We start from the raw sequence: 61,345 nt of genomic DNA, 5'->3' as shown, positions 1-61,345 counted from the left end.
TACAATATTTAAATGCAATTCCTTAGGATTCGCTTAAAAACATGCGTACATGCATACACTAAATATGATATCGAGCCTAGATGCAATTATATACAATAATGCACCTATCATGTTTCTATATGCTTTAATACCAACACTTTTACCTCCCTCATCCATATCCAATTTTAGAGAAGTACTTATGGGAGTGGGTTGCTTGTTGGTATCTCGCATGTTGAACCTTTTGAGAAGGTCTTTGGCATAATTGGCTTAGTTGAGCAAGATCCATTCCTTTGTTTGTTTGATTTGAAGTCCTAGGAAGTAATTTAGCTCTCCTATTATGCTCATTTCAATTCACCCTACATTATCTTAGAAAGATCTCTATAAAGACACTTATTAGTAGCACCAAAGATGATGTCATCAACATAAATTTGAACCATCAAAATGTCATACATATGTCTTTTTATAAATAAGGTGATATTCACTTTTCCTTTTGAAAAACCATTTTTAATTAAGAAATACTTAATCTTTCATACCAAGCTCTAAGAGCTTGCTTTAGACCATGTAAAGTTTTTCTTAATCTAAACACATGATTTAGAAATTCATGATTTTCAAAACCGAGAGATTGTTTAACATAGACCTCTTTCTAAATAAATCCATTTAAAATGAACTTTTGACATCTATTTGAAATCAAAATGACATGTATATGCAAGCAATATCTTAATCACTTCTAGTTTAACTACGGGTGCATAAGTTTCATTGAAATCAATACTTTTCTCTTGAGAGTACCCTTGAGCAACTAGTCTTACCTTGTTTCAAATAAACATGTCGGACTCATCCACCTTATTTTGGTATACTTATTTTGTCTCAATAGAGAGATAACTCTAATATTTTTATTGGCCTTGGAACTAGTTCCTAAACATTGTTTCTCTCAAATTGGTCTAACTCTTCTTATATTGCAAGTACCCAACTTTAATCTTCAAAAGCTTATTCTACCTTCTTAGGCTTTATTTGTGACAAGAATACCACAAATTGGCATGTATTCCTCAACAAAGCTCTAGTTGTTACTCCTTGGGTAAGGTCTCCAATAATTCTTCCCTCTTTCACTTCACCCTTCACTCTTCACCTTTGGATATGAGATTTCTTTTTATGGTTCTTAAGGTTGCATGAGTTCATCCTTTTGGTCTTCAACCTCAACTTGATGATCTTCTTTCTCTTCTTTTGATTAAGATGAGTCTTTGATTTGTAAATCTTCCATGAGTTTAATGACTTCATCTTCATTTCTATTGTCTATACACTTAGAAGATTCTACAAATACTACATGGATAAATTCCTCAACTAAAAAAGTTCTATTTTTGAAGACTCTATATGCTTTATATGAGAAATAACTATTCATGATCGTACATTATCATGAACAATCGTTCATGATCATTATATCAAGATATGCAATTTCATAAATAACAAAAGATATGCAATTATGCTATCCACCAACTAAAAGATATGCAATTCTGCTATCTACCAATAAATCCAAATAACGATAAATTATACATATAAGATAGAGTGCATGATCGTACATTATTATGAATAACCGTTCATGATCTTTATATAAAGATATACAATTTCACAATTTCATAAATTGACCCTATATACATAGATCACACCTATACAACTCAAAACATCACCAATTCATAAACATTCTAGCAGACTTATAGGGATTTTGCAGTCTTCAGTAGCGGAATAACAATTTAAAATTTTAATTAAACTGTACAAAAACTTCGCAAAAACCTCTTTTGGATCATCCTTGTAGTATAATTAATTTATAAATAAGATACCTGTATAGGTGACTCTTTTATCTTTCATTGATAGAAAAGAGGTCACGAAGTCACTTTCAGAACCAAATGTAGACTTGCTCCTTGGTATCCACACAAAGTAGTAACAATAAGACTTAACTATGCTCAAGGCTTGCTAAAACCTAAAAAACTTTATGCAGATAGGGTTATTAAAATAATATCTTGTGTATATTTAAAACAAGAGGCATACATACATATATAAACATAAACACATGTGTCGCCTAAGACTTGAACATGTCCCAGGTGACTTAGCCATGCATGCCTGAAATTAATAGATGTTCCAAGCGAATATCGATTGGCTAGGAATCGTTCTACCCATGCTCATGCATATAAAACTCATGAGTGTTGTATATTTAGTCAATGTATTAATTGTGTATATTCCTTCATTAATATCATATTAAATCTCCCATCATTTTTTGCATCTAACCCAAAATTATAAGATTATGATATTAATGAATATATGATAAAATCATATCATCATCCTAATTTGAAATTCAAATTAGTTGATGTAAATTTAAGTCAGTCTAACTCAATCCTGCCAATTCTTGCATGCACTCCAATAACTCATGATTATGACACTAAGGTCCCAAAGTACAATAAAATATACTTAAGGTCAATAAGTCTTTTTAAGACTCTAAATTCTCTATCTGAAATTCAAACTAAATTTAATTTAGACAATCCTTATGACCCCAGCTTCATCAACTTATTTTATGTACGACCAATAGACTTTTTACTAAGTCGATAGTGATTGGATTCATATTGAGCTCTCGACCTAGCAACTATTTGGACGAAAACTAAGATTGACCTTTAGCAAGACATCATAACCACTCTATTAGTAGAGGTCAACATGAGACTTATTTTAACTTGTCAATGATATAATTACTCATACAATTTGATCATTTTGCCATAAGATATTTCTTTGAGACTGAGATACAAATTAAATGTCTACCTCAAGGCTCCTCGAATTACATAGATTTAATTTGTTAATGACAGGATAATATTGAATAGAGCAACAACTCAATCCCACTATGACCATAAATTTGATTAGTCATTAACATCCGTTGGTAAACTTTAATTAAGACATAAACCCTCGTACTCAAGCGTGACAAATCCTTTATTAATCTACCATAACTTTCGTATAAATCTCGATATAACCAATCACTACCTTTTTAGCAATCCTCTAATCAGACTATGTTGGGTTGGTATTAAACCATATCAATCCTTATATAATATAGTTTGGTGTTCTCAAGTCTAAGGATTACATGTACTTCCGTTCATTAAGAAAATATTTTCCATAGACACTGAAGTAAACATCTATATGGAATTCTCTTGGCAGGTTAGTCCAATGGAAATGTCTATAACATGTACCCATGTGTTGCATTAAGTTGTTAACAAATAACTTTGACACATAAGAATTATCATCATTTTATGATGGGATCTTTTAATACTAAGATAACTCTATTACTATTACATGTGTCCTTTATCATGGTAATATCAAAGTTATAGATGTTTTAAGAAAAACCACTTAATGTGCATATAAGGTTCTCACAATTTGATATCGAGTACTGATACTCTTGTCACAATTCAATGTCATTTTATTAATTAAATGTCAAAGATTACGTCAAATATCAATTCTGACAATTGGCTCTAGGGCACTATCTTAACAATCTCTCACTTACACTATAACCAATAAGACATATCCCTCTCCAGATACATATCTTTACTCAGAATACTCACCTAAAAGATGTGTTAGCGCAAACTTCCAATAAAAATGCAATAATTATAAAATATGCATATTATTCAAATTAAATCTCACAATACCAAAAATGTATTTAATGGAACGTCATAATTTATTAAAAACCATCAACGTGTCTAATGATCCATAAATACAAGCTCAAGTGCACAATTATTTAAAACATAAATAAAATAGCTATCCAAAATACATAATGACCAAATAACCCTTTGCCTTATGTAACATTTTGAACTGACTTGCTGGCTCTCTTGTTACCGCTCTACTATTTCATAACCCTACCTACAAAATCACAAAAGAAACATGGTAAGTGAAACACACTCAGTAAGTAAATGGTCTCTCGACACCACACACACAACATAAATCATAACCATAATAATTTGTGTCTTGTATCAAGTCTCAATGTGATATTTCAAATGTTTTTCCAATATTCCTGGATGCTCATCTACATAGTTTTGGTACCCAATGCCTAATTTTCAATGATTTTGTCATCTCAAATAACTATTGTCTCATGATATATATCGATGTCTCAGACGTCTAGTGAAAGTATAAAACATCTTATATGTCAATCAAAAAGTACACTCAGTGTACTTGTTAGTCAGGCTTCAGGCTATGGATACCATATCATAAGAAGAGTAAGACCCTAGGTTTTTCCTAATATCACACAAGTATCTAAGATGCTAAGACACCCAATGTTGATGCGTGCATGAGCATCTTAGATGTTAAGGCACCTAATACTGGTGCATAAAAATCACATAGGTATCAAGATTACTCAGACTAGCCCAAGTGTTTTCACAAAATAACACAATACATTGTTCTCAGCTATTGACTCAAAATCAATCTAATTGGGGTTTATGTTGTTATACACAGTCGAACACCCCTAAAATCATTTCGTGTTGTCAAACACATAGTCAGACATGTATAACCAAACACCATCCCATGTTGCCTTCATTAGGGTCATATTAATTATTTCTCATGATTATCCCACTTAGAAGGGAAATAGTCATTTTCATGGTAATATAAAAGTTTATAAACTTTGCTCTATAATTACTACTTTCATAGACCTTGATTATAATTTTCCAAATATACACAGGTATGTATCCCTAATACATGGGGGTGTATATGCTTCACCTACATGACTATGCAACTAATTAACACAGACATGCAATCAAGGGTAACATACACGATTATATGTCCTATACCACATGGGTATGTATCCATTCCTAAATTAACCAGTTCATAAATTCACATACTCGTGGTTCACTTATATGGAAACTATTTAACCGTAAATATACGTAACTATGTATCTACTCATACACGGGCATGTATCGTGAATTTTTCAAAAATTTGTTTCTATTTGAAATCACAACTTCCAACTAACCAAAAGTAACTTCATACCTCTACAATGTTTGTACCCTTTGAGCATTTACTTTAGCATAACTCTAAACTACCATATTCATCAATCACTCTATCATTTATTTGAATCATAACAATAACCATAAAGACAAATCAGCAAATTGTGCCTATCAATGTGAATATTCAATTCCCACCTATAACAACATTCGTAATCCTAGCATATAGAATTAGTTTAATATAATAGATATGTGAAATATAATCTTACATAAAATACTTTAGTAATACAAAATCTCTTGCTCATTATTCAACCAACCATAATCACAATCTTGTCAATTTTCCCATAATCACATATAAAATATTTTAATCCACAAGCTCATTCAATCAATTGAAAAACATACAAAGAGCATGGCTGGCATAATGCAAGGGCACAACTGGATAGGGGATGTCCAACTGTATTCAGTAACATGATGTCAGGTTTGTGCCACCCAGTCACCCACCATGCATGACTTGTTACTAGTCATGCATGGTGGCTTTCAGACACAAAATTTTAGGCTTCTTTCCCTGACAGAAAAAAACCCAAAAGATTTCCTAATTTCGATAAGCCACGACACCAAGGTGAGGGAATACAACATGTAAACAACTCTTGGATCATGCAATTGACATGATTCAAAGGCAATTTTATGCAACAACACAAAACCTATGACATTTACCAATACGAACCTAAAATTATCAACAAAACTCAAACAAAATTTAGAAAACATTACTCAATAACTTAACACAATTTATGTTACACATGAACTCAACAAATCGTGCAATAACACAATTGTAAATCATTTTTACTATATTTTAATCCAGCTTTGATTAATCTCAAATACATGCAATAACATATACAATTAATCAAAATTAATTGTAGGCATATTTTTTATGAAAAATATGTTATACGGTCACTCTGATACCACTGTTGGGTTTTCAAGGCATTGATAACCAACAACATAGTAAAATAAAAATTAAAAAAACAAACCTAAAAAACGCTAACCAAGATACCTATTTTATGCATAAAATTCATGAATATACAAAACACATATAAGATGTTTTAGGATTATACTTGCATTGATGACTCCCTCAATCTTCACATGGCTTGAGTTAGAACGATATCTAGCCTTTAAGAGGCAGTGTCTTGGTATCCATATGGAGCACGGACATGAGAAGAGGCTAATCTAGGCGAAGAGGCTAATAGGGCTCTTGATTGGACACTTGTGTTCATAGGAAGGAAGACAATGAAGAGTTGACGACTAAGATTTATGTGATATAAACTCTGTCTGTCTAATAACATAAATGCACACCTTATATATATGTTTATCAGTCCATGCACAATTAGAATACTTCATGTGCATGGCTCTTCTCCAAACATCATACACAATAGACACCACTAATATGTGCCAGTTGACATCTCTCTTTTTGGATGGTGTCGATCGATTCCATACATATGGAACATTTGGCATCTTAACTTCCAAGTTGCATGGTCGACATGCATCATGCATAGTTATGTACTTGGTCAAGACATGGTCAAACCAGGCCTTTCAACCCTATTGGGTAAGTCTAGTCCATTCGTGATCTCTCACTCATCCCTAAAAACCAAGATTATTAGTAATAATCCTAACCTTTGAGTTTGAATCAACTCCTTTATGTGTGTGACTCATAAGCTCCCCATCAAACTTGTAGTGTTTGGACTCAAGTTGAATCTAAACATAGACTAAGATTGAGCTCTAGTAAAGCATTATGGTCATACAGATGACAGAGTGTCAGTTGACATCTCTTAATCTTTCAAAACATCATAATTACATGCAATTCAATTTTTTCGTCAACTAATATCTCTCAAAGCTAAGAAAAGAAGCGTGTCTATTTTAGTGTTTCCTCAGTATGAACTAATACACTTCAATGACCAACACGGATTAAACTATGACCTAATCCCATTACGGTCATAGATTCAAGTAGTCATGAATGTCATTCAATATTCTCATGTGAGATATCTTCTTTTAACAGCTTCAAGTCAAAGGATCACATGCACCCATGATGTTTAGAGGATTTACTCTATAGACATTATAGTAACCACCCATATAGATATTCTCTTATTAGGTTTATCTAATGAACACGTCTATAATATGCACCCATGTGTTACACCAAACTATCTATAAACAACTTTGACATGTGAGAACTGTTATTACTTTTCTAAGGGTATGTTATTCGTACACTACAGTGAATATTATTAAAACTGAATTACATGATAGATATTATATCTTAATTAATGTATTAAATCAGAGTAACCTTTCTGGAAAAATGAATTAAGTCCTTTAGTTTTTATATGATAGCCAATAAATTATTTACACCATTTTATAGCCAAAAATATAATTGTACCCAATTGGGAAATTTATTTGATAAACTATATTTTTTAGTTAGTTATACTTACAGAAAAGAAAAGTATTATCGATGGGCTATAGTAAAGCCAAGACACTCGTCTGCTTCCTTGCGACTACACCCCATACACTTACAATAATACCAAATATTAACCAAATCATTAAGTTGATTAGTTTTCTATATTATTACATATATATATATCTCTTTTAATTAACAAAAAAAATATTTTTTATAATTAAAACAATTCTCTATAAACTCTATTTGATATTAAAAGTACTTTTTCAACCTTTCATATTTCCTAATTTCAAACTTATTTAAGTTATTTTGAAACCATTTTTCTCCAATTTCAATTTTAATTAAGATTTTTGTTAGCAGGCCCTTTTACTTTGATTTAATTATTTATTTATTTTTGCTCTTCTCTCTAGTTTCTTAATTTCAAATTTGAAAATTACTTTTTCTTTGTCATATTCATTATTGTATAATTTTAGTAATTTATTTTTTCAGTAAAAAATTCATTTTAAATAAAGCACGAGGTTATAATGATTGAGAAAATTATAATTAGGGTATAACTGGATGAAGTGAACATATTTACAAATTATAGTGTTAATTCTAGTAGCTTATGTAAATTTAAATATACAAACAAAACATACATTAGTGAATGAGACTGATAAATTAGATGTTGATTAAAAAACAATTTCCTAAAATCTAATGTAATATTGTTGCCAAAGAGACCAATAACTATGATGAAAAAAATTCTGTGTTACAAAAGCATGATAGTAAAAATGTTAATATGAATAGCCTTGTATAAAACAATGGCCAAAAGACTTATTCTCACCTAAGTTTTAGTGCATTTCCAAACCTCCACTTGCGAGGTTTTAAAAATTTAAATACACGACCATTATCTAACTTTCGTTAAAATTTCCAGTTAGTTATAAGGATAAAACTATTATTTTACTATTAATATTAAAATTAATAAAATTGTATCTCATTTTCCCCCTTACTTTAAAAAACTAACAATTTTTTCCACCCAAAAGTTTGAAAACTTACAATTTTCCCTCCAGGGTTTAATTTTTCCAAATTCGACAATCACTCTAGAAAGGTTATTGGTCTTCCTTTCCACCACCTTCCTCCCTAGTGGTTTCCTGACATGGAAACCACCAAAAAGCCATCTAAAATGGCCTGTGCAATGTCCTATAACACCTCTCTCTAAATACATACCCTTGATGGGAATGTACCAAAAGAGATATGCATAATTTGATTATTTGCAAACTTTAAAGCATAATCATAACTATAAAATGTGTAAAAAGGTGATGTAATGAAAAAACTCCTTTATTAATCAAATTGATAAAATAAAAGTATCTGAAATCTTTGTCACAAAATAACTATATAAATCGAGAGTAAACCAATGTGTCTAAAAGTAACAATGATAACAATAAAAATGTTAAACATATGTCTGGTAAAAACTGGAATGATATAAACACCCTTCTTCTCGTGCAACTACTCGTTGGACTGTTGGATCCTCGTTTGTCCCGCTATTCACCTCTACTTGTAAAACATATAAAAGAAAATGCTTGAGTAAAACTCAATAAATTGAGACCTTTCAAAATCCCTGAATATTAAATTATTTGGTAATAAAACTCACATTTCTTTTGTAAGCTAACTGTTGTCACATTACGACACCTCGGTGCCTTGACATGGATCATCCATGAAAACTATAGAGACCCAAGTTGGAATCAACATATTCAATACCCTAGTGAAAGCTACTAAGGTGCCTTGTGTGTATGTCAAATGACCTATTAGGCTATCTAATTGGGATACCCTGATCACGCAAGAAAATCTCTAATAGCAACTTCTTCTCTTACCACATAAGCTGATGGAAACTATTAACTAACCATTTAAAGATGACCTCTACCTCAGGTACATATGCAATGCATTTTGCTAACCATATGAGGAATATCTGAAAACCACATCTTTACCAAGCATACCTGAACTAAACTAGGTGGCTATAGGCCTTGGTGCTGAATGCATGATACATCTTATGGGAATCTAGACTTATTACTCTCACAAGTATTGTCACTTATGCACATAGTTGGTGACTATTTAATTGTGTGACATTAGCCTTAAGATTGCTGACTTTTTGACTCTGATTTGACTTGATTTGAGTTTGTGTCTTCATCCATATAGTTTGACACGTCATCTATGTCTTTCTTAAATTCTTTATCCTCTATTAACTTATTATTCTTTTGATATAACTCTCCTCTCTTATACACACAACCTATGGGTATAATTATCTTTTAATTTTGTTTATAGGTACACAATCGTGTGTTCTTAACCCATGCCTGTGTTCCTCTTAAACCATACACATGAACGTGTGACACTCAACACATGATCATGTAAAGGGTAGATGCACACAGGGAGTTAACTTGGACACACTCTTGTGTACTCAAATCCACATGTATAAGCCACGTGTCTCCTGGTGCACGTCATCCACTTTTGAAAAGTCACACACGGGCGTATGTCCCATGCCATATATGAGAGTGTGTCCCATACCACACAACTATGTATTTCTCCCTTTAAGACGAGCATGAGATCTTTAGATTTTCAAAACTCTAGAATGACACACAGACATGTAAGAGACCATACACAACTGTGTGTTATGATCTAGCGATCGCACCTTAAGGTTTTACGTTGTTCCAATCACACACAAAGCCATTCAAGAACATTTAAACAATTTATTCAAGGGAAATCATACTTTATAACAAATACATACATCACATCAAAGATATAAATGAATTATCATCTTAAAACACATAATATTCAAACTTAATAGACTAGGCATGCATATGGTTCATTATAGTCACATACAAAAACTAGTACATCATACATATCATCTAATCCATGCTTAATCTTCTTTGGATCATATATATAACAAACAAACTTTGAGAATTTCATAATCAAATAAAGGATTTCACTCCACTTATTTGGGCTCTGACGATCAAGTCTTTCTTCAACAGTAAAGGTGATTTCAGTGATCGCTGGTGGCTCCAAAGGTTATGAAAACACCTCTCCTCTCTCTCACATTTGCTTTTTGCAACTATAAGAAATAATCAAAAGAGTTAGGGTTGTTGTGTTTTTATTTTAATTTCTGAAAGCGATACATGGAAATGTATGGACTACACACGGTCGTGTGTCTAGTTACATAACTAAGGTAACCTCATGCTTTGTTGCAATCATGATCTAATCTACTTATTGACTTTCTATTGACCATACATAGTTGTGTATATCTCTATACATGGGCGTGTACTACTAAAATCTAAAAAAATTACCAAATTTAAAACTAGGGAAAAGACCAAAATGTTTTTGGGCTTAGGTGTTACAATCTTTCCCCCTAATATGAGTTTTGTCCTCAAAATTTACTCAAATAGGGATGAGAATCTCTGTCGGATATCTTGCTTAGCCTTCTATATAACCTTCTTAACTTAGTGATCCCTCTAAAAAACCTTTACTAAAAGAATCTGTTTACTAAAGGGTCCCATAAATCTCGCCTCTAACTTAGCTTTCTTATCGAATCTTATAACATGCTTGTAGGGGGCCACTCTGATAAACACCTTATCACCCACTTGAAACTTAAGATCACGCTTTCGTTGATCTACATAACTCTTCTAACGGTTTTGGGCTTGTTTTATCCTCTCTTTAATCATCCTTACATCCTTAATCATCCTTTGGGTTAGCTTGAGTCCCAATGATTGATCTAAGACATCTCTCACTCCTATCTCATCCCAGTGTAATGGTGATATATATCTCTTGCCATACAGAACCACATAAGGAGCCATTTTGATAGTTGTCTAGTAACTATTATTGTAAGCAAACTCATTAATGGTAACATATCCATCAAACTCGCTCCTCTGTCTAGGCAATAAGCTCTTAATATGTCCTCAATCACCTGGTTGGCTCTCTTAGTCTATCCATCGATTTGGGGATGACATACTATGTTGAATACCAATCTCGTATCCAATGACTTACATAATCTACTAAAATGTTACGACAAATCTGGTTTCTCAATCTAATGTTATTGTTCTAGATACTTCATAAAGTTTAACAATCTCCCTCATATAGATCTAACATAATTGATTTATACTCGTGGTACCTTTAACTACTATGAAATATGCCAACTTGGTGAACTGATCAACTATACCCTATAATGCATTATAGCCAACTCTAACCCTCGACAATCTAACCACAAAATCCATTAATATGTGTTCCCACTTCCATTCAGGAATACTAAGAGGTTGTAAAAGTCTATATGGCCTCTAATATTTATCCGTAACCTGCTAACATACAAGACACTTAGCCACAAAGTCTGTAATGTCTTTTTTTATACCTGGGTATCAGAACATCTTTCTGAGATCCTGATACATCTTTATACTCTCAGAGTGGGCTATATACAAGGAATTGTACACCTCTATAAGGATCTTATCTCTCAAACTCTACTTTTAGGGAACACATATGCCTTCTTGAAACCTCAGGATATCTTCTATCATACTAAACTCAATTTCAACATTTTTAGTCATCTTCCACCTGATTTGCAAACATCCCTCATCTAAAACCTATGTTACACTGATCTTATCCAAAAAGGTTAATTGGATTTGGAGACCTACCAATTATCCAATAATAACCTCAATTTGTTCTCTCCTAACTCATATTGTAACTCACTGTGAGTAGTAATATGTGATAGAAACACTTTCCTGCTAAAGGCATCTATAACTACATTAGCTTTACCCAAGTGGTACTTAAGCTCGTAATCATAGTTTTTTGCTAACTCTAACCACTGTCTTTGTCTCATTTTTTGTTTATTTTGAGTGAAGAAATATCTGAGACTCTTGTGATCCATGTAGATGTTATTCTTCATCCCATATAAGTAGTGTCACCATATCTTAAGAGCAAACACCACTGTTGCCAACTTAAGATCATGAGTGGGATATCTAGTCTCATACTTCTTTAACTAACAAGAAATATAAGCTATCATTTTCCTTTTTTGCATTAGTATTGTTCTCAAACCTTAATGTGCGGCATCTAAGTATAAATTATAGTCCTTATTATCCTCTAGCAAGGCAAGGATATGAGCTAAGGTTAATGTCTTCTTCAATTCTTGAAAACTCTACTTATAGGCCTCTAACCATCTAAAATAAACCTCTCTACATGTCAACTTTATAAGAGGTCAAGCTAACTTAGCAACTTCCTCAACAAAGCGTTTGTAATAGCCTACCAATCCTAGAAAGCTCTTTACCTCCTTAGTTGTCTTAGGCCTTTGTCGCTCTAACACTACCTCAATTTTGCTAGGGTTTATTGATATGTCATCTGCTAAAACCATATAACCTAGAAATGTCACTTTATCTAGCTAGAACTCACATTTAGGGAACTATGTAAATAACTGCCTCTCTTTCAGTCTCTAGGGCACAAATCTCAAGTGTTGCTCATACTCCTCTCAAGTTCTGGAGTATATCAAGATGTCATCGATAAACACCACCATGAACTTGTCCAAATAATTCTGAAACATCCTATTCATGAGGTTTATAAATACTATCAGGGCATTGGTTAATTTGAAAGGCATGACCACAAACTCATAATACCTATATCTAGTTCTAAAGGCAATCTTGGGTATATCCTTCTCGTTACTTTGACTTGGTGATACCCTGACCTCATATCTATCATAGAAAACACTAAAACACCTTTGAACTGGTCAAATAAATCATCAATTCTCGAGAGTGGGTACTTATTCTTCACTGTAACCTTATTCAACTCCCTATAGTCAATGTACATCTTTATCGATCCATCTTTCATTTTTAAGAAGAGAATTAGTGCACCCCATAGTGAGTGGCTCAGTCTGATAAACACATTATTTAGCAATTCCTATAATTGTTTCTTCCATATCTATAATTTGACTGGGACCATTCTATAGAGGGCTTTAGAAATTAATGCTATTCCCAAGGCCAACTTACTACTAAACTCTACTATCTCTTTGGTGCTAATCCTAAAAGGCTATCAGGGAATACATTTGAAAGCTTTTACATCATTGGAGTATCTTTTATGCTTGAAATAATCTTAGTTATTTTCTAAACCACGTGCACCAAATATACCATACATCCCTTACTCAATATCTTCTTAGCCTTGATACTATTAACCACCATGTTGAGGATTTAACCCTTTCCAAATGTGACCTACTCACCATTACCCATACTGAATCTAACTTTTATTTTTCTATAGTCTATTTTAGCTTTGTATCTGCTTAGAAAATCCATGATTATCACATAAAAGTTTGACATGTCTATGATTATCAGACCTATGGTCATTGTATGACCTCTCAAAAAGACTGTCTACCATATCAATAATAAACTGTTGTGAGCCTGATCCCTATTTGGCATCTCTAGTTTGATATAGGGAACAATTGAAGGCTTTAGTCCTGATCTCTCAACTATGCCTCTAGCAACAAAATAATATATAACACCAGAGTCAATTAAAGCATATAAAGGACAAGTAGGAAACTATAACTAACCTATCACAACTATAGGGCTAGTATCTGTCTGTGTCTGAGTAGCTACAAATACACAGGTCTACCCTCCCCCAATTGTCTACTCTGTTAAAGCTATGCATTGCTTGGAAAAATGCTCTGACTGTTTAAATCTGTAACATACCCTCTGTCTAGCTAAACACTCATTAGTGTACCTCTTGCCACATCTAAACATGTAGGGGAATCATTATGTCTGGGTTGTTCCTCTTTTCTTTGTTTCTTACCCCTTTAGTTTTTCTTATTCTTTAGTTTGAAGGACCTTTTGCCTTTATTGTCTCTGCTAGGACATCTCTGTTGTTTCCTCTCAATTACCACCAATAGTCAACTAACTCTTCCTTTGCACCTGGGCTGGTGGTGTAGGCTTTTTTAACAACTCTCTGTCTTTAGCCATGCGTTACCTGTGGCTCAAATCTTAAGGCTTAATTGAAAGCCTTTGAAAACATCTTAGGAGGATTATCTCCCATCATCACATCCTTGGCTATATCTGGTCTCAGTTCTCTTATGAACACATCCAACTTGTCTTTCTTTTAATTAGCCATGTTAGGAACATACTTAGCTAACGAGTTCAACTTAGTCAAAAATTCCCTAATTGACATATTCCTCTACTTTATATGGAGGAACTCTTGGGCCTTTACATACATGACATCAATTAACATATTCTTTGACTTAATAACCTGTTTAAAATCTGCCCATGACATTTCTGAAACTTAATGAGTCCATATAACATCTATCACCAGACCTTAGCATTATTTTTCAGTAGGAGACTAACATACTAGATATTATCAACATTTGTCATCAAGTAGATCCTTATGACATCCTTCACTGCCTTTAACCACTCCTTAATTGGTAGTCCCCCTGACACTACACTACCTCAAAAATCTAGAGGTTGATGGCAATAGATAGGTTGTAAATAGGATGTGTCTGTCCTCTACTACTACATTCAATCTTAACTCGAGGTACTTCTACATTCCCCTTACTTTGCTGGAAAGGTGTTTCTATATCTAATTATTACTCTAGCATTGGTGAGGCCTAGGTTAGATGCCCTACACTGGCCGACACTTCTTTGTTATGCCTCAGAACCTCTTCCACAATCTAGCAGATGGTAGCACTATTAATGAGGGCCCAACTGGTATGTCGGATGCCTATCCCCGAGCCTCGAGTTGGCTCCTTTCTTGACTAGGGACATCTAAGGCATCTTTAATCAATCTCCTGGATCTTCTCATCCTAAAATCATAACAACTTTTAGGCATATATTACTTTTAATCTAAAAGCAGGTGTATAATATTTATAGTGGTAAGCATGTGAGGACAGTCAACATTGCATGAAAGGCTACTTTCTGATCTACTCTATATGCATTTTTCAAATACATTAAACTTTTTTACCTTTTTAGTGCCAAGATCATATTCTGATATCACAAATGTAACATTCATCTCTAGATATATACTTTTGATAATAATATACCAAAAAAGACATGCACAACTAAACTATTGAAAACTTTAATATATGATCATAACTATAAAGTGTGCAAAAAGGTGATGTAATAAAAAAAAACTTTTTTATTAATCAAACTCATAAAATAATAAGTATCTAGAATCTCTGTTAAAAAGAATGACTATATAAAAAGTTGTACATAGTGGTTTGTGTAATGTCCTATAACACCTTTCTTTATATACATACCCCTGATAGGAATATACCAAAAGAGAGGTGCATAGTTGGACTATTTGCAAACTTCAATGCATGATCATAACTATAAAGCATACATAAAAGTGATGTAATAAAAATAGCTCCTTTATTAATCAAATCCATAAAATAAAAGTATTTGAAATCCCTATCATAAAATGACTATATAAATCGAAAGTAAACCAATGTGTCCAAAAGTAATAATGATAACAATAAAAATGTTAAACATATGTCTGATAAAAACTAGCATGATAGAAATGCCTCTCTCTTCGTGCAGCTACTTGTTAGACCGTTGGATCCCCACCTGTCTTGTTACTCATCTCTACCTACAAATATACGAAAGGAAACGTGTGGGTAAAACTCAGTAAGTGGAGACTTTTTGGCATCCCAAGATATTAAATTATCTAGCAAGAAAACTTGTATTCTATATGTAAGCTAACTATTGTCACACTATGACACCTCGATGCCCTGACATGGATCATCCACGAAAACTATAGAGACCCAAGCCACAATTGGCATATTTGATGCCTTAGTGAAAGCTGCTAATGTGCCTCGCATACAAGCCAAACAACCTATTAGACTATCTAATCGGGACACGCTGATTACACAAGAAAATCTCTGATAGCAATTCCTTCTCTTATCACATGAGTTGATCATAACTACGGACTAGCCATCTAAAGATAGTCCTTACCTCAGGTACATATGTGGTGTATCCCATTGATCACGTGAGGAATATCTAAAAGCCACATCCTTACCATGCATACCTGAATTGAACTAGGTGGCTATACACCTTGGTGCCCAATGCATAATGCATCTCATGGAAATCCAACCTTATTGCTCTCACAAATATCATCACTTACATACATAGTTGGTGATTATCTAATTGTGTGATATTAGTCGTAAGGTTGTTGACTTTTTGACTCGATCTGAGTTTGTGCTATCATCCACAGAGTCAGACAACTCATTTATGTCTTTCTTGAATTTTTTATCCCCTTTATGCATATAACATAGGGATATAATCATCTTTTGACTTTTTCTAAAGGTACATGATCATGTACTTCTCAACCCACACCTATGTTCCTCTTGAACCATGTACACATGCATGTGACACTCAGTACACAGTCGTGTACAAGGCAAATACAACGGCGAGTTAACCTAGACACACTCTTGTGTATTTGGATCCACGTGTACGAGCCACATGTCTCCTGGCACACATCCTTCACTTTTGGAAAGCTATACACGAGTGTGTGTCCTATACCACACGACTGTGCAATTCTCCCCTCAAGACAAGCATATGAACTTTGGGTTTTTAAAACTCTGGAACGATACATGGGCATGTAGGAGATCATACACGCCCATGTGTCGTAATCTGGAGATTGCACCCTAGGGTTTATACGTTATTCCAATCACACACAAAGTCATTCAAGCACACATTCATGCTAAAACAAGGTGTCTCTAAGTCCCCTAAATAGTTTATTCAATTGAAATCATACTTTATAACACATACATACTTCACATCAAAGACATTAATGAATAATCATCTCAAAACACATAATATTCAAACTCAAGAGACTAGGCATGCATATGGTTCATTATAGTCGCATACGAAAACCAATACATCATACATATCATCTTATCCATGCTTAATCAACTCTAGATCATATATATAATAAACAAACTTCAAGAATTCCATAAACAAATAAGAAATTTCGCTCCAGTTACTTGGACTCCAGCGATAAAGCCTCCCTTACATAGTAACAGTGATTTCGGTGACTATCATTTTCTATAGTAATTCCATAAGTTAATGGCTCCATAGGCAATAAAAATACCCTTCCTCTCTCTCACACTTTCTATTTTCTGTAGCTATGAAAGATAATCTATAGAGTTAGGGTTATCGTGTTTTTATTTTAATTTTTGGAAGTGATACATGGGTGTGTATGGACCATACACGATCACGTGTCTAGTTGCATAACTAAGGCAACCTCCTGCTTCGCTACGATCATAATCTGATCCATATTATTGACTTTTTGTTGACCATATATAGTAGTGTATATCTTTATACATGGGCATGTACTATTGAAATCAAAGGAAATTATTGAATTTAAAACTACCAAAAAGACTAAAATGTCCTTAGACTTACCTATGGGTGTTACACGTTCGACTGTCTATGTGTTGTCTGACTGATGCATAAGCGATTGGACGTCACATAGATCCATGTTATGTCACACAAATTTGTGCGATGTTTTTGCGACTTTGTTGGCCGTTTTAGTAGTTTCCATGTCGGGAAACCACAGGGGAGTAAGGTGGTGGGAAGGCGGGAAGGCTAGCCGATGACCGTCCCGAAGCGATCACTGGATTTGGAAAAATCAAAACCTAGGGGGAAAATTGCAAGTTTTCAAACTTTTAGGTAGGTAAAATTGTTAGTTTTTTTAAACTAAGGAAAAAATGAGATGTAATTTTATTAATTTTAATATTAATGATAAAATGATAATTTTACCCTTATAACTAATTGAAAAATATTTAATAAAAATTGGATGATAGATAGATATTTGAGGTTTTAAAACTTCGTAGACAAATGTTTGAAAATGCACTAAAACTTGGGTGGTAATAAGTCCTTTGGCCTATAACAATCTATCATCTCATGGAAGTAGAAATAAGACTAAAAGACTTACTCCTACCCAAGGTTTAGTGTAAACTTAAACTCAGATCTGCTAACTTTCAAAAATTTAAATATTCATTCGTTTGTTAAATTTTGTTTATACTGTTAGAAACAAAATTATCATTTAATAAAAATATTTAAAAATAAAAATGTATCATATTCTTTCCTCCTCCCTTCAAAGTTTAAAAAATAAACATTTTCCCCTTAAGATTTTTCCAGCCATGTTGTCAATGACTGGAGATAGCGATGACAACGTTCTCTCTCCCTCTCGGGTTCTCTCTCTATCTCGTTCCATTCTCGGCCATCCCCAGCCGACTTAAAGGTGTCTTCAACTCTACATGAAGACAACGATTTGTCTTCATTGGGATGGAGAGAAGAGTCTTCATCAATCGAGGATAACCACGAATGCAACGGGATGGAGAGAGAACGTTGTTGTCACCGTCTCTAATCGCTGGCTACATAGTTGGAAAAATCCTAAGCGAGAAATGTTTATTTTTCAAACTGAGTAAGAAAAACTTGTTAAATTTTTAAACTTAAAAGGAAAAATGTAATAATTTTTTAGTTTTTTTAAATATTTTTATTAAATAATAATTTTACCCCTGATAATATAAACAAAATTTAACAGACGGGTGAATATATAGGTTATCAAAAGTTAACGGATATGAATTAGATTTACACTAAATCTTGGGTGGGAATAAGTCTTTTTCACCTAGAAATAATCATAAACCTAACATTCCAAATAGTTCACCAGACTAGACTGGTAGAGCATTTACCAACCAGTCAGCTAGTATACCTTCCCAATTGATATAAGCTCTCCAATCCATCATTTTTCCCATTAAATTACCACCAAAGTTTCGCCAAGAGTAGTTCTTGTTCATCCTTCTCCAAGCAAGCTCCCAAGAAGATTCTGTTTTGACATCCCCAACTGCCTGCTGTTCATATTTCATAAGGTATGCTCAGATTTATCAAAATTTTCTACTGGAAATTGTTTGCAAGTATGCATATTTAGATTTACAAATGACCAAAAATAGAATATTTTTATTTACGTATTCAGAATTTTTCTAAATATATGTTCTTGGGACGAAAACAAATTATACTGTTAAAAAAGAAAAAGAGCAATAAATTTAAGCAATTGTCTGATAGAATAGCAAATTTTGAAAAGCGGAAAGCATACAAACCCACAACAGAACATAATTAACAATCCTTTAGTAGGTCTATCATTTCTTTCTAACACCTAGAAGCAAGCCCCAACAGACCAATTAACATCAAATACAGGATGGGTCCTCTTTCTTCTCATTCAAGCGTAAATAAAACAACTGAAACAAGCATTAATCCCTTCAGCGTATAGGATGATACTGTGTGATACCACGTTTTGGGGGCAACTTCCTCAGGATGAAAAGCACCAATGAAGAAGGTAGTATCTCAACTAACTGCAATTATGAATTGGGATCATCAAAAACCCATACATATTCCTAAAATGCAATTAATCAATTGACCCCTCTAATACTATAGCTGAAAAAATCTTTTTCTGGACTCCCTAACAACATATTTAACCAACTGATATTTTAATAACTCATACCACAACTTACCAGGTAGTATATCAAGTTTAGGACAGGATGATCCACAACATCAAGGTTTGCGGCTTTGTCAAATGCATTAAAGCACATCTATAGCAAGAGAAAAAATAATAAGCAAAGTCGAAATTAAATGAACTTGTATAAAACACATCACAAACCAACAAACTCTGCCAATCTATCACCCACAAATGTGCTTCAGATACAATTGGATACACAATCTATAATAAAAAATACTCTAATTAAAAAGCCTGAACCAATCAGCACATATATTTCATATGAAGAAGCTGCCAATTGCTAATATTTTCCTTACCATCCCCAAGGCTTTGCTAATTTAAGTCATGAGAAGAAATCAAACTCCCCAAGTGTAACCTTAACTAAGTAAAGATCACATTAAAGAACTCACCATTACACATCTAACCAGGAAACATGTGAAACATATGGTGGTCACATAGCCAACCTGTTCAAGGGTAATATTAACAAGAAAAAAAAAAATTAAAGAATAAAGTACAATGGAACTGGGTAGATAACAAATAACACCTGTTGAAAACACATAATTACCTCTTGCAGCTTCTTACGACGACCTTTTGATTCTACGGGGAAACGCTGTAACATTAAGAACAGCCTGCATCATGATAACAAAAGATCATTGCCCATCTCTTCAACCAAAAAAAAAAAAAGTTGCTTGCTAGTTATATGTGAAATCGTTTGATAAATACTGTTTCATCAGAACCCAATCACGATGTCACTAAAGGGAATTGCAATTAAGAGCAATGCAAAACAAATGAATGATACATAAAAAATACAACACTGAACTTTGGTTAAATTGTTAAATCAACTAGAAGTAATTTCTTATAGCAGTTAATACACAGAAAAAAACACCATGCTTGACATCATATTCAGATTTTCAGGCAAAACCTAAATTTAAATGAGCTAGCACATTATTATTGTTATTTAATGATGATAATTTGCTTTGGACATTGTAGGGTTGCCATAGGATACTGGTACTTTATGAATATGAAACCAAGTGTCTGAATGTAGATTCTGAGAGACAATAAAGATGTCTCTTTACCTTTATTCCCTCATGCCAAGTTTCTTCCCTTGGCAGAAAGACAGAAGCATGAGAAACATGCATAGGAAGCATGTGCTACACAGTGTGGCAAGCAAAGTTACTGATTGAAAAGGCTTTTAAATTTCAGTAATGGGGTGGAAGGTAACCGTGCAATCGATCTAGGATACACAACTACTACATGGAAGTGAAGCAACTAGCTGTAAAAAGTTTTTTGAGTTTTGACATGATGCTCAAGCACCTGATAACTGTCAATAATTGTTGAATATGAATGACAGAAATTTGAGTATGAATCCACTCTTAGGAGGACAATAAATTCTTTTACCTCCAAACTCATCAACACCAAAATAGGAATTCATTAGATCACCACTTTAGGTAATGCAAACTGAAAATAGCACTATCAGTATTGAAGATTTCACATGCCAAAATGGCTGTTATGGTCTCTGCATATTGCTGTGATCCCACATCATATACAACAGGTTAGATCTTAGGCTTATAAAGGTTGGTAGGCAATGTTACCAAGCATTTTAGTGTTTAAAATAGACCTGAACCATGTAAATAAGCAAGCTCTAACTAGGGAGTAAGACTAAAAAAAAGTAAGATAAATAGATGTTATGTCAGTAAGCTAATCAATTTGAGAAGTTACAGGTTGATATCATGAAGAGATAAAGAAGCCATTGCAATTGCCAGATACACTAGGACCACTAATGACACCAAAACAGACAGTAAGTTGTTAAGAATTGTCATGGCATAAGTACCTTGATTGAGTATTTGTAACTGTTATTAATAGAAAGATATGTTGTAATATTAGAATTCGTATAGAAGTATACTAAGTACATCTAGTTAGTATATAGAATCAGTGCAAGGAATGTAGAACTAGATAAGCAAACTTATTCATCTTTCTCCATAGAATCCATGTATGTATGATAATCAACTTTATTATTAGATTCTTCTTTTATTTTTCTATTTTTATTATTTAAAATTTCTTTTGTGAAAAGTATTATTTTATCATATAAGCAAAAGTTTCATTAGAATCTGATCTGAATTTGTGTAATCACTAATTCAAAGGGAACATTTATTAAATATAGGGCAGAGATGCAAAATTTAGTAAACTGATAAGCCTATAAATTTTTCTTTTTCTACAATTATCTGACACAAAGAGGGTCAGTTGATTTTAAAATTATATTTTTAGATTATAAAAGATTTTTTGTAAGAAGTTGACCAACCAATAATCAATTATAAAAGGAACATCAGCTAATACCTTTTTCCTTTTCTTTTCCCTTTTTTTTTTTTTTTAACCATAAATAGAGTCATATGGTTATGTAAACGCAAATATATTCTTGCCACAACCTATAAAAGTAAGTTTATAAGTGTCTATTCAGTTGGACTTACCTACCAATGATAAAGCTTTTCCTGTAGGAAACAGTTTTCAAATTTTAAGAGCTCCTAGGTTTATATCTACAAGGAGAATCTCAAAGCTTTAATTTAAAGTTTTAAACTGTCAGTAATAACCCTGCATTATTTAACCATTTTGCTTTGAATCATTCCTGTTCTTAAAACCCTCTTTGGTAATTTAAACTATAAAACTCTTTTACATTAATCTAACCAAACAACCAATCATAAAAGATCTATTGGTATAAAGATTTACTTCAATAAGCTCCACTTTCAAAAGTGCTACATAAATAAGCTTAACCAAATCAAAATATCACATAACATGGTATCAGAATTAAGTTAATCAAGAGGTCTTATGTTTCAATCCTAAACTATTGACTATAATTGAATAGATTGTCACAATCATGGTTGACTAGAGGTTATGTTTATATGCTCAATGCATGTGAGAGAATGTGTTTTTAATATTACTCATTGATCCCTTATGAACTTAAGCATTTAGGTCAAGTTATTACTTAACAATTAGCATCCAACTTATTTTAGCTGCTCAAAGCATGTATCTTTTCCTATTTGAACACATGAAGGACAATTTTATTTATTGCAATTGTTACATTCATTTTTTCTGGTTTAGTGAATCCATGAAATGAGTGACTGGATGGTAATTTGTGCACTAGGAGCAACAGACATGACATGGTTTTATACACACAAAAATAGTTACTACTATTTACCTCATTGAGAGTAATTGTGTAAATGACGTTAACAAATTAAGTCCTCTAGACAAGAAAATAAATCGAGCCCATTGATAATACAATGAATATTAAGAATTTTATTTAAATAACAAAATTAATTCACCATATATTAAAGCCACAAGAGCACTTCTGTCATTCAAAAATATAGTAAAGCATGCACAAAAATGTAGGCATTATTACCTTCCACCATAAAGCAAGAACCCAAGGGCTGAAAACAAGGAGACTCCTGCAGATATATATAGATTGATGGAAAGTTAATAATGTAAAAATAAAAATAAGTTCATTATTTATAATAATCTGCAAAGCTTTCTGGTGAAGAATTTACCAGCAAAGAACATCTTAGATAGGATTATAGCAACCGGGATAGGCTTCCAGCATAATACTAGCCACAAAGTGATCTGAAAACAATTTAACCAAAGGAGAAGAATGTAAGCAACAAAACAAAAAGAATCCAGCTACATAAAGAATGGAAAACTTCACAAATTAGTACATAATGACTTGGCATGATTGGCTGGCATCTAGGAGATTTTAGATAATTTAATCTCATGAAATAATTCGCTAGCAAAGGAAACTAGAACAAAGATTTGATATTTGATATCTATATATGATATCGTTTCCACCAACTAAACTTGGAGAAAAGTTCGTAAAAAAACAGCTAATAAACCAGTAAAGGCATGACAAGCAACACTTGGGCATAATACAAAAATGTAACTAAACAACATAACAAACTAAAACCAAAGAGTTAAACACTTCATAGACATAGAATATTAATAATAGAAAAATGGCAAATTTCCTTTGAAGAAAGAGAAGAAAATAGGTTTACAAGAAAAATATAATGTTCCCCAACAAGCACACTAATTTAGTCCATAACCCATAAAAATTGCATCCCAAAGATAACAATGCATTCGTCTCTTTAGAAGAATACACCATTGAGGGGACAAGGAGGGAATAAACCTTATTGCTCAATTTCCTTAAATTCAAATTCCGAACCAAGAATTTAACTTCGAAGTCATCAAAGAATGCCAAGTAAAAGCTTTAGCATGAAAATATACTAATCAATGCATCAAAGGAAACTTCACTAGAAAGAGCTAGTAGAATTAAGGCACCTTGATCATTTGTCTCTCCAAGAAGGAATTGAGATAAAACACAACAATTATTAAAGTAATAATGAAAGTTATTTGTGCTCATCATGCTAACCATGAAGAATGGAGATTGATAAAGATATGGGGACAATGAACATGGAAATCCATCAAAACTTCTTAAGTGTTTGTCGATATCCAAACTAAAAAGAATATAATACTCAATAACCTAACCGGTCATATATAATATGCCAACTATGTGCCTCAAAGGAAGTTGAGCCCCTAATCCCTTGGTTTCAACCAAAACTCTTTTATCACTCATAAAGTTGTGATACAATAACCTAAATTTATAATTTAATTTATTGATACTAATTATGTGCCATTGATTTATTTAAATTCCATAGCATTTAAGAATTATTAAATTGGCATTAAAACTAGTTTTTATTGCCTCTCGCAACATCGTTAGATTGAAATTAATCAATGCCTCACAGATAGGGTCAACAAATAGTGAAAAAATTAACTTACAATATCTAAACACTATAGTAAAATACATATTCAATTAATAAGTGTAATGCACACTATAGTACTGGTATCCCAATAATTAACTTGTATCATGTAGTGCTCATATCATATACTAGTATTCCATATTCAAGCGTCATTTGTACATTGATAAATGATGTATAAAAAATAGTAGAATTTTCCAAAAGCAATAACTGATGGGAGATCACTAAGATACTAAATGGAAAACTACATGCATTATCATTCTATGCAAAAGGTAATGTAATTAGTTGCAACATAATAACATAGGAAATTGCAACACCTTTCTAGTAGCAGTACATGCCCACACACACAAATACAGGAAACACATTTTAGCATTTTTCATTTTTTTAGAAATCCAAAAGTCCCTCAACTTTTCCTGCTTGGTTACCAAATTCTAAACTTCAGACTACTTCCAAACCATTCAGACTTGTGAGACGTAAACATGCCAAGTAGATGTCATCAATGAGATCTATATAATCAACCTTGTGGTTAAAACAAAGGTCTTTCACCACTACCATTGGGGTTCAATTTAACATTTACAAAAAATATGTAACTAAAACCTACAAGGACATTATCTGAATTGGAAAAAAGGGTAAAGGGATGAAAAGAAAAAGGTTGGTGTCAACAGTCTTGTGAGAGACACTATGCTAGAGTAGAAAGGCTAGTTGAGAGGCGCCCGCCCAAATCCTTTATAAGTTTTTTATATCTTTGGTTAGAACATGATTATCTTATTAATTTATTCATGCCAAAAGTATAGTAGAAAAGAAAATTAATAATATATTAAATTCCAAAAAGAGAACTCAGTTTTTCCAAAATTATGTCCATATAGCCAATCTAAAAACCGTTAAAACAATTAAAGATGTCCTCAAAGACAATCAACCCAATATAGCAGCACATGAATATTCCAAGTAAATTTGTTCACTAAAGTTAAGTCCGAATAGTGGGGAATTAACATACACTAATAAGCAAACAACAACCTCATTAAAAGGCCTCATATCAAAAAAAGATGCATTAAACCACATGTTAAGGAAAACTTGATAATAAGTTTCGTGGTCTATTATAAGAATCAGGAAATTCCACAAATCTGGCTCCAAAGCAACTTTAAGCCCCACTCTTTAGGATGAACCAAAAACTGATGATCAACTTATAACCTTCATGGGATTCATGTTATACAAACAAAGACAACTTGATTACTTTAACTAATATCCTCCAAAAGGAATGGTCGGAAAGGAAAAGAAAGAGATAGAGAGAAATAGATTCAGAATATGATAGAAGACAAAACAAGGAAATGAAAAAAGATAAGAGTGAAAAAAAGGGATAAAAACAGGCGGGAAATGAAGATCCTTAAGATAGTCCAAATTCATTTTATCTCATTTGCATTACTGGTCTCATTCCATTATCACACATAAAGACCCCTAAATTACACCAGTAGCCAGCTAAAAAGTGGGATTAATGTATAATTTAGGATGGATTTAGCAAAGAATTTACGGTACTAAAAGTTTGCAAACTCATAACACTACTCTAGGAAATTTCACCATCCATCAAATATTAAAATATTTATACCGTAGATTGTTGATTATAGAACTTTCGAGGATAGGATGAAAAATAAACCATGCCAACAACACATTGCACAAAATTTTTTAAGCCCATCAAATCAATAGATATTCAATCCTCCACCTCTCCACAACAAACTTTTCTTCATTTATTTTTTTATTTTCTTATTTTGGGTCACTAGAAGCCTACTTTTCATGTTCAGTAGTTCACCTACCGAAGATAGGTCCCATTTCTATTGAGAAGTTATAATCAATCAAATGCCCAACCAAGGTCTAGAGCCCAATGCATAACCCAAACTTATGTGTTTCAACCGAAAAATTCCTCAATCTTAGTCCTTGTATGCCTCCCAACATCCTTGGCTCCATCTAGTGATACCAAGAGATGACGGTAATATATGGAAAGCTTAACTTTTCCATTTAAAAGGTTCCCACATAAATCAGAAATAAGCAGGCAAATGAATCAGCAAGTTGCATATTTTACACTCTTCCAGCTTGGAATGAAGATATGTTTAAAATACAAAGTGTTCACTAAATTATCTTAATATATTGCAAACAAATTCACTGAATAAGCTGATGTCATTGTAATTACTATTTAAAGATAAGGATCACTTATCAAAACTTGCCATCCACTCACCTAAATAACTTCTACAGATCTTCAATGTATAAATAAATAAACAAAATAAGAAAAATAAGCAGAAAAGCACTATAATGTATTTTTCTCTTGAAACATGACTAGCTTCCATGAAGATGGAATGCCAACTCAAATCTTTCCTTTTGCTGGGAAGTGAAATAATGAACAAAAAGTTTCACCTGAACAGCATAAACTACTGCATTAATAGTAAAGAAACTCGGCCGCAGTCCATCAGTAGATACTGCACGTGCCTGTTTAACATATGAAACAAAGTTATAATTTAACCAACTTATTCCAGGGAAAGCAAAAACATAGGAATTACAATAACTCTAATATCCAATCTAACCTGATAGTAAATCTCAGCCCAAAACAGAACCAAAAGGGCGTACGTAGTGAAGAACGCAAGACTTGGCACATCAAGCAGAATATGTTGAAGAATCTAATAAAACAATCAAAATAGCTAGAAATTAAGAAAGAAGATGATCAATAGAAAAAGAGTACAAGAAATAACCAATGTAAATACGAACATCAGGCTGTAAATTCTGCACATTCCGACGAAAAATAAATACTACACATCGAACTGCAAAAACAAAAAGAAAACACCGAAGTTAATAAGAATCACATTAATACTGAATTTGAAATTCTTGAATTTCTATATTGTAGAACTCAGCTCAAATAATAAAATGCAATCAGGATAATTTACCCAAAGAAGAACAAAAAAGCCTTTAATACATGTTTTTCTTTGAAAACTATATATATTTAAATAAAATTAATATTAGGATACGAACCGCCGTTCACCAGAAAATTAAGAAGATGAAAGACCTTCTGCGTGGTCCACCCGTACTCAGGAACTCTTAACTGTATTCGAATCAGTTGAACCTAAACACGATAATTCAATTATATTGAAATAGAATTAATAAAAAGAAATTCCTAACAATCATAATAAAACCCTAAAAAACTTAAAATGAAGTTCTAATTTGATAGAATGTAAATTCACCAGCGCTACGGCAGCGACCAAGCCGTATAGGATGGCAAGAGCATGGAAGATACGATCCTGCCAGAGTGGAGACTCATTAACATCTTCCCACCAATTAGAGGCGTCTTTAAGGGTATGAACTATCACGGCCAGTTTCACATCCATCTACAATTTAAAACTCAATCTCTATGCCTATCTCTATCTATCTCAAATTAACTTGACAAATTTCCTCTCTTTTTATTCAAATTTTAATGCAGAGATTAGATTGGAGAGGAATCAATTTTACTTCATCGTTTTCGTTATGTGCCTTCCCTCGAACTTACGGCTCAATCTCAAACCGGTTTTTTCTTGGAAGGGGCGGCCGTAGTACTCGTCGTGACGTCATCGACATTCCACGCCCCCTCACACCAGCACGTGGTTTGTAGTTTTTGTCGGCTGTCACATTAATGCTCCCCACAAGCATTATTATTAAATATTTTTTTCTCAATATTAACTATTTTCATCATGGGGTTATAAACATGTCTTTGCGCTGTGCCAGCTCTAGCTTGACCTATTGGATCCATAAATCGGGCTGAATTTTAGGGTTGTATAGTAATAAATCTTCGGATTGGATCACCTTATGAAATTTTGATGACTCAAGGTCTGACTGTATATATATACACAATCGAACCTTAATCGGTCGACTTATTTAAATAAATTGTTTTTAAAATTTAAAAATAAATTATTTTTCAATTATTAAAATTGAGATAATACCCTGAACATTTTATTTATAATTTATCACATGTGGTAGAAGAATACTATTGTTACATAATAAAAAATATTATAAGTTTATAATATAATATTAATTAATTAATTTAAACATTGTATAATTATAAATATAAATAAAATATATATACTATACTATTTATCTACTCATTTTCAATATCCAAATTTCAGAATTTTTAAAGATATCTTCTATCATCTGATTTTGTAATTTGAAATCAGTTTTGACTCAATCATTCATACACATTATCGTTTTGACTATGTTTAAGTGTAAATTGAATCTTCTATCATTCAGCATCCATCCATCTGCACTAAAAGTTTCTGCCTTCTCTTTTCATCATGCAAAAACATTTAGTTTTTCAATATTATATATTTAAATAATTTTTAGATAATGATCAATATTAATATAATTATAAAATTGACTATAATTTATATTTTGATTGGTAGGTTGTTTACCTCTGTGCAAAAGAAACTATATAAACGACTTTTTTGTTTGCTTGAATTATCGAAATTACCTCTAGTACATAACTTTGTTTAGTTCTTTCATATTTTTGTTTGTAAATACTATATATTTTAAATAAAAAATTTTGAACATATTCAATATAATTAATATTGCTATTAATTGACAATTTTTTTATTAATAACATCAAATAAATTTTGTAGTCTATTAGTTTTTGTCTGAGGATCTAAAACAGTAACTGTAGAATAAAGTAAAGTAATTTCAAAATATATTCTGGAAAACATGATGAGAACATGAGACCCATGTTTTTTAAAAATATCACTTATTTTTATTATACTATATATTATTAAACAAGTAGTTAGATAATACATACCTAAGCAATGTTTGTGGCTCTCTTCAATGACTCTATCATGTTCATTAGAGCCATAACTGTCTCCCAATCTTGATTTATAAAAAAAAAAATTGTCTACTCTTTTGGTTGGGTATTGAAGTACTATGTTATAAAAACTTCAGAACCTTCACACGCTTTCAATATGAGATATGTTGAATTCACCTCGTTATAATATCTACTTTTAATTAATGATATACTTGTATCTATGATGAGAATGATGAAATGTATACAATGACATGTCTAATCACTTGTATATGTTTTTTAGTCAAACTTAAGTTTTTTTGAACAATTAAATTAATAACATAACATGCACATCTAATATGAAATAATTTTTTATTAAATGGAAGAGATAAATGATTATACATATATTCAATAATTATTATTATTTTTTGCATTATAAAAAGTAATTGAAAAAATAGAATTATTAATTTTATATCCCTAAAAAATTATTGCTAATGCATGATAAATTGTAAGATCATCATGTAAATATTCTAAATTTTTAAAAGCAACAGTTTTTTTGTTTAACTGTCAATCATAATTAATATAATGGGTAGTTGCACATAAGTATCTTATATTTTGATTTGTAGTCGTCCATAAATCATAAATTATTAAAATAACATCATTAAAATCACTTAATTTTCTAATAACTTTTAATTTTATTAATTCATAATTTCTCAAGATGTATAACCTAAAAGTTGCCTAGAAATTCTTTTATATATCAGTTAAACACTATTTTACATAATCCATTCTAAAATTTCATCTTCTATGAAACTAAAAGGTTAATCAGAAGCAACTACATACTTGACTATGTAGTGTCGCATCTTCATTTGATCATATGTGAAAGTTGAAATTTCTTTTATATGTTTGAAATTGCTTGAACCTCTTGTTGAACTAGTGTCGAAACCAACGAATCACGATCAGATGAATGCAATCTGTTTTTATCCTCTAAGCTCATGTGAAATTTTTTTACAGTAATTAGTAATGTGTCAGCAAAGATGTCGTGTGCCACTCATACTTGCATATGTCAAATAAGAACCACAATGTTTACATACTGCTTGACGAATTAATTTTTCTTCGATCATTTCCTCTATTTGATCGAAATACTCCTTTACCATGGACATTTGTTTTCTTTTTCTCTCTATCAAATGCAAACTTGTGCATATACCACTTTCACCTGTTAGTGCTCCACCTATTCCACCTTATGTATCATTAATAATATCATCAGTGCTAGTATGATAATATTCAAATATATTGAATTCATTTGACATTGGATATATTTGTAATAATAAAATTGAAATGAAAACAAAATTATAAACACAGAGAATTATTATCTACGAATTCAGACAATTTTGAAAAAAGAGCTGATAAGAGAAAATGAGATGAAAAATATAATGAAAGAATTGAGATTGAGAAATTTGTAAATAAAATTGGAAAATAGAGAAGATTTGGATTGTTTATATAGAAGAAAAAATAAAAAAATTTTAAAAAATAAAACAATGGCTATTGGCCAGAGGCCAGTAGTCATTCTGGCTTTTGCCACAAGTACAAGCCGATGGTTTCTACTTGTGGTAGAAGTAACTGCAAGGCAGTTTGGCTTCTACTTGCTGTAAAAGCCAATTACCATTTATTTATTTATTTATTAATTTTTTAGTTGTGATGGGTCAGGCAGGCCAATTTATTGGCCTAATATCTAAGTCTACAACCTAACCTAAAAGGTTTACGGCTCAGCCCGATATGTTATAGTGTCAAACTGGACCTTTTTGAGTCAAACCTTTATTTGGTCTGACCTAATTGACATGTCTAGGCTATAAGATAAATCTCCCTCCATTCATTAAAGTCCATATCTAGATTATTGGTGACATCCTATAAGCAGGAGAATACATTACCACTTTGCACTACCAATTGGTGTGCAAGCCACAAAATCATTCTTCTAATCTAGCCAAGCCAAAGCCCTTCAATCCAATATCTACTACTCTTCTCTTCAGTATCAACACAAATGTCACTCCTAAAGTCATATTTGTTCCAAAGCGATACAGTAAAAAGGAACTCATCAAACTCATGCCAAAAACATGGTGATACCAAACAAAAAAAGAGACGTGGTATCAAACACTTTGATCTAGAACATAAACTATGTTTTTGGAACACTTTTATGTGGCATGATCGAGACTAAGTTTCTTCACAGTCCAAAGAAGAGTCATCTTCCCTACTTCCCTACATTATTCATAATCTAGCCACTACAGGTTTCTCCACCCTTGTTTAACTACAAAGATGGCATCCAGATGATAGGATACGCATTTCATAGACACCTATTCTACCAGGCCAAAGATCTAGGTATTGGATATGTCTATATATATGTGATTACACTAGGTGCAGACGTGATAGTGATAAAGAGCCCATAAAGCCAACGTGAAGAAAACAACAAAGGCTACCAGGCTACAAGAGCTTTAAAACCCAATACAAAGAAGATGACCCTACCATTGGCCTACTAGAAGAACCATCAAAAAAGTTTCACTATCTAGTCTTTTATTTAACTCTAAAGAAATGGGAAGATATTGACCCTATTATTCTAATCAGTCTGTCACCACCTTTGTGGCCCCAAATCCATATTATATGAACGCTCTTCGATAGATAACAAAAGTCAAGCCATGATGCATACTAATTCAGTAGTATAGTTATAACACAATACCACTCGTATAAGCTATGTATTGGTGTATGCCCAATGAACCAATCCTATTGTCAGTTTCAATCTATTTAATCTTATAATAATATTTATGTAATAATAAAAGAGGAAGTTCTTTTTCTTTTCATATTTGTATGCAACTTCAATTTTTATTTATTGATTTATTTATTTGCTTATTAAATAAATTACATGTATGTGAAGTATTTGGATGATACGAATCTTTAGAAGATCCAATCATAAGAAGTCTCCACTACATACGTGATGTCAATTGGACAATAACATTGCATAGTAGGTATACTAAATTTCTTCGTTGAATATCATAAGATGATATTAGTGCAGGTTTTATATTATTAGGGTATTAGTATGAATTACTAGTTAGGAAATTATTTTTCAAACGTGACAAATTACGATGAATCACATAGACATTTAATATGTGACCAATGATTTATTATAGGATCATACTAGTGTAGCATTGATCCTTAAACATGAGATGTTATGGTTAGATTTGGTCCAGATAAGTATTTCTCACATGGTATATGTAACATCCCTCCCTAGAATTACTACTCTCTAAAGGAAAAATATTACGAATTAATATCTAGAGCATCTTTTTTTTTAAAAAAAAAAAACTACTTTAAACTAAACTCATTACTAAAAGTTTTTAGAAATTATTCTAAGAAAACAGAAAATCTGAAAGTGAACAAAAGATGTATATATCCTATATGAAAACTCATCTAAAAGCATTTGAAAACATGGAGTAATCATATACAACTGTACAACCATCTCAAGAAGGTCAAAAGTCAACAAGACATGCAACTGTATGCATGTAACATAAACCAAAGATAACCTACTCCAGTCAGATCTATTTTCGCTGACCTGACCTTGCCTCACAGCTACCACGATTACTTGTACCTGTAATCATGAAAGAAAAGGAAATGAGAGATAAGAACACTCAGTAAGAGGAAAGAATTAAGTAAACTATCTCCTTTCCTGTTTTAACTCACTCCCAAGACTCAATCTCACATCATAACCTATATAAGGAATCGAGAAGATAATCTAGTTCATTCTTTACTATTTAGGTCATACTTTGTCCCATCTAGTGTCCATTGGATACTTTCTGGAAGCTGACTACAGTGATTTGACACTTTTCTAAGCTCGAGCTCTCTTCTTTTCTCTCACTACACCATTTTTGAATCTAAATTGAGCTATATTATGGGGTATGCTCTACTGCGAGCAGACTCTACTGTAGATCTATATCCTACTATAGATGTACCTTACTACGGGCAATGTAGTGTAAAGTGCCCCCTCATAGTTTATACCATGCATGTGTGCGTTATATCTTACTAATCTTTCTTCCATCTAAAACTATCCATAACCTACCAAAGCTCTTGAGACGACTTCTAAATCTTGAGCCCCAAATTCCTTTTCTTGTTTTTTTTTCTTTTCTTTTTCTCTCATTTCTTTATTTTCCTTTCTTTCCATTCTCCCTTTTCTTTTTCTCCTCCTCTTCTTTCTTTTTTTTTCCAAAACTATAAATCATTGTTCACATGACTGTTTACTTAATTAAGCAGTCTTTTTCTTCATGCAATTTAATAGTCCAAACGATCTCTAATTCATACAAGCTATATATCATTGAAAAGAAGATTCAAAGAGATTTCCAAAAAGCTATAATAGAACTCATGATTCATCAGATAAGACAGTCAAAACGTGGGATGAATTTAGTGGCAAAAAATTGTATTCACTATTTATTTGATAAGGTAGTCTTTTTGTTTATTCAATTTAATAGTCCAAACGGTCTCTAATTCAAACAAGCTATATATCATTGAAAAGAGGATTCAAAGAGCTTTCCAACAAGCTATATCAGCACTCATGATTCATCAGATAATGTGGCCGAAATGTGGGATGAATTTAGTGACAAAAAACTATATTCACTACTTATTTAGTAAGACAGTCTTTTTGTTTATGCAATTTAATAGTCCACACGGTCTTTAATTCATACAAGATATATATCATTGAAAAGAGGATTCAAAGAGCTTTTTAACAAGCTATAATAGCATTCATTCATCAGATAAGGCAGTCAAAACATGAGATGAAGTTAGTGGTAAAATGGTAAATATCATCCAACTCTCTGCCATAAAGAAATTAACACACATAGATACCCCAAATGGAAAAACAACATTTCTCAACTTCAAAATCATCATTTATAACATAGAGCCAAGTAACCAAAAGCATAAAACATGAAACATACCAAGGATAATACCCCTTACCTTATTTTAAGTCAATCTTTGCTAAATTGGCTCCCTCATTTTTGTCTTCCTTCTTTGATTACCAAAACCACCTTAAATCAACACCAAAACACACTAACATCTTCATATAATATGCATCCAATATATATAAACATAGAAAAAAGGGGAAAAAAAAGAGATATTTTGGTTACCAAGGCTCTAAAAGTGTTTTCTCTTATTTTCTTTCAAAACCTTTCAAATCATCCACTTTCTTTCTAAAAACAAAGAAAAAGCATGAAGAAAGCTACTTTTTCTGGAAGAGATGGAGAAAATGATGGAAAAAGTATAAGTTTCCTTTTTTGTTGACTTTTCTCTCTTTATATATATATTTATATGTCTACATATATATCTTTGTTTTTTTTTTTTGTAATTGCTTTGTGTATATATGTTTATATATATATATATATATATATATATATATATATATATATATATATATATATATATATATATATATATATAAACATATATATTTAAAACTAGAAATGTCTCAAAGCAAGGCTAAAAGACATAAATACCCCTGAAACGTATCTGAGGGTATTACAGTATATATGTACAAGATTATTCATGTCACAAGTAATAAATTGCTTTAGTCAAACGTTGTTCATATATGAAAACTATGATAGTCAAGATGAGATCTATTGACTTTGATTTGTTTAAATTTGAGGTCTTAGAAGAATGTTGATAATTATTAAAAATTAAAATTTTTAGCTAGAGTATAAGATATTCATATGAAAGTTATTCGTGATGATGTGCTCCAGATATATTAATCGATGATTCGATATACATTTAAGGTTAGGGTTTTGATTTGCCATAAACTCATTCTCGATCAAGATTGAGGTATTAAGGTAGGTGCCCTAGAACCAATCAAATTTGACATTTGATAATTAATAAAAAAATTATTTTTATTCAATTCATATGTTGCTTATTTATATGATTGTATGAATAACATGTTATTAGAATGGTTAAACTTTGACAAAGGGTGGGAACCCTATGTACACTTTTAGTGGTCATTCTAGAAATGTTTGCAATCCTAATATTATAATAAACATGGGCACGTGGAATAATGATGAAATTCTCATAGTGTTGAGCGACTCCATTAAAAACGATGACATTTATCAAATGTCAAAGTTATTGTAGATAGCTTGGTATAACACATAGGTGCATATTATAGATGTGTTCATCGAACTGACCTGACCAGAGGATATCCATATGGATGGTTGCTTTAGTGTTTATGAAATAAATCCTCTGAATACCATCAGTGTATGTGATCCTTGACTTGAGGTTGTTAGACCATCTAGTGTAAGGATCAATATAGTTTGACGTTATTTAATGCGCCACCATAATTGCGATAATTATAAAAGTACTAATCGACCATATCATGAGATAGATAGAGGTCATGGTTGATCGATAAAAGATTTGTTACTCTTGAGCACAAGGAAAGATATTTCACATGAGAATACTGAATAATATCTTGAATTTGTGGCTACAATGGGATGAGGTAGTGTCGTAATTTATATTAGTCATTGATGTGTGTCAGTTTATACTGAAGACTTACTGAGATAGACATTTTTTTATGTCTCAGCCTTGATGAATATTGTCTGATGAAAAAATTGAGTAACATGTAATTATGATGTTATAAAAGCTTAAGAGATGTCCACTGATACTTAGTTGTCTAGGTACTCATGATGCTTTGCTAAAGACTAATTTTAATCTATGTCTGAATTCAACTTGAATTCAAGTATTACCAATTTGATAAAGAGCTTATGAGTCATACTTATATAGGAGTTGATTCAAACCCAGAGGTGAAGATTATTTATGCTTATTTGATTTATTTTGACACACTCATGCCAAAACTTTGTTGGCATTGTCATCCTAAAATGAACATTACTATAACCAAACTAGGTATCCCAAATGCCATATGAAAGCATACGACATCCTAACTGTCTATTATGTAACTGTGCACTATAACGAATTTGCAACCTTTCGATAATGGAATAACAATTAAAAAAATTTAATCGATAAACAAGCATACCACAAAAGCCCTTTCTAGATCACCCTTATAGGATAATTAATTTATAAATATGTTATTTACACTCATAGGATATTTATAGAATATACTTATGTAGGCAGGCTCTTTTAACTTTCATTAAAGATGACATATTACAAAATCACTCCCAAAATCAAGTGGAGGCCTGAACCTCAGTATTCACATGAAGCATAAATGAGAAATAAGACTGAAACCATATTGGAAGGCTGTTAGAACTTAAGGATGGTTTATTAATTTTAGATGAAAAACACAACAATGCTTATTCTTCATCTAGGCTACTGGGGTTTTTCAAAGCACGTCAAATATATGGACTACTTTATTTCCTTTTGTGAGAGCATTTTTTATTAATGTGCGCCTTGCGGTTTTATATATAATTTCCCTGGAAGAGTTATTATATATATATATATATATATATATATATATATATATATATATATATATATATATATATATATATTATTTATTCTTGTATTTCATTTTAATTAAACTTATGGCTCACGTTAAATTATGAATTGGACTTGGATTTATCCAATTGGATAAATTCAATCTAACTCTATACTTTCTCACATATAACCCTGATTACTCAAGATTATTTCATTGTAGTCCTTAAGTATCATAAAATATACTTTCAGATCAAAAAACATTTCCAAGATTTGAAATCCTTAATTTGGAATCCACATTAGATTAGACTCGAAAAATCTTATACCTTTAGAGTTTGATTAACTCTTTTTGTGTGTGACCTATAAGCTTTATACTAAGTCAGTAGTGATTGGATTCATGTCAGGCTCCTAACCTACTATCTATCCAAACATATACTAAAAGTGAACTCTAGCAAGACATCATGACCACTTGATTAGTGGAGTGTCAACATCTAACTTCTTAACTTGTTATTGATATTATGGTTACTTATACAATTTGATTATTCCATCCTATGATATCTCTTCGAGGCAAAGATATAAATGAAGTATCTCCCAAAAAAATCCTCAAGTTACATAAATTGACTTATTGAAAAAATATTAAATCGAGCATTAGCTCTATCCAACTATGACCATATGTTATATTTATTGTTATCAATTGTTAGGGGGCTCTAACTAAGATATTATCTTCTATGTTCGAGAGTGATGAATTTTGTGTTGATCTACCATAACCTTCGTATAGATATTGATATAGTCAATCACCACCTTTTTGATAATTTTCTGATCAAACTACGTTAGGTTAGTGTCAAATCATATTGATCCTTACACAAAAAGGTTCGCTGACCTTAGGTTTAAGGATTACATGCACCTCATTTTACTAAGAGGATATACCATAGACATTAGAGCAACCATCTATATAGACTTCTTTTGGCAAGTTAGTCTTGTGAACATGTTTACAATATACATTTATGTGTTACACAAAGTTGTTAACAAACAATTTTGATGTGAGAATTATCATCATCTTTCGACGAGGTCATTCAACACTATCATAATTTTATCACTATTAGTCATGCCTTTTATCATGTTAATATTAAAGTTATGGGCGTTTTAAGAATAGTTACCTAATATGAACATAGGGTTGTCATGATCAGATGTTGAGCACTGATCGCCTCATCATACTTAAATTATTCTTAGGACATTTGTTTGAGTATATATTAATATTTTTTATAGACAAATAATGCCGCAGGAAATTACAACTATGACTTTTAATAATGAACTTGTATAGTCATAAGGATTGGTTTTAGGACACCAACCCTAACAATATCTTACTTGCACTATAACCAATCAACTATGCAAGCAACATTGGATGATTGTATGCGTCTATCATTGTGTCTGCAACAGTAAAACACTCATTAATATAACTTTTTTATTGAGTTTTTTAAAGGTTAACTAACCTTTCTTCTTGTCGATCATTTTTGATAAGGTGAAATCTCTAAAGCATGCAATTAGATCGTTTGGTGAAACCATGACTCTATGAAACATCTATTTGGTACTAATAGTACTAAATCAACACTATTACAAGCCAATTTTATGATCTAATATGCCTTTTAAGACTTTGCATTTTCAATGCCTCATACTTAATTTTTAATATATAATTGATATACATCTATTTGGTACTAATAGTACTAAATCAACACTGTTACAAGCCAATTTTATGATCTAATATGCCTTTTAAGACTTTGCACTTTCAATGCCTCATACTTAATTTTTAATATAGAATTGATATATATATATATATATATATATGTATGATTTGTCCTCTGAAGATATTTATTATTTTTAACCTGATTTGTTTTGTATCACTATTTCTCATTTAGTGAAATTATTCTTCATGATCTTAGGAACTATCCATATTCCTTTTCAAGATTCAAGGATGTTTCCTGGTATGTCGTCCAACAACGCTTATTTGGACATAGTTGATATTTCTAAAAAAATGAGATATCAACTTTGAGTGTATATCATGATACTCCTGATCATTCTAACAGATAGTGCTAATAGAAATCTAATCATCTTTGTTTCTTAATTTATGAGTTCAATGACACATAATTCAAGAGAGACATGTATCATCATGACAAAAAAGAATCTTTTCGAATTCTTATTTATTGAATCCCTTCAGTATTTGTTTATTATAAACATTGTAACTTAAATTCAGTAGATTATACCATCTACAACAATAGATCAAATGAGGATATTAACTATTTAGTTAAAGTTCTTTTATGAAAGATTACTTAGTTATCTAATTCTTATGTCATCTATATATATATGGTATTTAATTCTAATATGTTTATCGTCATATAGATATAAAACATCAGAATTATCATTGTACTCCCATTTGCTTTTGTATACAGGTATCATATTTATCTTAGGTAAACTAAAAGATTTTATGGTTTTATTTGTATGAGTATTTCTAGATTTCAATGCTAAGTTCTTAAATAAAATTCATCAACGTGCATACTCGACTAGCTCATATTCAAGGTTAATACCATTAGTGGTGATTAAAACCATTCTAGGTTTTATCAATTGAGGTTACTCTTGACAATTAATTGTCAAACTTTTAATGGTATGTAACAACTATGAACGCATCTAAATTTTAGCGTCATTTATAAGTCTTAGATTTTAACGTCACAAATGACCAATGCGATTATCAAAAGTTATGAGAATTTTAATTCTTATAGACTCATAATACATGTCATCATTCTTACATGATTAGATATACATATGTTGATTACCTGTTTTCCTTTTAAGAAGTGGGTAATCTCTGTCATGATGCTCAACCATCTTCCAATGGTACATCATATATTTCTTGTCTATCTTTCTTGTAAGCTAGAACTCAGTTGCGTTTTGTTATCCTCCCACTTGATTTTTTAGAGAATGATGTCTAAAAGAAATTTTCAAAACAAAATTCAAATCTTGTTTTGTATTGGAAGGACAATATTCATAAGTTTCCTTTAAAATATCATACAAGATAATCTATTTAACATATGGTTCAACTAACTCAAGTTAATAGTTTAACATTTGTGTCACTAACAATGTTACATATGGTTCAATGCAATGCGTACAATACATATTGTGTGTTGCACATAGACATAAACGACATATCTATGAGTTATTGTCTCTAAGGCATTCCATTAGAATATTTATTAGGTATTAAAACTGTCAGTACATCTCAAGTATTAAATTAGACCATTCGTCTTATGTATTAATCTTCTTTGTTTAACCTAAGTGATTAAATATATGAGTTAACAAATCTTTATTTTATTCTTAAATTCCTTGAATTTCTTTAAGGTATTCAAATTTATATTTTCGAAGATCTACAAATCATATTCATTAGAATTTCTAATGAATTGAATGAAATTCAAAATTTGTTGTGTTCAACACAAATTGTTAATTCTCATTGTTTATACAAAATTCAATGGTTGAATTATGCTCCCGCTAAAACAGTGAAAGATTAATGTGGTTATCTTTGTCTAAAAGATATAACTACTATTTATCAATCAACAAAAATCAAATAAATCAAAATTCTAGTCATAAGTCAATCTATTGTGCAAATTATATGTCCTCTTTGAGAATTCTTGAAATAATCATAGTTATAAATCTCTCAGATGTTTTATTTCTGACAAATATTATAACTAGTTTTTATTTCTTTTCATCTTACTTGTAGGGTAGACTAAATACATATATCTTATAACTAATGTGACGTGTACATGCAACATTTTCGATGTGTAAGCCCTCTTATTCTCTTGGCAAGTATCTACTATGCCTCAGTTTCTTCACATTGAACAAATGTAAGAATTTAAATCTCATTTCAAATTACATAAGATTTTGGGAACATGTTGATGGAGGCATCGTAGGAGATCAAGCCTTCAAGGAGATTTGCTACACATCCCGGTTGGGCCAATTATGAAGGGTAAAGCTAAGAAGATGCAACATGCCTTAATTAGGCCTGTGAAGAGCTTAAAGGCTAAAACCAGCTCACTCAAGGATGATTGGATGCTTGAAGGAGCCAATAGAGAGGTCAACTTGATTCAGGCCCCAGCTTATGCTTAGACAGACTTTGAACGCCTATAACTTTTAATCCGGGAGGAGTTATAGGGCTTGTAATATATCAACACGAAACTCATTTCGAACTCTATAACAACAACCACTTCATTAGTTCCACCCAATTTAGAAGCTCAAATAAAATCATTTGAGTGTGTATTACACAGTTTTTGTTTTACCAATTTAGGATTTTCGGTTTTTATAATTTTGATCTTGTTTATGACTGGGCTAGACTTTATTGAGCCTAATTGACATATTTTTTAAAATTTAATTAGTGTTTTGGGTAGTTAATTAGGTAATGGGTTTGAGAACTCTGAAAGTCCACTATTGGGTCATGGGTAGTTTAGGGTTAAGTTAGCATTATACTATAAAAACTAAAATTTTTATGATGAACAGATTTTTTGGCCGACTTTTAGCACAATTTCGCTTTCTGTTAAAACTATCAATCCTTTGAACTTATCAAGCTTTGTCTTATGGCATTCACCATTATGATTCAGAGGTTTGTTTGATTTTGTATCGATTCAGGTTAAGGGTCATTCAGTGACGAAACTGATTTAGTCCTAGGTAAATATGTTCTTAAGTGTTAGGTCTTGTGTCAAATCGTTAAGGTTCATATCAGTTGGTATCAGAGCCGAGTTGAATCAGGTTCCATATCTATCTTTTCTTATGTTTTCGATTAGAAGTTCTCTTCTTAAATAGTCGTGCATTTTAAAAGTCTTTTAAGTGTGTTTTTGATTTCGTTCTCTTGGTGATTTTGTTTTGGTTTTCTTGATTTTATTTTGGTGTCCTTGTTTCCTTAAAATTCTTGAATTCATGTTGAACCTTAGTATAGTTGAATTCTAGGTTGTGTGGGTGTTTAATTTGTCTTCTTGATTGATAAAAAAAAAAAGAAAAAAATTGTTGAAGGTCGAAAGTAATTTAAATTAGGGGTGGCGTGATTTTTCGATTTAGATTCAAACAAACTTTTAGAGAGTGAATTAAGGTTAACTTTGTGTGGGATTCTTGGTCTCTTGGGAAAGATTTTGTAGTTGTCGAATTTGAAAGGATAGTTCTTGGTGGAAATTATTGTTGAAACTTGTCAAAACCTTGATTGCCTTGATTGTCAAGAAAAAAAAAAAAAAACAAAAGCAAAAAAAAGAGTGGGATTTGGGGATTCTGAAATTGGGGAGAATAATCTTGGATGAGCATTGCCTTTGTTTCCTTTAACCTTTAGGGGGAAAAAAAACCTTATAATTGTTTAAGTTGGGAGATTGAGTTCTTGATTTATTCCTGCAATCTCAAATTTTCCTTGAAAATTTAGGTATTCCTAAATTAGGAGATTAGGCCTTGGTTATTTCCTTAATTGTTTTGAATTTCTTAAGAAAGAATTTTGTGCGATCTAAGGAATTTATTTTTTTCTTTTCTTATTACAGCCAAGTAGTCTTAATAAAAAAAAGCAAAAAAAGGGCGAAAAAAAAAAAAGCAAAAAAATAGAAAAAAGCGTAAAAAAAAAGAAAAAAAATAAGGAGAAAGATCAAGGGGAAAATTAGCATCCTTACCTACTTTGAATTTGATTTGTTTTATTATTCTTGTTATCTCTTTCAAAATTCCTTCTCTTTGATTATTCATTCTTGAAGTTCTGTTGTCTTTCTGGTTCTGAAAGTTTCTTTATTCTTGAATCTTACTCTTTTTTTTATGTAGTAATAGGTAATCATAATGTAACCTAGGTTGACTAGTGGTCATTTGTCATAAGTACTGTCTTGATCTGTTACACAAAAAAAAATTCAGAATTATTAAGAATGTGAGAACATTAGAGTGAAAACACAAGCACGACTGTAAACACGTAGGGGAGCATGCAAGGATTCTTATTTATAGATAGTTTGTTTGTTGAAATTATAACATGGTAGAAACAAAAAACACTAGTGTTGTAGAAGATTCGAGTAAAACCGAGGCTTTTACAATGCAAGCGATTCAACAGTAGTTTGAGCGACTTTTTAATGTAATAGGAAGTGTTAATGATAGATTGGACATATTAGAGCAATAACATAATGATAGAGGGGGAAGTAGTACGACTAAGGGTAGGAAGAAGGCACCATCGGTGAGGGATGAAGATAAAATAGTTACCAACAGTGAAGATGAGGAAATAAGTGATAGGTAGAATAGTACAAGGAGTAAGGGAGTCCGTAAGAGTTATAGGAACAGTATGCACAAAGAGAATAGGTCGGGTGATAGTAGCAGCAATAGTATTAAAATGAAAATTCCACCTTTTTAAGGTAGAAATAATTTGAAAGCCTATCTAGGTTGAGAATGAAAGGTAGATCAAGTTTTTGGCACACATAGGTATTATGAGGAGAAAAAGGTGAAGTTAGCTATTGTAGAATTCATTAATTATGCTAGTATTTGGTGGGACCAATTGTTGAAAAATAGACATAGGAACTTAGGTAGAGCCATAGATATTTAAGATGATATGGAAAGTGTAATAAGGTAGTGTTTTGTTCCTAGCCACTACTATAGGGATTTACTTCAAAAGTTACAGAGGTTTAGGCAAAGGACCAAGAGTGTAGAGGACTATCACAATGAGATAGAGATAGCCATGATTAGGGCTAATATAAAGGAAAATAGGGAAACCACTATGGCTAGGTTTTTAAATGGGTTGAATAGGGAAATAACAAATGTTGTAGAGCTAGAGGATTTGGTACATATGGTGATAAAAATAGAGAGACAATTACAATGGAAGGGCAAAAGGGATATAGGTTCTTATTCTAGTCTTGGGAGGCCAAATGTGTCAAAGAGAGATGATAAGCCACTTTTTAAGCTAAAACTGAGTACTCTAAACCTAAAGAGAGGAGTCTAGTCGAGCAAAGCCTAGTAGCAAACCCGAACTACCAAAGAGAAACAGTGAGGTCAAATGTTTTAAGTGTTTGGGTAAGGGTCACATAGCCTCTCAGTATCCTAACAAAAGAACTATGGTATTGAGGGAGAATAGAAAGTATGAGACAAAAGAAGAATCTAGTGATGAGTCTATGCCACAATTAGAGGATGCTAGTAATGTATAATTGAAGTATGTAGTAGAGGGTGGGGCATTAGTGTCTAGGAGAGCTTTGAGTTTACAATATAAGGAAGAAAATGACAAGCAGCAAAAGAATATTTTTCGTATTAGAAGTCATATAAAGGTAAAATGTGCACTTTAATTATAGATGGGGCTAGTTGTGCGAACGTAGCCAACACCAAACTTATAAAAAAACTTAGTTTACCTACAACCAAACACCCTAGACCTTATAAACTTTAGTGGTTGAATAACTATAGAGAAATTAAGGTGAATAAACAAGTGGTGATGACCTTGTTCATGGGTAGGTATCAAGATGAGGTATTATGTGATATAGTACCCGTGCATGTTGGACACATTTTATTAGGGAGACCATGATAGTATGACAAAAAAGTGACACATGATAGATTCAAGAATAGATACTCTTTCATGATGAACAATAAACTTATTACACTTGTACCATTGTCACCAAAGCAGGTTTTTGAGGATTAAGTGAGGAGAAGAAAGATAAATGAAGAGAAAAAGGAAAGTGAGAGTGAAAACAAAAAAAGAGAAAATGTGAATAAGGATAGGCAAAGAAAAAGTAAGGCCAAAAAGAGAGAAAAGGAAAAAAAGGGTGAGCAATTCGACCATGAGGGAAAAAACAAGAGAGAAAACAAAGAGAAAAAAAAAAGAGTTTTTATAGGAAGATAAGTGATGTAAGGATTGCCTTTGTGACAAAATAATATCCGTTATTGTTAGTTTACAAGGAAAACCTTTTATCTTTCACTAACGTTGACAATTCTTTTCCTAGTGTGTTTGTTTCTCTTTGACAGGAGTTTGAAGATGTATTCTTTAAGGGGATTCTAGATGAACTACCTCTAATTTGTGGGATAAAGCACTGGATTGACTTTATACCTGAAGCAACGATACCCAACTGACTAGTCTATAAAAGTAATCTTAAGGACATAAAAGAGCTTCGAAGGTAGGTGGAGGAGTTGTTAAAGAAGGGATACGTGAGAGAGCATAAGTTCATGTGTCGTACCAATGATTCTAGTACCTAAGAAGGATAGGACGTGGAGAATAAGCTTTGATTGTCAAGTCATCAATAAAACAACTGTAAAGTATTGCTATCCCATACCTAGGTTAGACGGTATGCTTGATGAGTTGTATGGATCATGAATATTTTTGAAAATTGATTTGAAAAGTGGGTATCATTAAATTAGAATAAAAGAGGCCGATGAATGGAAAACTACTTTTAAAACCAAACATAGACTATTTGAATGGTTGGTAATGCCATTTGGACTTACTGACGTGCCTAGTACGTTTATGAGATTAATGAACCATGTCTTGCATGCATTTATAAGCAAGTTTGTAGTCGTATGTCTTGATGATATTCTTATTTATAGTTACAGTTTAGATGAGTATATAGGACACGTGGGTGATGTTTTACTAGTGCTTATAATGTATTTCAATGAAAAACTCAATGGACCTACTTTAAAGTACCTACTTATGATAAAAAGTTGTACGCTTTAATGAAAGCGTTAGAGATGTGGCAACGTTACCTTTGGCCTCACGAGTTCGTTATCTAGGTAGATCATGAGTCCTTAAAACATTTAAAGGGACAAGGTAAGTTGAATAAGAGGCAGGTTGAATACATCGAAACCTTTCTTTATGTCATTCATTACAAGCAAGGTAAGGAAAATGTTATGGCAGATGTGTTGTCTTGTAGGTATACTCTAATCTCGACTTTAGATACTAAGTTACTTGGTTTTGAGTATATAAAGGAATTGTATGTGAATGATTCTGACTTTTCCAGTATTTATAAAGCTTGTGAGAAAACTGTATTTGGTAAATTTTATAAGCATGATGGTTATTTATTTCGAGAAAATAAATTATGTGTGCCTATAAGTTTCTTGCATGAATTGCTTGTGAGGAAAGCACATAGGGGTGGATTAATGAGTGATTTCAGTATAGCTAAGACTTTAGATGTACTACAAGAACATTTCTTTTGGCCACATATGAAACGAGACGTAGAGCGTATTTGTACTCAGTGTATTATGTGTAAACAGGCCAAGTCTAGAGTTTTATCCCATGGATTAGATACACCTTTACCTATACCTACTATACCTTGGGAGGATATCTCTATGAGCTTTCTTTTAGGCCTACCTAGGTCTAGGAAAGGTAGTGATTCGGTCTTTGTCATGGTTGATAGGTTTTCAAAGATGACACACTTTATTCCATGTCGTAAACTTTATGATGCCACTTACATTGATGATTCGTTTTTTAGGGAGATTGTGTGTTTTCATGGAGTTTTAAGGAGTATTATTTCTAATTGTGATGTGAAATTCTTAAGCTATTTCTGAAAGGTATTATGGGGTAAGTTAAGTACTAAACTACTATTTTCTACAACATTTCACTCGCAGACGGATGGACAAACATAGGTAGTCAACAGAACTTTATCTCAGTTATTACATGTTGTATTAAAAAAGAACTTAAGAACTTAGGAGGATAGCTTGCCACATGTAGAATTTGCATATAATAAAGTTGTGCATACATCTGCCGGTTATTCACCTTTTGAAGTTTTTTATAGTTTTAATCCACTTACACCCTTGGAGTTGTTACCTTTACCTGTTAAGGAATGTACCAGTTTAGATGGTAAAAAAAAGATAGAATTAGTTCGACAGCTTTATGAGAAAGTTAGGCAAAAATATTGAGAGGAGAATTGAACAATATGTCAAGCAAACTAACAAAGGAAGACATAAGGTGGTCTTCCAACCTGGTGATTAGGTTTAGGTGCACATGCGGAAGGAACAGTTTGCATCTTAATGCAAATCTAAGTTACATCTGAAGAGTGATGGTCCATTTCAAGTAGTTGAGTAGATTAACGATAATGCCTACAAATTGGATCTTTCAGGTAAGTATAATATAAGTGCTACTTTTAATGTTTCTAAGCTATCTCTTTTTGACGATACAAATTTGAGGACAAATTCTTCTCAAAAGAGAGGGAATGATAAAGGCACTATAGGAGCATCGAGCCATCAAGGAGATCCGCTACACATCCCTATTAGGCCAATGACAAGGAGTAGAGCTAAGAAGATGCAATAGACCTTAGTTGGGCTAGTGGAGGGCTTAGAGACTAAAACCAACTCACTCAAGGATGATTGGATGCTTGAATGAGCTAACAAAGAGGTCAATTTGATTCAAGCCCAAACCTATGCGTAGACAAATTTTGAATAACCATAACTTTTGATCTGGGAGGAATTACCAGGCTTATAATGCATCAACATGAAGCTCGTTTCAAGCTCTATAACAATAATGACCTTGCAGATTGTACCTAATTTGGAGGCCTAAGTAAAACCATTTCAGTGTGTATTACGTAGTTTTTGTTTTACCAAATTTAGGATTTTTGGTTTTTATGCTTTTGATCTTGTTTGTGACCGGGTTAAACTTTATTGAGTCCAATTGAATATTTTCTTTTAATTTAATTAGTGTTTTGGATAGTTAATTAGGTAATGGACTTGGGATGTTTGGAAGTCCACTATTGGGTCATGGGTAGTTTAGGGTTAAGTTGGTATTGTACTATAAAAACTAAAATTTTCATGATGAATAGATCTTTTGGCTGACTTTTAGCATAATTTCACTTACTGTTGAAATTATCAACCTTTAAACTTATCAAGCTTAGTCTTATGACGTTCATTATTATGATTTCAAGGTTTATTCGATTCTGTATCGATTCGGGTCAAATGTTATTCAATGACGAAACTGATTCATTCTTGGGGAAATGTCTTCTTGAGTGTTAGGTCTTGTGTTAAATCATCATGGTTCGCATCACATGTTCAATTCTCAATCTTACTTGGAAGACTTAATTTGTTTCGTTAGCTAGTAATGTTACTAAAACAAAAGTAAATTGCCTTATTTTGCCAAATGCACCTTTATGAGAGTTTAGTATGTTAGAACATACTAATTGAGATTTAGAGTTTAGTTTGGCATTAGCCTTACTTTTTTATTCCTCTCTTTTCAAACTAGTTTTGACCTATTTAACCATTTTAATGTGTACATCAATATTCGCTACCATCCTTATCAAACTTTAATGGATTCTCCCTTATTATCCTTTAAAAGGTCCATAACAAATTTAGTGAAAGATTCGAGTAAAGATAAGATAACATGGTTGAAGGCTATGTTATTCATTGTACGTGAGCCTAGAGTTTGGCCCTCTCAATCAGTTTAATTATATTAAATATATGAGTTCTATTCTCTGCTTCGTTATCCATTTTTTGATTAAAGATTTCCTTTGTTACTTGATATCACTCCAATGAGCATGACCTTGAAAGATATTATGCAATTGATTGATTATATAAGATAAATCGATTGTTTGCGTATCACGAGTCAACAAAGACAATATGATGCTCGATGCAAGTTTTGCATCAATTTCGTGTTTCTTGAAAGTATCAAATTCCCTCATTTTAATACCAAGTTTGGGCACAACAAATGTTTCTTGGATGATAACATACAAGATTCTCTTCTTTTCTAGTACAATTTGTAAAAGTTCATACCATTTGAATATTTTATATGCAACACAAATTTATTTTTGACTATATTTTTAAAGGTTGGGTCGTGTGTTAAGTATATTATACAAAAACCAAAATAAAATCATATTTTAATTTTATATTTATTTAACTTGGTATTTCATCAAATATGCTTCCATTATTTTATTTAAGTTGACAGCCCTCTCCATTGGACTTAGGAAATCCTAGTGGATTTTTTAGCAGGCCGAGATCCTATTGAATTAATTATCCCTTTTACTTTATCGAACAAGTTTGAATTAACCAATTTAATCATAGAAGACAATCCTTGATTATATTACTTATTGCTACAAATTAACTAACATGCATATTTAAGAAAGAACTTTATTGTCCACATCACTCTTCGTCATGAACACAAGAGTCATTTTGAACAAATCATCCAATTTAGTCAAATAGATCATCACTAATAACATCTACACCTAATAAACATGTAACACTGATATCCATTGCATAGAACCTAACAATATTATAACATAATAACATATCATACAATGCTTGAAAAAAGTAGTTACCTGCTTACCTTTCTTCTGTAGTCCAAATCAAAGTCTTCGCGTAGCAGTGATTGATTCTTATTGATCCTCTTTTATGCTTTTTGGCTTTAAATGATTTGAAAATAATGGAGGAATAATGGTGATTCCATACACGCCAAATTGCATCTAGGTTCCTTTTTATTTTTTCAAAAAAATTCCATACACAGGCGTGTAATCTGTTACCCATTAATGGTAATTTTTGAAATAACCATGAAATGAATCCTTATCTAGTATTCAGACACGTTGACCATACATGGATGTGTATACCATTATACACGAGCATGTATATCAATCATACTTAGCAAATTTTCACACATCATATAAGAATGCCTTTGCTATCATATACATGGGATTGTGGCCTTCCCACATAAGTTGTGCAACCTTAAAATAACATATAATATTATTCAAGCATAATTAATCACACATAGAAGTCAAAAGACAAAAATAACCTTAGAAATACATATGGGTATTACATTTCTCCCCCTTTTAAAAAGAGTTTCGTCCTCGAAATTCACTTAAATAGCTATGGAAACCTTTGCCTCATATCCTGCTCTAACTCCGATATGGCCTTTTATAACACCCCCTTTAGAAATACTTCCCTCAAGAGAAAGATATTACTAGATTGACTATTTAAGCTTACATTATTTTAAAAACATATAATGAAACTCATCAGATATTTAAATAAAAACCTCATTTATTAATCTTTGAAAATGTATGAAATACCTTTATGAAAAACATATAATAGAAGCATACAAAAGATGTTCATACACGTAGTTAAACTGAAAATTTATGAAATAATGTAGCCAAATACATAAAACAATAAAATAACATAAATTGGAAATATAAAGTAATTACCAAAAATACCCTTTCATCTCAATGCCAGAGAACCGTTACTCATCCCATAGCTGTCATGATCACATGTACCTATACACATGAATTAAGGGAGTGAGTAATAAAATACATAGTAGGTTGGAGACTTTACTATTACTTTGTATTTAAATCCTCAAAATGCCCTTCATTTTGACCCATACTAACTCTGTTATCTGAATTCGATATTAAACTCCCATAAGGATGATGATGGGTTCTATTTATCATCTCTATGCTTATATTGTACCTTAAGGAATATTTATGGTACATAACTTTATTTTCAAGTCAAACTATACCTTACTCGATCACTAAAGAATCAATCTCTAGATCTTTATCTGGTATGACTAACTTATTTAGTGGAAATATCTATATCTGGAAGTTGTAACTAAACTACACATTAAGTCGATCAGATCAGATCAAATACAGGGATTTCACATTTTGGTCATGTGAGCTATTTCTTTATTTCATACACCAAACAATGTCTTTACTGGACTCTTCCATAAACAAGTACCTTACTGCGAGTATAACGTCCTACTGCGGATATGCCATTCTATAGGTAGTGTAAGAAATGTATACTCACAGTTCCCCTTTGTAACAATCTTATGATGTTTATGCCCTGAGACATCAGTTGAGGAAATGATTAAATTGCACGTAACTGTGATATTGTAAAAGCTTATAAAGATGTTTGTTAACACTTTGTCATCTGAGTGGTCATGACGCTTTGTTAGAGGCCAATCTTGGTTTGTGTCTAAATTTGACTAAAATTCAGACACTATTGGTTTGGTAGAGAGCTTATAGGTCATATGCATTAATGAGTTGATATGAACCAAGAGACAAGAATTGTTTGACGATAATTCTGGGCTCATGGAAAGAAAGAAATGTATGGATGTGATTTGGTTGGAATTATTTGATGTACATTGTGCCATGTGGCATTGTGCAAATAAATTGCATGGTTTTGGCTAAACCCACTTAGAAGTCCAACTGCATAAGGCCAAATGATAGATGCGAGTCAACTGGCTTTGTTAACTCATAGGTAAGGTGTTTTAGTATAGTCTTTGTTTGATAGAAATCTTAAGTTGAATAGGAATTCTAATTTCATTAGGATTCCTATACATTAAAATTTTCAATAAATTAAGAGTCTTAATTTAATAAGTACTCTTAGACAACTTATCACCTAAGTAGTTAGAATTCTAACTAACTTAGGATTGATGCACACCTTATAAATAAAAATGTTTAGTTTGAGTAAAAGGTTTCTACAACAAGCCAACACATACATCTTAAACACACATCTTCACACTTAGAACCATGTTGAAGCATGCTTCAATTATTGTGAACTTCTTTTTACTTTATCGTGATCCAATTTCTAAGATCCAATTGATAAAAAGCCTAACAACCTTCTTTCTGGATCGCCTCATATTCATGCTCCATATAGATACCAAGGCACCCCCTCAAGAGGGTTTGATAATAACTTTCACATAGTCATGTGAAGTTTTGGATGAGCCAACAATGCATGTATAATTTCTAAATACCTCATATGTGTTTAACATGTTCATGAATCTATATATTAAAATAGGTATCCTGGTCATGTGAAGTTTTGGATGAGCCAGTAATACATGTATAATTTCTAAATACCCTATATGTGTTTAACATGTTCATGAATCTATGCATTAAAATAGGTATCCTGTATAGGTTTTAGGACCTTTGATAATTTTTAAAATTTTAATTCCACTGTACTGCCAATAAATGATACCCTAAAACACTACATAACATGTATACAACTTGAGCCTTAACTAAACTTTGGCTCATTCTCGCTTCCACCTGAAACTTATCTCGTGTCTTATACAAATCAGATATTGTTGCATATTGGGATCTCTTTATCAACTCTCAAGACAACCTATAGTAATGTGTTTCTTGACACACGAGGGTGTGTCCCTTTATTTACTTGTAGACAACTACTTGTTTATGGCCTCTCCCTATGTGGCACTTTTCTTATACACATCGGCGTGTGTCCTTTTATGAAACTATTACACTTTTTTTTTTTTTCTCATCTTGACCACATAACTTCTCAAGGGTATTCTAATCATTTCACCCTACACAAAGTCATATTAAAGTTATACACATGAAGTTACATGTCCTAGTTGATCACTCATCAGTCAACTATGTCTAAGACTTATTAGAACATCGAAAAACTTGGTATAAGTTATCAGTGTCATACACACGAGCATACGTCTCTTACCGTATGACCCTGTGGAAAACCTATAAATAAGAACTCATTCTCACTCTAATATTTTCTAGGCAATTTAGTATTGCTTCTCTAGATTTAACACTAAACAATGTTTATTCTAACACCATAAATATATTCTCAATATTAGGTCTAAACGTCTTTGAAGAAAACTCATCCAATATAAACATGAACTCATAATTAAAGCATAACCAGGAACCAATCATTCCTTTCTTCAATTCATTTCAATACAACACAAACATCATGCCAAAAATCATTCAACGCTTCATATATGCTTTATAATCTCATCTAAATTTCAAAATACCAGTTTAGGTATTGACCATATATCAAATATCATCATTATGAACAAAATCACTATTAATGTGCATATTTATCAATGAACAATAATCATACATAATCCACATGTTTTAATCTCACTAATAACATCTTCATATATTGAGCTAATCATCAAAATCATCTCAACATAAATGGTGTAAGAAAGTAAACCTTACTTGCCTCAAATTTGTAGAAGCCAAAATGCTTAAGCAGTCCTCATTCTCACTTCTTTTCTTTTCACAACGTCATCAAAAAACATTGCTAAAAGTTACAAATGAAAAGTTGGAAGGTCTAGCTTTAAATTTTCTCTCTCTCTCTCTTAATGGTGCATACATTAGGTTAAGGATGAAAATCCTTAAAACATACAATCATCATGCCTTTTTTAAAACCTAAAATTGTGTATAATATACATGGGTGTCTATCCAAGGCATACAACTATATGTCACTAAATTTGAAAATCATGTAGAAATCATCTTATTCGACTGATATGGTAATGACACACAGACATAAGCTTACTATACATGGTTGTGCATCACCCAATATTTACAATTTGACTTTAAATCCCTATAATATCAATTGAACATTAATTAACTCATGCATAAAAACTATTTTTCCCTCAAGACATACTTGTAGGTGTTATAATTCCTCCCTCATATTAGAAATTTGTCTTTAAAATTCACTAAGAATAACTCGGGATATCTTTCTCTCATAGACTGTTTCATCTATTAGGTAGCCTTTTTAACCTTATGATTTCTTCAAAGCACCTTGACCAAAGAAATAGATTCTTTAGTTATTTAATCCTTTTATCTAGGATCTGAATTGGTCTCTCTTCATAACTCAAGTCCTCAGAAAGTTAAATTCCTTGGTCCTCAAAACATAGGAAGAATCACTAATATACTTATACAATGACGAAACATGGAACACATCATGAATATAAGTCATGCTTGCTAGTAATGCAAGCCTATAGGTTACCTTACTAATCCGTTCCACAATGTTGTATGGGCTGATATACTTAAGAGCCAACTTTCCTTTCTCTTAAACCTCATCATGTGCTTGAAATAAACCACTTGGATGAAAACTCTTATCACCTACATTGAACTCCAAATCTTGATGTTATTAATCAACATAGCTCTTCTATCAATCTTAGGCCTTTTTATCCTTTGTCTAATCAGTTGGACATCCTCAATCATTTTCTGAGTCAACTCTGGTCTAATAGACAAAACCAAGACATCTCTCTCACCCAACTCGTCCTAATTTATAAGAGAATGACACTTCCTACCATAAAGTGCCTTATAGGGTGCCATCTAAATCACTGTCTGGTAACTACTATTATAGATGAACTTCACTGAAGGCGACATCTCTACCTAACTCGCCCTATGATCTAATCAGTAAGCTCTTAATATGTTCTCTAGCATTGGTTAGCCTTCTTCGTCTGACCATCTGTCTATGGGTGATATGTTATACTAAATGCCAAATTCATGCTCAAAGATCTATAAAGGCTCCTCTAAAAGGCTAACACAAACTGTGTCTCTATAGTTTTAGGCACCCTATGCAATCTGAAAATCTCTCAAACATATAACTTCTCCAACTGATCTATAGGGGTGGTGTGTTAGTGTATGTCTTACAAATCATTCATATTGTTGGTTTCAAGGCATTCTATCTTGTATATATATGTAATAACTTATTAATAAAAGAAAGAGTTATTTTATTCATATACATAAACTACTTCCTTTATTTGCATTAATATAAAGTATGTATATGAATTATACATACTTTATATTGGGCAACAATATCAAATAGTGGAAATACTAAATGCCTGCATAGTATATCATGAGATGATATTAGTACGAGTGATATGATGATCATGTCATTAAGGCATTAGTATGGATTAATAGTTAGTGAATTGTTTTTTGAACGTGACCAATAACGATAGGTCATATATGTTAAGGTAGATGTTTTAGAGTTAACTGATTTGACATTTGTAATTATAATTTGTCTCATTAATTAATAAAATGATTTATAATTATTCAGTTCATATACTTGTCTATTATATGATTGTGTGAATAACATGCTTTTAGAATGATAAAATTATAATAAGGGAATCGAATGATTGATTATAGGAATACACATATTAGATGGTCATTCTAGAAATGTTCATAATCTTGACATTAGAATGGCCAAGGGCACATGTGATGGTGATGAGATATCATAGTATTGAGTGATCCCACCAAAAGATGGTGACAATTCTCACGTGTTAAAGTTGTTTGTTGATGGCTCAGTGTAATACATGAGTATATGTTAAAGACATGTTCATCGAAATGACCCCACTAGAAGATGTCCATATGGATGGTTGCTTCAGTATCTATGGAAAAAATCTTTTGAACACAACGAATACATGTGATCCTTTGACTTAAGATTGTTAGATCGTCTCATATAATGATTAGTATGGTTTGACACTATCCAACGTATAACAGTAATAAAGGTATTGTAAAAGTAGTGAACAACCATATCATGAGATACATAAAGACTATGATTGATCATTAAAGGATTCGTCACTCTTGAACATAAGAGAGAATATCTTATAAATGAATGCTGAAAGACATTCATGACTACTTGAATTTATGGTCATAGTGGATAAGGTTGTAGCCTAATCTGTGTAAGTCATTAATATGTATTAACTCATATAAAAAAACTACTAAGATAGACACACTTCTATGTCTATGTCTTAGCCTCGAAAGACATCAATTGATGAAAGAATTGAATTGTATGTAATTATGATATTGTAAAAGCTTATAGAGATGTTTGTTGACACTCTATCGTTTGGGTAGCCATGATGCTTTATTAGAGGCCAATCTTAGTCAACATTTAAATTTGACCCAAATTCAAGCACTACTAGTTCAATAGAGAGTTTATAAGTCACACACATTAAGGGGTTGATACAAACGAGGAGGGAAAGATCGTTTGATAACATTCTTGAGATCATGGAAAGAAAGAAACATATATGTGTTTTGACTAGAATCATTTGGTGTGCACGGTGCCACGTGACATTTTGCAAATACACTACATGGTTTTAGTTGGACCTACTTATGAGTCAAATTGAACAAGGCTAAATGATACATGTGAGTCAACTGGCTGAGTTAACTCATAGGTAAGGTATTCTAGTTAAACAAGGATTCTTCAAAGTCGTTATTTGATAGAATGTTTTGGTTGAATTGGAATCTTAATTTAATTAGGATTCATATGCATTAAAACTTTTAACAAATTCAAAGTCTTTGTTTGATAGAAAGTTTACATTAACTTGGAATCCTAATTTAATTATCATTCTTATGCATTAAAACTTTTAATAAATTAAAAGTCTTAATTTAATAAGAACTCTTCAACATTATATCACTATGGTAGTTAGAGTCCAAACTAATTTAGGATTTATGCACACCTTATCAGTAAAGGTGTTTAGTTCAAGTCAATCTTTTTTAATAGAATAATCCTAAACAGATACATTCTAAACACACATCTTTATGTATAGAATCTTATTGATGCAAGTTTCTATTGTCATGATCTAATTTCCAAAATCCAATCGATAAAAGCCCTAATAGCTTTCTTTTTAGATTGTCTCCCATTCTTGTTTCGCATGGATACCAAGGCGCTACCTCAAGAAGATTGGATAGTGATTCTTACATAGCCATGTGAAGTCTTGGAGAAGCCAACAACGCAAGTATAATTTCTAAACACCCTATATGTGTTTAACATGTTTATGAATTCATGCATTAAAACAGGTATCCTAGATGGGTTTTAGGATCTTTGATATTTTAAAAAAATTTTAATTTCATTGCACTACTAGATAACTACACCCTAAAACCTTACAACATGGTCATTAAATTGTAGTTAATGACTTATCGTTTGATTATACTAGTATACGAAGTAATCCTTTGACTTGAGATATCATAGTCGAATCTAATACAGATGGTTCATATGATGTATAAATATAGGGCTAATCATATTCTGTATGAAAGGCCATATTGGTCATATGTTGTTTGTTTACATAAATGAATGATGATCAAGACATGATTCGTTGACTCAAAGATATTAGATTTAAAGTATCCCTTGACTCGATTAGGGTTTGAGTTCCTAAATGAATGTCGATAAATATTCAAAACTAAAATTTTTGGCAAAAGTATAATGCGAGTCATACGAAGGATGTTCGTGATGACATGTTTTGACTATATCAATAAATGATTCATGGAGAATTGAAGTAGGGTTTTGACAAACATGAACCTAAAATCAATGAGGATTGGACAATAGAAGGATTTTACCTTCATAGAATGTACGATTAGGAAATTAGGTTTGATGGAGTGTTTCTTGATCATGGTTTAGGGGCTATGTCACATTTTTAGATATTTACTGTAGTCGTTAAGCTTCTGGACATGTTTTTTAAATCATCTAAAAAAGGGCTTACGACTATGCCACAATGATCTTAAAGGGTTACCCCAATAAACCAAGTATTTTAAAGAGTGAGGATTAATTATTCAGGGTTGACTAACACCTTCCAAAGGGTGATAAAAATTATATCATATAAAGTGTTATATTGGTCTAACATTACACTTTAAGAGTTAAAGTGTTTATGAGATAAAATTTGGGTGGCTAATGTGTACTTATGTTATACATGCATGTTCATTGTTTAAATTGAGAATTTATAGGGTCCATGCAACAATTACGTAATTGCTAACTAAGTCCACTGATATATAAAGGAAAAATTAGTTCTTTTTTTTATATATGAACTCATTTTGAACTAAAACACTTATCTCACTTCTTTTTACTCTAGAATTTCGTCCATAACTTATTTTACTTGGTTTGGTGGAATTCTTTGGACACTTGACAAGTATGAAGCTATTCTCTATCATCCTTAATAAAAAACTCAAGCTTAGAGTAGGTAAAAATCTAACTTTCTTGATATAAGCTTGTATTGTGTTGATTCTTTCACCTTTCTCTCGTGCATATTGTTTTTAATCATTTTTCTTCACCATATTCTTTTATGGTGTCTTTAATAGGTAGGAAATATGCTGACTTAGTTAGTCTATCCGTTATTACCCACAGTATATTAAAACCACTTTGAACCCTGAGAACCTAATAACAAAGTCCATGGAAATGTGCTCCTACTTCTACTCAAGTACACTAAGAGGTTGAATCCACCTTGACGGTCTCTGATGTTTGAATTTGATCTATTGATAAGTGAGACATTTAGAAATGTACTCACCCATATCTCTTTTCATGTTGGACCACTAGAAACTCCTCCTCAAATCATGGTACATCTTTACCCCCCAGGATGGATAAGTAAAAAGAACTATAAACCTCTATAAACTCTGTCTTAGCTCATTCATGGATAGAACATACACTCTACCCTTAAACTTAAGAATACCATCAACTACCTAGAAATCTAACTTGAAAACATTTTGAATCCCTTGAACCTTTTGTCTACAAATATCTTGTAACTAAGCTACCTGGACTCTTCCACCAATGTGGATTTGATCGCTAATCTTGCTAAAGCCCCAATCATTAACTCAATCTACTCTCGATCCAAATTTGTATGAATCTCTTTTTGAATTATCAGCTATGACAAAAACACCTTTATGTTAAGGGTATTTGTGACTACATTTACTTTGCCTAAATGATTTAATATCACAGTTATAATCCTTCACCAACTTGAACCATCTCCTTTGTCTCTTATTTAGCTTCTTCCAAGTGAAGAAATACTTGAGGCTCTTGTAATCGATGTATATATTGCACCTCACCTTATATAAGTAGTGTTTCCAAATTTTAAGGGCAAACACCACTACTACTAACTTCAAATCATAAATGGGGTATCTTGTCTTAAACTCCTTTAACTATCTTGAGACATATGCTATTACCTAGCCTCGCTACATATGATTTATGTATATGATGCGTTTGTTATGCTCCGTCTTTTATGTTAAAGCTGATTATAAAACATGGTTGCTAGATATGACATTTTTTTTTTTTTATGTTTACAACAATGAGAATTATGTCATCTGAGCCACTGGACAACTTCCAGGTATAAGAAATTGTTGTTGATTAAACTTATGGATGCAATTTAATATATTCTTGTGCAAATGTTGACAATTGATAGCTTATTTAATTTGATTTTTCTATCTTATGCAACAATACTTATTGTCTTTTTATAAACAAGTTAGAAGGATCTATGTCATTGTTACTACAGTCATCTTTTTGGTCTCTATGCTTTCATTCTTTCCTTTGAATCTAATTTAATATGGTTGATTTAGGGAAGGTAAAAGAGATTGTGAGGTGGAAAATAATGATTCAACCGTATTGGAAATGGAATTTGGTTTAGGTAGTTTAGTTGAAAAAATCTTGTTTTGGGTTAGGGGCTTGGTCATTGTTAATGGACATGAATTTTTTAGGGAAACAGCTTGTTTCAATACTGCATGAGTCAAAATAGTACAATCTTAATCATATGTTCTTACAAGCCATAAGGTTTTTATGATTCTTCTTTCACATTTTAAGAAACTGTTAGCATTAAACACCACCTTTTGCCTATCATGTGCCATTACTTCAAATTTATGATTTAATGTTTCAATAGCTTCAAAGTACAAAATGGGTTGTGTCAAAATATAACATTTCTTTGAAAAATAGGTAGAATACAAGACTGTTTGTTCCTTTCTATCCTCTCTTTAACAACTCATTTTTTTCTAAAAGTTATACAACTTTATTCTATTTTGATGCTTGCAAAAAAAAAAAAAGTCTTGACTGTATGTTGCATTTGAGTTTCACCAAATAATATCTTTGATTAGTAAATTAACATTGTGAAATATTTATTCAAGTCTTTCGTCATATTAGATGCTTAATATTTGCTATATGGTGTAGAGAGGTGTTAGGTATTGTTTAATGGTATTAGAGGGTTGTCTGTTCAATTAGCTTGAGAAATGGTCGATATTAATCTTTGATTATTTATTGTCCTTGTATTGCCTCTATTTGCATTTTGAAAAAGATACTAATGATGTGAAGAATAGTTGTTGATAACTTATGCTGTTGTTCATGATTTTGTTTTTTCATATTATTCTGTTTTGATTCTTAGGATACTATTTGTACAATCATTCAAAACTCTTGTAATAAACTTTTCATCAAGGCAACTTTTGTGCTATAGATCAACCAAAATTAAAGATTAGGTACATTTTAAGTCTATTTTATGTGAATTATGATGACAAATAAACTAATTCAATGACTTGGGCCAATTTATGCAACTATTTGCTTAGTGTGCCTGACAGTTTCTTTTTTGATTGTGTACTTTCGAGAAGAAGACAGGTTTGGGGTTGCTCAACCTTCTAGTAGCCATGTTGCCTTGTGTGCTTGCTGTTAGCTCAACCTTCTAGTAGCCATGTTGCCTTGTGTGCTTGTTGTTAAAGCTTTTAATATCATTTGTAGTAGTAGTAACAATTTAATGCTTAGTTGTGAGTTGATTTGTAGTAGTCACAATTTAATATGATTAATATTCTTAGTTAGTTGAAATGATGTTTTATACGAATGGCTGAATTTCAAAGATTAATATAACTATTACTATCAAATTCTTCATTTGAACAAGTATAAAAATTTTTGTTTCTAATTTACCATAAAATCAAAGACGAAATTTTTTGTCTTTAATTTACAACACAATCAAAGACATGAAAAATTATCCTTCATTCATCACATAATCAATGACAACAAATTTTGTCTCAAATTCATTATATAATCAATGAGAACAAAAATTATTTTCAATTCATAATATAATTAAGGACAAAAAATTTTATACAATCAAGGATAAAAGATATTGTACCAAATGAAAAAAATTTGTCACTAATTCATTATATAATTCAGGATAAAAAATTGCGTCCTGTATTTACCACAATATCAAGATGAAAACTTTTGTTCTTAAATGTGTTCTTTTTGGGATGAAAAATTTTCTCTCTAAATATGTTCTTTTTAGGACAAAATAAAGTTATCTGGGACAAAATCTACTTTATTTATGGACAAAAAATTTCGTCTTAAAATATGTACCCTTTTATGATGAAACACCATTTCGTCTACAATGATTAGTTATTAGGGATGATTTCCTTTTTTCGTGGGCATTACCAATTGCTAATGCCATTTTTTGACGATTTGATCTTTTATCCTGAATATTTTTTAGGACAAAAATTGTCACCTTTTATGAATTTTGTTTTAGTGATTACTCCCAAACCATCGTGAGATGTATAAATGTACAAATCATACTTGATCTCATCCTCTAGTAAGGCCCATACTGGAGCAGAAGTCAATCTCTTCTTCAACCCTTAGAAGCTTTCCTTACGTGCATTTAACCACTGGAATTGAGTTTCCTTCTTTGTGAGAGTTATGAGAGGTCTCGCTAGCTTAGCAAATCCCTCAACAAATTTTCTGTGGTACCCTGGTAACCTAGAAAACTATGAACCTCTTTGATAGTCTTTGGCCTTTGCTAGTCTAGCACTACGTCAATCTTGCTCAGGTCAATTGATATACCCTCTGTTAAGACAACATGCCCTAAGAAAACCATCCTATCAAGCCAAATTTCACATTTCGAGAACTTTGCATATAGTTGTTTTTCCCTTAACCTCTGCAAAGTAAATCTTAAGTGTTCCTCATGCTCCTTATGACTCTCAGAATACATTAGAATATCATCAATAATAACCATAATGAACTTATCCAAGTCCATTGAACACTGTAAGGGCATTTGTTAGTCCAAATGACATCACAATAAACTCAAATTGACTATACCATGTCTGAAAAGTTATCTTAGGTATATCCTACTCAACCACCCTCATATGATGGT

At 31.9% G+C, this 61,345-nt stretch overlaps 1 protein-coding gene and 1 long non-coding RNA gene across 3 annotated transcripts; one reads left to right on the top strand and one right to left on the bottom strand.

Moving 5' to 3' along the window:
- Window positions 1-18,952: 18,952 nt before the first annotated feature.
- Window positions 18,953-28,453, top strand: LOC123216480. 2 transcript variants are annotated; one of them, XR_006502219.1, is made up of 3 exons: window positions 19,070-19,204; window positions 27,839-27,947; window positions 28,072-28,453. It is a non-coding gene; the product is annotated as an uncharacterized LOC123216480 (long non-coding RNA). The 2 variants fall into 2 exon arrangements; XR_006502218.1 differs by lacking the exons at window positions 27,839-27,947; window positions 28,072-28,453 and adding an exon at window positions 20,815-21,190 and having other exon boundaries at window positions 18,953-19,204.
- On the bottom strand, window positions 19,349-28,073 carry LOC123216479 (tobamovirus multiplication protein 3). The gene is made up of 11 exons (XM_044636887.1): window positions 27,836-28,073; window positions 27,627-27,717; window positions 27,366-27,418; window positions 27,185-27,277; window positions 27,018-27,089; window positions 23,361-23,433; window positions 23,216-23,261; window positions 20,390-20,453; window positions 20,235-20,288; window positions 19,844-19,921; window positions 19,349-19,684 (listed from the first exon to the last, which is right to left on the bottom strand). The coding sequence occupies exons 1-11, from the start codon at window positions 27,977-27,979 to the stop codon at window positions 19,592-19,594; spliced, it is 861 nt and encodes a 286-aa protein (XP_044492822.1). The 5' UTR covers window positions 27,980-28,073; the 3' UTR covers window positions 19,349-19,591.
- Window positions 28,454-61,345: the final 32,892 nt, after the last annotated feature.

This window comes from Mangifera indica, chromosome 5, assembly GCF_011075055.1.
Source record: "Mangifera indica cultivar Alphonso chromosome 5, CATAS_Mindica_2.1, whole genome shotgun sequence".
In the NCBI taxonomy this organism is placed as follows: Eukaryota; Viridiplantae; Streptophyta; class Magnoliopsida; order Sapindales; family Anacardiaceae; genus Mangifera; species Mangifera indica.
Note: the sequence above shows the minus strand (reverse complement) of the source record. Positions and strands in the feature narration are given on the sequence as shown.

Bases quoted from the DNA above. Each gene is read 5' to 3' on its own strand.
- LOC123216479 (XM_044636887.1), bottom strand. From the start codon at position 27,979: ATGGATGTGAAACTGGCCGTGATAGTTCATACCCTTAAAGACGCCTCT. The intron at 27,419-27,626 runs GTTCGTATCCTA...TTGTTTTTGCAG, and splicing joins TAATTTTCTGGTGAACGGCG to TTCGATGTGTAGTATTTATT. The intron at 23,434-27,017 runs GTGAAACTTTTT...AATTGTTTTCAG, and splicing joins CAGTAGTTTATGCTGTTCAG to ATCACTTTGTGGCTAGTATT.